The 72,089-nt window shown below is 31.2% G+C and overlaps 1 non-coding gene and 2 pseudogenes across 1 annotated transcript; 1 reads left to right on the top strand and 2 right to left on the bottom strand.

Annotated features, from left to right (window-relative positions):
* Nucleotides 1-31,106: 31,106 nt before the first annotated feature.
* Nucleotides 31,107-31,225, bottom strand: LOC118602017 (annotated as a pseudogene).
* Nucleotides 31,226-41,778: 10,553 nt separating this feature from the next.
* On the top strand, nucleotides 41,779-41,897 carry LOC118602062 (annotated as a pseudogene).
* A 7,432-nt stretch (nucleotides 41,898-49,329) lies between these two features.
* On the bottom strand, nucleotides 49,330-49,448 carry LOC118602696. The gene has a single exon (XR_004950738.1). It is a non-coding gene; the product is annotated as a 5S ribosomal RNA (ribosomal RNA).
* Between the last annotated feature and the right edge of the window lie 22,641 nt (nucleotides 49,449-72,089).

Below are 72,089 nucleotides of genomic sequence, written 5' to 3'. Positions count from 1 at the left end.
AACTCAAAACAGGCTGGTCCCACACCCACATGTAGCAATTAAGAATCAAAAGGATATCTTGGCTGCAGAGGCCCCCTCTGAAAAGTGAGTCCCAAACCCACAGTGAGCTCCCCAACCTGGATTACCAGTGCCAAAAAAAGTAATCCCCACAACATTTGGTTGTGAAAATTAGTGGGGATTCCATTTGGGTGAGATGGAGGACTGCTGGAAACACAGGCATTTTTTTAAGGATCCTGCATGTGGACTCACTGGCTGACTGACTCACTCTGAGATCCAGCACTGTACAGAAGCTCAAAAAGCTCCAGGGACATACAGAGAGGAACTGGACCATCTAGCTTCATGGCAAGGGCTAGAGAGGAAGCTCTCCAATCATTTTATTTCTTTGTTGAACCCTCCCCCAACAGAGCCCACAGGTGAGTTGTATTGTTCCTTTGCTGAGCCCTTCCCAAATCTCAGTCTCCATCAAACTCATCCCTCCCTGAAGATTGCCTGAGAACCCACTCTGCCCAAGTCATGCACAGATCTGAACCTCTTTCAGCAGCTGATACCCATAAGCAGTTGGCTTCTGCCAATGCTGAAAACTTCTCAAAAATCTCTTAAAGATCCACACACCCCAAAGAAACAGCAGCTGGCCTTGGTATGCCCTGTACCTCTTGTTAAGCCTGGTACTAATGGCGGCCTGCCTCAGTTCATAGCACAATCTCTCCAAGGTGCTTCCAAGCCCAGTACAGGCAGCTACCAACCACAGATCACTTTGTGTCTCCTCCAAGATGGCCCTGGGCTGAGTGCAGGCAGTGGCTGACTTGAGCCTGGACCAGAACATCTCCCTGAGGCCACAGAATCAACGTACTGACTGATTAGCTTTAGACCAAACAACAGGACCACCAAATAGCTACAAAAACCATACATCCAAAAGTTGGATTTAGCATAGACCAGAACCTTGCTACAGAGAATTCCATTTTTTCAGTTCAGCCCCAACACAACAGCTCATCTACTGTAGTCACAGCTGGTCCTCACAGCCAGTAAACCTGAGTGTCACTTATACCTATTGATGTCCCAGCAACAATCAAGGCTCAACTACAATAGCAGGGCACACACAACCCACACAAGGGACACTCCTGGAGCATCTAGCTCAGGTGACCAGGGAGACTGTGCCATTGGACCCCCAGGATACCTACTACATAAGGCAACCCTGCCAAGGCTAGGAGACGTAACAGATCTACCTAATACATAGAAACAAGTACAGGGAGGCAGCCGAAATGAGGAAACAAACGAAAAACATGTCCCAAATGAAAAAATAGGAGAAAACTCTAGAAAAAGAACTTAATGAAATGGAGGCGAGCAATCTACCAGATACAGAATTCAAAAGAACGGTTATAAGGATGCTTAAGGAACTTAGTGAGAGTTTCAATAAAGAGACAGCAAGCATTAAAGAAAGACATAGAAACCATTAAAAAAATAGTAAGAGATGAAGAATACAATAACTAAAATGAAGAATATGCTAAAAGGAATCAACAGTAGATTCAATGAAGCAGAGGATCAGATCAGCAATTTAGAAGACAAAGTAGCAGAAAACACCCAACAGAGACAGAAAAAAGAAAAATATCAAAAACAAGATGAACTCAAAGAGTTCCGTACCAGAACAAATCATAATTAAAATGTCAAGGTTAAAAACAAAGAAGGAATCTTTACAGTACAAAGAGAAAAGCAGTTAGTTACCTACAAGTGAGCTCCTATTGGACTGTCAACTGATTTCTCAACAGAAACTAAGATTATTATACACAACAAAGCTATCATTTATAATTAAAAGACAGAAAAAGGCCTTCCCAGACAAGAAAAAGCTAAAGGAGTTAATTACCGCCAAACAAGTATTATAAGAAATGTTAAAGGGACTTCTTTAAGAGAAGGAATACACACACACACACACACACACACACACACACACACACACATTTTATTTTAGTACATATATAGAATGGAATATTACTAGGCCATAAAGAATGAAAAAAAGAATGAAATTTTATCATTTGCAACAACATGAATGGACAGGGAGGGTGTAATGCTAAGTGAAAAAAGTAATACAGAGAAAGAAAATGCCATATGATTTCATTTATATGTAGAATCTCAAACAAATAAGCAATCAACCAAAACAGAAACAAACTCATTTATATAGAGAACAAACTGATAGTTGCCAGCTGAGAATTGGGTTAAGGGACTGAGTTAAAAACCAAAAGGTATTAAGAAATACAAATTGGCAGTTACAAAATTGTCGTGATGATGTGAAGTACACCATAGGGAATATGCAATAATATTGTATATGATGTCAGATGGGTACTAGACTTATCAGGTGAATCACTTTGTAAAGTATATAAATTATATATTCTGTACACCTAAAACCAAATATAATACTGAATGTCAACTGTAATTAAAAAATAAATGAATAAAAAATAATAAAAATTTTAAAAAATCATTAAAAGAGAAAAGTATATTAACACAACTTTTTTGAAAGTACAAACAGAGAAAAAAGCAAGCAGTCACAAAAACTATAAAAGGTAATATATAATTGGTGCTTTACAAATGCTGAAGAAATATATAAACCCTACTTATTCCAATGTTAAGATAATTTTTAGAAACATTATTAGAGTCTATATAAGCGCTTTAAATAACAATTTAGTTGATTCAATTTGATCATCATTTTTATCAGTTATACATAAAGCTATGACACCATAAAAATATTCTCATGGAATTCCATTTTGGTTTTAATAATTTCCACTAATATTTTTCTTTCAATTAAGGAACAATTATTTTCTGATTTAAGTTCAGAAAGCCTAACTTAATATCATTTTGTAAACTGGTTATTCTAAAAGTCAGTGTTTATATTCATTTATATACTATTTCATATTTAACTTCAACTCTCAGAGGAAAAGAAATTGTGCCATTAATAGCTATCATCATATATTTAAGGATAAATAATTTGAAACAAAATTATGTTCTTAAGAAATATATTATTAACTTCTAGTTTAAACACTTTTCAGTGTGCTTCTATCTTTTTGACTAAGATATTGTCATTTTTTTTCTGCAAATGAATGTATGAAGGGTGATTATTAAACCTAAAGGAAAATAATTATTTTAGAGCTTTAAATAAAACTTACTTAATACAAATGTTCACTTTTCTCTGTTCCTAATACTTAAGCTCAAATGATGTCATAGTTTAGTATAATCAGTAAATATCAGATGATTTTTGATTACTAGGTAAAATTTGGAAAAGTAATAAAAATTTCATATCATATTATTTTGAATATTTTTCAGCTAAATCTTTAAGCTTATTTCCCTAACCCCATTTTTAATACTTTAATAAAATTATCCTCACAGTTTTAATTACTTTAAAACAATACAAAGCAAAAATAATAGGATTAGAGTAAATGTATCATTATTCTAAGATATTTTAGGACATAGAGTTATCAAGAAATGTATTAATGTAAATATCGCATTGAAGTTATTTTTCTTTTCTTTTTTTTCTTAATTTTAAAAAATCTAATTTCACTCTATTTTGGGTATATTTATTAAAATGGAATATATGTTTACATTTACTTTATTAAGTGAGAGAATCTTGGTAACAAATAATGAAATAATGCTGAATGCCAGTGAATCATCACATTCTTTGTTCTGAGTTATTGATCAGAATTCTTATAGTTATTCTACTCTAATTAAAAGTGTTTCTTAAAGTTGGGTCCAATTTTAAAATAAATATTTTTATCAGTTTCTTAATAATGTATCTTATTTGTGTCTAATTCTGGACACTAAGCTTTCACAAAACTCAGATATAACTTCACAAGGAGACATTGTGATGCAGAAATTAGATTCTTGGAGAAATTTTGGAGTATATCGAAATAGTTTTGAAAGAAAAAAAAGGGTATTTCTATGTTAAAAATAAATGTATATCTCAAGAAGCTCCTGCAAAGATGTTCTCTTATTACAAATCATATGACATAAAAAGAATATTTACAATATCTAAATAACAAATCAGCATCCCATAAAAGCTGCATAGATATGTATTAATTAGATCATTGGAAAAAGAGAGAATGGAAGACAATTAGGAATTCTATTAGGAATTCAAAAACTTGTTTTTAAGCACCATATTTGTTTTAGTTATTACCATTTTTAACAATAGAAATCAATATATTGAATAAATATATATATACATATATATATGTATATATATATATATTTAAATTAGGAAGTGTGTCTTTAAAAGTTGTTATATTCCTTAAGGCATCCAGGAAAGTTCATGTATTTTCTTGAAGTTTTTTGTAGAGTTTTGGCCTTAATACATTTCTACTATGAGGTTAATACAAGTTAAAAATTTCAACCAAGTGATTTCTAACTTTCCTTAACCTTTCTTCATAAAGCTATTGCCATTTATGATCATAAGAGAGATTTCAGGAAATTTTTAAGTAGTAACTATTGCAAATCAGTCACAATATAGTCACAATATTCCATGCAGAGCAGACAGAAGGGTCCCAGGGCCAGAAAATTCTGACATTTAAAAGGTCCTGACACTATTCAGAGACTCATACCCAGTTACAAGACCAGGATAGTTCTCACACAATGGGGCTATTATGTAGCTGTGTGGCACAGTTCTGCTTCGCAACATTTCCTCTTTGACAGTATGACTCAAAAGGTTAGGGGTCAGCCATTAGATTTTCACCCAACGCTTTAAAGTAGAACCTTCAGTCATTTATTATGATTATTCATTAAGAAATTCTCTATATTATTGTGAAGACATGTACCTTGATTGAAAAAAGTTTGAGGAACTGATTATTAAATAATACATCTATTGACAATGTCATTATTTTTATTCATTTAAAAAATCTATACATCTGTCTTCATGTTTGTATGGTTTCCATCTTGAATTTGATCACTAGAATGTGCTTCTGTATCTTATTATCTGGTCACCATTAAAAGTATCAATTAAAAAACGGCATTTTTTTTGTATCTATTATTAGTAGTGTATCTGTCTATAACTATGTGATAAGTATTGGGTGCAAATAATTTATCTAATTGGAACAATTCAACTATGAAAACTGTGATAATAGAAATGAACTAGCCAGGACCTAAAGAGAATGTATTAAAAGGATATAGGGCTGCCCCAGAGGCTCTCAGGACAGAGATCTCAGACCTGGAGACTGGATTAGACTATGATCTCATATGATTATTTCCATGATCTCAGTTATAAAAGACTGCAATTTGAATTTATACTCTGGTTTTACAAGTCATAGTCCAGTGCTCATTTCAGCATTAAACTAGGATTAATCTAAAAGTGATCAAATGCCTCATGGGTGTTATATGTAACTGAAATATATAGCTCCTGAATAGCCCATTCAATATTTTTCCTTTTGAATTCAGCTTTTTTTTTTTTTTTTTTTTTTGCAAAGAATATGCATTCTTATCAAGAAACCCAGAAGGACAATGGTGGATTTAATATCCTTAAATAGCAATTACAGTGAACATTTGTCGACCTTTTCTGAACGAATTTTTTCCTGTGGGTACAAGTGAACTTCAAATAGAAAAGTAGTTGTAGATATTATATTTCCTTATATGAGTGTTATGTGAAACTGTGTGCATCTCTAAGAGGAAAAACGCAAACATCATACTCATACAGAGCCACACACTCACAATGCTCCGCTGCTTGTTGTGTAGAGCACTGGTTCAGGAAGACACAAAAGTGACGAATAATCCATGCTGTAGAAGAATGACTAAATAATTATTTATGTAGTAGGAGCGCCTCAATATTTGACTAGCAAATTTCTTTATAGTTGTGATGGCTGAAAACATTGCAGTTTCTGAATGCCTAACTAATCCATTCCTCTTCTGAGAACATGTGATGAGGTGGAGGTAACTGAGTAAAGAGTAATTTTGGATAGAGACACATCTAGGTGACAAATTTCCATTTCAATAAATTTTGAAAATTTAAAAAAATTTTAAACATTACAAATGATGTAAATGTTTCATCTTTTTCTGGTCAACCTTTATTATGGAGGTCCAAATGATTTGCCACTGAAGATGGGGCAGGAAAAATAGGAGTGTGAAGTCTTAGAAAAATTTTGGGAAATTGTTGTTAATTCTCAAATTCCTATGTTACAAGAAATTCAGAAAATTAGAAAGAGAGAGAGAGGGAATAACACTTTACCTTAATTTCACCAAGTAAGAGTAAATGCTTTCATCTTTGTCATTTTTTTAATAACACTTTTTGTTTGCTATCTTATATGCACTTTGGAATAGATTTAACTCACTTTTTCCATTAACTCTAAGATTTTCAAGTCAAAAGTGAGACTTAATTTTCTTTTTAACTTCTGTGGTACTTAGCTCATTCTAGATACTCAGCAAACTGCCTTTGAAGATTTCATGGGTTATTATGCAGAGCCTCAGACAGATCTGCTGTTCTAACAAAACGGGAAGAACCTTAGAGCAGAACTTGACATCAGAGTCAAGGGCATTGAAGTCATTAAAGGGTTATATAAGAGTTCCTTCCAACATGTGTGTGGTAAACTATTGGACGAACAGAAATTGTGATGACTTGGAAGGAAGAAGGGGCATTCTCTAGAACGTTTGCTATTCAAAGAACAAAGAATCGTACTTGAAAAAAAAATTTTTAAGTACAGTGTCTGCTACTTATTTTTTTTTGGAAAACATGAAAAGATGAAAAAACTTAAACGTAATAAAATCTCCAGGACGTTTAACAAATATTTTTTACATACCATGAAATAGCAAACAAAAAATATAATTTAAAAAATCTCATTGCAAAGATGAAAGCATTTACTCTTTTACATGTTATTCTATAGATGATTTAACGTAAAGGTTAAAACATACCTGGAAGTTCCTAATATAAAATTGTAAAGAATGAGCAGTCGGTAAGCTTTACCTATGTGTGAGAAGAGACAATATTAATAGAGAAGAAGAAGAAGAAGCAACATAGACCAAAGATTCCTAAATGGATTTTGAGAAGCTATTATATTCAGTGTATTTATATTTCTTAGAAAACAATACAAATAGTTTAGTTAGCTCACCCTGTGGCTGAATTTAAAATCTGTCTAATGTGTGCTTTCTTTCCAGCCTGTAAAGTCAATTTTCTTCTTATTTAGAAAGTAGGCTAGCTAAAGGAACAAAGATTTGCAGTTATACAGGATGTGTTGAAAATGGGGGTTTTTAACTTCACATATTTTCACTAGAAAGCCTTCTTACTGTTGTGAAAAGAATAAAATCCAATACATAACTTTGGAAGCATTTTTTATAAGCCTCCACCATGAGCCTTTCACTTCTCTTAGAGGGAAATTGAGTTTTGTATTGGAAAATGTTTCTGGAATGCGTTCAGTTTCTACATGTCCTATGCTTTGATCTGGAAATGTGAGATAGTATAATGTATTAATTAAATCTAATATTAGATCATATGTATATGTTTTAAAATTTGCAGCCATTTTATTCCATAATCATATGTATGTGAATCATAGAAATCCATGGATAAAGGAAACCACAGATGATGGTTTAACTAAAAGGAAATCTAATTAAAAATAATTATAATATTTTAAATGCTACCAGATATGTTAACTTGTATCTGAACAATGGAATTTTGGGTTTGGTGAACTTACATATTTTATTTCTCCTTGAAAACATACTACCTCTAGTTTATAAGTAAATGAAAAAGGCTTATTGAAACACTAGGCCTTAGTTCTCTGATATTTGAACCCTATTACTTGCAGATCATTCTTTTCAAAGTGTACTACGCACAGTGTTTTGGGGGGATAATTAGTGATTGTCTGTTTTTGTTTTATATGCAAACATAAAACCAGCATTGAGAACCACTAACTTCATAGACATGTTACTCAAAAAAAAAAAAAAAAAAAAAAGCTAAATTTATTTAAGCAAAATGGGAGATAATTTAAATAAATTTTCGTCTCCTCTGTTCTCTTCTTCCTGCTGTGACTTTTGAATTCTCAATGTGGGTTTTGTTTTGATTTCGCATTCCACATTATCTCTTATAATAGATTTTTTAGCTTTATCTCTTTAAATTTTTTTTAGAAGTTTATCTCAGAATTAGACTTTATCACAGTCAACATTAATAAACATTACACCAGTTCAGTAATAATGTGAGAACTTTACAATTTACAAATTTCATTTATTTCTTTATAATTATTTCCCTATGGTACATGTTTTATAACTCCCGCCATATTGTTATCAAATTTTCCTTAAGCATTCAATAATATTTTAAATACTCTTTTGTATTTATTCACATTTTTACAATTTCTATTGGTCTTCCCTTCCATTTGGGATTATTGTCTTTCAAAATAAAGACACGTCTTTTGTATTTTTGTATATAACAAATTTACTAATCTTATGTTTGTTTGAAATGTCTTTCTTTCACCCTCAATTTGAAAAAAGATTCTGGGTAAGAATATTAGTTTGAGTTATTTTCTTTCGGCACTTAAATATTGTTACATCATCTTCTGGCTTCATCATATATGACAGGAGGGCAGATGTAATGTTAATAGTTTTTCTTTTTTTCCCTTTGAATGGGTCGTGTATTTTTTTGATTGCTTTTAACTTTTTTTATTTTTAACTTTTGAATTTCAGCAGCTTGCTTATGTTGCACTTAGTGGAGGCTTTCACTGTATTTATCCTGTGTGGAATTCATTAAGTCTTTAGATTTGTTACTTGCTAGCTTTCATAAGTTTTGGAAAATTTTAGAATTATTCAGAACAGGAGTGTAACTCTATTACTACCTGTTGCTACAGTCAAACCTAGCAATTAATTTGAATTTATTCTTTTATTCTTTTTTTTTTTTTTTTTGAGGAACCTCCATATTGTTTTCCATATTGGCTGTACCAATTTACATTCCCACTAGCAGTGTATGAGGGTTCCCTTTTCTCCACATCCTCACCAACACTTGTTGTTTTTTGATTTATTGATGATAGCCATTCTGACAGATGTGAGGTGGTATCTTATTGTGGTTTCGATTCTCATTTCCCTAATAACTGGTGAAGTTGAGTAACTTTCATTTATCTGTTGGCCATTTGTATCTCTTCTTGGGAGAAATGTCTGTTTAGGTCTTCTGCCCATTTTTTTTTTTTAATTGGATTGTTCATTTCTTTTGTTGTTGAGTTGTTTGAGGTTGTTATATTTGGATATTAGTCCCTTATTATAAGTGTTGTTTACAAATATTTTCTATACATTTTCTTGCCTTGCTGTTTTGTTAATGGTTTCTTTTGCTGTGCAAAGGTTTTTTAGTTTGATATAGTCACATTCATTTATTTTTGCTTTTACTTCCCTTGCCTTTGAGGTCAAATTCATAAAATCTTCTCTAAGACCAAGATTCATATGTTTAGAACTCATGTTTTCTGCAATGCATTTGACTGTCTCAGGTCTTATATTTAGGTCTTTGACTCATTTTGAGTTAATTTTTGTGTATGGTGACAAATAGCAGTATAATTTTATTCTTTTGTATGTGGCTTTCAAATTTTTCCAGCACCATTTATTGAAGAGGTTTTCTTTTCTCTAGTGTTTGTTTTTGGCTCTTTTGTCAAAAATTGTTTGCTTGTATATATGTAGGTTTATTTCTGGGCTCTCAATTCTGTTTCATTGGTCTGTGTGTCTGTTTTTCTGCAAGCACCATGCTCTTTTGAATATCGCTCTGCTGTATAATTTGAAGTCAGGAAGTATCTTAGCTCTAGCTTTGTTTTTTTGTTTGTTTGTTTGTTTTTCCTTAGGTTTGCTTTGACTATTCAGAATGTCACAGTTTCACACAAAGGATTTTTATTCTATTTCTTTAAAATACCATTGGAATTTTGATAGAAATTGCATTAGATCTGTATATTACTTTGGATAATATGGCCATTTTAACTATGTTGATTCTTCCAATCCATGAACATAGAGCATCTTTCCATTTCTTTGTGTCTTCTTCAATTTCTTTTAATAATATATTATAGTTTTTAGTATATAAGTTCTTTATATTCTTTGTTAAGTTTATTCCTGGGCGTTTTATTCTTTTTGTTTCATTTGAAAATGAATTTTTAATTTTTTTCTGATATTTTATTGTTATACAGCAATGTAATGGATCTTTGGATATCAATTTTGTATCCTGTAACTTCACTGTATTTTTTTATTGTTTTTTTTTTTGATGGAGTCCTTAGGCTTTTCTATATAAAGAATCATGTCATCTGCAAAAAGTGACAGTTTGACATCTTTATTCTCAATTTGGAAGTCTTTTATTTATTTTCCTTGCCTGATTGCTCTTGCTAGTATGTCCATAAATTTATAAATAGTATTTTATTTAGCTTTTAGTTATCCTTTTATAAATGGCAGACTTTGGTCTTATTTTCTTTTATTGATTCTATTTTGGGTTATTGTCATTTATTATCGTGACTAATTCATCATTTTTTAAAAACGTGACCTTTTACTTTCCAATTTTAAAATTCTTGTGAATCTTTTTTTTTTTTTTTTTTAATTTTAGATTTTTCTCCTGAATTGTACCACTTTCGGTTTTCTTTTGTTCTGAGTCTGATATATATTTTTCACTTTATTACCACCAGATGATTTCAGTAAAACGTGTGTAGAATATATAACAATAGTTCCTATCTGATCTGAACAGAGAAAGAAAAATTGGAAAGCTCAGAAGCTGAGGAAATGTGCAACTATAACAAATGAACTAATATTCATGTCACTGCAGTCCCAGAAGAAGAAAATAAGAAAGAAGATGGGACAGAAAAATTATTCAAAGAAATTATGTCTGAAAATTTCTTTTATTTAGTAAAAATGTAGATTAAAAAATGGAGAAATCTGGAAATAGTACAAACTGAATGGAATCCACATTAAGACTTATCCTACTCAAAATTCTGAAAATTATAGGCAAAGAAAAAAATCTTAAAAATGACCAGAGAGAAATAATGCATTACATAGAGTGGAAAAACAATTTGAAAGAGAGCTGCTTTCTCCTGAAAAGCCACGGAGGCCAGAAAGGAATGACACATTTTTTCAACCATAAATAAGAGATGAAATATTGCTCTTTGCAACAATATAGATGGACCTCGAGATAATCATGCTAAGAAAAATAAGCCAGACAGAAAAAATTGAAAACCACAAAATATCACTTATATGTAGGATATAAACCTAAAAGCAATAAACAAACAGGACAAACAAACAGAGACCCATTGACATGGACAGTATACAAGTGGCTACCAGAGGGGGGGAGGCAGATGGAGTAAAAAGGGGGTCAAATATGTGGTGACAGAAAGAAACTAATGGGCGGTGAACACACAATGTATGTGTGTGTGTGTGTATGTATATATATATATATATATATATATATATATATATATATATATATGCCTTACTGTTAAATTGTACACTTGAAACTTACTGGATTTCATTAACCAATGTCGTCATAATGACAATAAATAAATTTTTTAAAAAGTCAACTCATAATTCTATAATCAGTGAAAACACCCTTTAAGAAAATTTAGATGAAACAAAACTAAATAAGATAAATTATTAAGTTCTCTGAAGAGAAACAAAATAATAAATTAAGGAATCTTGGGATATTAAGAAGGAAGAAAGATAGTAATAGCAAAAATTGAGTAAATACACTAGATTTTCTCTTGAATTTTAAAAATGTTTGATGATTGAAACAAAAATCCTAGCACTGTTTAATGTGGGTTGGACGGGAAAACTCAAAGAAAGAAATCAAAAAATATTTAAATAAATGGAGAGATATATCATATTTATGGTTAGAAAACTCATTCTAGTGAAGATTTTAATTATTGCAAACCTGACAATAAATTCATATACTAAATCACAGCAAAATCTTTGGCATATATAGACAAGATTATTCTAGAATTTATATGAAGAGTAGAAGAACCAGAATAACTAAAACAACCTTTAAAAAGAAGAATTAAATGGGAGCGATTATTCTACCTGTTTCTAAAAATAACTGTATAGCTACATTATTGTGTTGTATTGATTGAGGGACAGACACATAGATCAATGGAACAGAACAGACCACCTTGAAAGAGATTAATACAAAATCTGCCAGATGATATTTGACAAAGTTATAAAAAGAATTCAATTGGAGAAAGATAACTTTTTCAACAAATAATGCTGGAGCAGTGGGATATCCATGGGGGTGAGGGTAGGGATGACCTTGACTTAAATCTCATATGTTATATAATAATTAACAAAATAGATCATAAATTTAAATATAAAATGTAATACTGTAAAACTTTTAGAATATTACACAGAAGAATATCTTCAGGGGTTAAGGCTTGCTGAAGAGTTCTTAGACATGACACCAAACACCTGATCCATAAAAGAAAATAAATAAAAATTATAATTAATCAAAATTCACAATTTTTGCACTGCAAAAGACTGTTTGGAGATATATATATATATATATATATATATATATATATATATATGTATATATATGCATTTAACACTATCATCTGGGAAAAATATTTGCAAAGTTTGCATTCTTGAATCACAGACTGAGTCCTGACAAAGAATTCATTCTGAGAATATGTAAAGCACACTCAAAACTCAATAGCAAAATAAACAAAAATCCAATTAGAAAATGGACAAAACATATACAGAGATATTTACCAAAGAGGATAATAGATTGCAAATACAGCAAAATAAGATCATTAAGAGGTTTTCAACATCACTAGACATTAGACTAGAAATACAAATTAAGATTATTATAAGTTGTTAATATATATCTTTCAGAACAGCTTAAAACTTAGAACACAAAATGCTGGCAGGGATACGGAGAAACTGAAGCTCCATTGCAAGTGGTCATTAAAATGTTATATACATCTTAAATAATAGTTTGACAGTTCCTTAAAAAATAAATATGCACTTACCATTTGACCCGCGTATTTAACTAAAATAAATGAAAAATTGTGTCAACAAAAAACATTACATGGTTGATCATAGAAAATATATTTGTAATAATCCAAAACTATAAACAAAATGTACCCTCAATAGGTGAATGGTTAAAGAAACTATGGTATAGCCATATTATATATCACTACTCAACAACAAAAGAACAAACAGTTGATACATGCAACAATTTGAATGGATCTCAAAAGCATTATAATAAATGATAAAAGCCAGTCTTAAAGTTTACATATATAATTACACTTATATGACATTTTCAAAATAAAAAAAAAATAAAAATGGAAAATTGATTAATAGTACACTCATGCTAGGAATGATCAAAATGAAGGTAGTTGAGTGGAATGATAAAGATTTATCATGTGGGAAAATCTCTGTGGTGATGGAATGCTTCTATACCATGAACTCAATGGTGGTTACATAAACCTATGTCTGTGATAAAATGACATAGAATTTATACACATTGTACTAATATAAAATTCTTAATTTTGACATTGTAATATAATAATGTAAAATGTAACCTTTGAGGGAAAAAATACACTGTAATAATGTAAAAGGTAACCATAGGTGAAAAGCCCTTGGGACTTCTCTGTATTACTTTTGCAATTCTCTGTCAATCTAATTATTTAAAACTTTTAAACTTAAAAAAAATTTAAAGAGTGCAACCATACAAAAAAGAATCAACACTAAAACTAGTAAATGGAAACTATAGCAGGGCAGTTTTTAGATCAATGGGTGGACCTCTGTTAATTGGAGGTCTATTTTTTTTTTTTTGATAAAAAACGGATTTATCTGGAGAAATACTAACGTCTTCTCAGTAAAAACGTTCAAGCTGATATTAAGAGAAAATTTTTAAAAAGTGGGTCTTAAGTTCCCTTCTGATAAATATTCTGTGATAAATCTGATGAGTCAAATTTTCTCTACCTATTATTCCTGATACCTGTTACTAAGATAATTTTTATATGTCACTAGTCAGAAAACAAATAGGGTAGATACTGGAAGAGGTCTTCCAAGAACCTTACCCTTGAGTTTACAAAGTTTTTAAATTTTTACTCCTTGGTAAAAAGCTTACACTTATTATGTCCCAATCTCTAGCTGATGATATAAAATATACCCACTATTAACATTTTTTGAGTTAGTTATATGAATTAATAAATAAGCAGACACTTCACAGATACCATGTACTCACCTACTGTCCAATAGTAAAGACTCCTTTGGAGTCACTAGTATCAGGTTGTAAATATATTAAATAAGTTTTTACTAACCTCACACTTTATCATGAGGTCACAGGAGTAGGAAAACACAAAAATGAAAATCAAACATAAAAGGAATTTAATGTGCTGAATAATAGCTTTCGAAGAGATATTCATCTCCTAACCCCTGGTGAATGTGACTTTATGCAGTAAAGGGGATTTGAAGATTATATGTTAAAGATCTTGAGATGGGGAGATTATCTCTGATTTAGCATGGTGGGCCCTAAATATAATCACAAGTTTCCTTGTAAGATGGAGGCAAGAAGATCAAAGGAGCAAGAGGAGATGTGAGTTGGAAACAAGAGTTTAGAGTGATGAGAGAAAAGAGCGTCGAAACAAAGAATGAAAGCAATCTTAAAGCTGAAAAAGGCAAGGAAAGGGATCTTTCTGCAGACCTTTTAGAAATAAGTAGCCCCTTAATGCTTTAATTAAACTCTGTATGACTCAGTTAATATTTCTGATTTCCAGAGCTCTGAGAGGACAAAAATTTTTAAGTCACTAAGTTTCTGATAATTTGTTATAGCCACAATAGTAAAGTAATATAATGAAAAGACTTTACCCACATTTTAACATTTTCACAACTTCCTCTCCTCTCCAAAAGAACATTATAAAATATTATAAATGTTGAGCGATACCATTGCTAAAAAATTTAAGAAGAAACTAGCTTGTAAATGTGAAGCTCAAACTAAACGTGGAGGAATTTGTTTTCAGATATCTTAATGTGAAATAGCTAAAATTAAAGTGATAAAGTGATATATGAAATTCTCGTCATTACAAGTGTTCTCACAACTTCCTTATTCTAGAGATAATATCTAAAGCCCCAAGTGTCTCTTGAATATCCAAAATCAGTAGATAACAAAAGACATATATGCTATATAGCATACATGATTAGCATATATGATTAAATAAAAACAGACAAATTTAAACTCTTCTCTAACCACAGATGGAGACTTTTAAAACCTTTAAAGTAAAATGTAACGCAAGATATTTTTGTGTGTACATACCATATTATATAAAGTATACAAGATATAGAGATCAAAAGATAACAACACTTCTTGTAAAATATAACATGGTTCAACTATGTTGGAGAATAATTCAACATAACCTAGTAAAGTTGAGGATGGTCATACCCATACTTTATACTTAAATTATTTCCCATATACATGCTGAGATAAACTCTTGCAATAAGATATTTACATGAATAGCGTTATGTAGTAATGTACATCATCTTTTTAGTAATAACTACAAAAACAACAATATAACTAAAAAAAACTATAGTAACTAGAAAAACTAAGCCAAATAATAATAAGAAAAATGGAAGTAATTCTAGTTTTCATTTAAAAAGAGAATGACTAAATTTGGTATTAATATATCATTGAATACCAGAAAGCAGAGAAAAGAAATATACCCATGTGCAGTAACGTGAATGGATTTCAACTACGTAATATTGAACAACATTAACTAATTGTAGAAGAATACATACGAGCTTCAGAAACATGCAAAAGCTAAACAACATGTTCAGGAATGCATACAGATGTCATAAATATCAAGTAAAGTATGGAGATGATAAGAAAAGTATTTAGGATAGCAGTTACCTTGAGGAAATTAGGGGAAAAAAAAATAACCTGGGGTCAGAGAGGTAGGTGAAAAGTGTAATAGAAAGATTTAAAAGTATTGATAGTATTCTTAATTTAAGTCATATAGAGATCTTTTTTTAGATTATTATTTTCTAAAACAAATTATTTTTTGTGATCAATATCAATTTTTTTTAAAGCAACTTCAGAGCAACCAAAATAAGCACAGCTTTTAAATCGACTTTGCATTAAGTCCATGTCTTCTCCTTAAAAACTTGCTATAGGGTGCAACTCAGGACAAAAACTTTGTCTTTTACAAATCACAACTCTTTTTAGTTGAAGTATTCAAAAAGTAAAGTCTCTAGTCTGATATCAATTCACCATAATAAATTCTGCATTACTTATATGTTCAGAGAATACAAATATTTGTTTCCTTTTATGCAATAGTGTCTAGAACCTACATTCTGTTTATTACAGTTTAGTCTAGGTTTTCCTCCTTCACTTCTTAATCTTTGAAACACTTCCTGACTTGTCTCACTTTTTTTGAACTAAACTTTTTTTTTTTTAATGGAAGAAGTAAGCATAACCTTTTTTACCCCTAAAGTTGTTACTTTCTGAACTATGACCTGCCCACCTGACCAGTTGGTCAAAGTTTCTACTTTGTCATTACATCATTGCTGCTTCTCTATTGGGAGGTGGTCTCATGAGTCACAAACAAGATAAATTTGTAAAGAAACACTCATTTATCCTTTACTGTAAAGTACTACAGTTATTCTTCCATGATCATTGCCAGCTTGAACACACACAAATTCATCATTTAGGTAAAAAATAATTTTTATATAATTAAATTTTTAGGCAAATAAAACTTTAAATTTTAGTCATTGAACATATGTCATAAGAAGGTTGAGTATCAGTGTGTTATTTACACTAAGAAAGTAAAGATCCTATTTCAATATAGTTTTTGTGTTACATCTTAAGCCTAGTTGGATTGTTGTTCCTCAAAAAGAACACAAAAAACAAAAAAAGCATACTCAAGTGACCAGAACAGAATTCATTTCTCTGTGAGCATAGAAAGAGTTAAGATTTTCTTTCATGATTAAAATTCATGAGAGACAACTACAGAGTGTTCCACACAGTTTAAAATTAGCCAGCAGCACATTTTTGCATATAGTATACTCACGTGCCATCATATAAAATATGTTTTGTTAGTATTTAATTATTTTTATTCATAACAAATATCCAATGTCCATTATGGATAGTTTATGTTGCTGATACATCATTATCTTGACATATAACTGAAGTAGTTATTTGTCTTTTAAGGCTTCTTAGGTTTATTCATACTTAATGAGTAATGAGCAACAGAAGAAACTCAATAATTTTGAAACTCCCAGACACTGAGCATAAAAAATATTTTTGTTTTAGTCTATGGAGTTCTTAAATTCAGTTCTATAGGAAGGTGGAAAATTACAAGAGGAAGAAAGAAAAAAAAAGTTAGGGAGTTGTGGTATGGCGGCCTGCCAAATAGTTATGATAAGCCTGCACTGTTCACTGTGCAGCAAATAAAACAACATTCTGCATTGTACAGAAGCTGTTAGGGAGTAGTTCCCTAGGCTACTTTAGTCAACACTGTTTTGAAGAGACAAAATAACATCTAGGATCACTCTCACTTAAAGAACCCCAAAGCTAATGGGTATATTACTAATAATTAATTAATTAATAATTTTTTACTTAAAGTTTTATTTGAAAAAATTGTATTTTCTCTTTTACTTGAAATGATCAGAAAAAGTTATGGCTCAGAGGACAGATATCATGAGGAAACCATATCAAAACATGTGAATAAAGATGTTAAATATTTAATTGAGATTCCTAAAAAAAAATTGAGAATAAAATTATCATATGACCCAACAATTCCTCTTCTGGGTGTCTAGTCCCAATATTTGAAAATAGTTATTCACAGAGGTATATACACACCGATATTCTTCACAATGGCCAAGATGTGGATAAACCAGTGTCCTTTAGTAGATGATTGAATAAAGAAGATGTAGTACATATATACAAAGGAATATTACTCAGCCATAATAAAAGATGAAATACTGCCATTTATGACAACATGGATAGATGGTGAGATAATTTTACTATGTGAAATAAGTCATACACAAAAAGTAGAAAACTGTATGATTTCACTCATATGTGGGATATAAAACTAAAAGGAATAAATGAACAAGACAAACAAAAAGTCATAGACACAGACAACAGTTTAGTGGTTACCAGAGGAAAAGGGGGGAGGAGAGGATGTAGATAAAAGGGGCTCAAATATATGGTAATGAAGAGAGATTTGATTTTGGGTGGTGAACACAATGCAATATACAGATGATGTACACTTGAAACCTATATAATTTAATTAACCAATGTCATCCCAATAAATTTAACTTAAAAAGAACAAAAACAAAACAAAACAAGCAAATACATTCAGTTGATGTTTAAACTTATTCAGTGGAAGCTCAATTTTGGTTTTATATGTGAATTACAACCAAAAAGCATTTTTCAAAATCAAAAATGTGAAAACAAATATTGGTATTAGCTTCTGTTTTATTGGATTAAAATGCTAGATTGAGCTTTTCATACATTGGTTTACTCTGTTCAATCATAAAATGAAAGTCTTTTATGGGAAAATGATTCATCGAAGTTTTCAAATGAACATTGCTAAGCACGACAAACACACAGAGTAACATAATGCAGTTTCTCCTTCATGGAGATGCAAGTCCCTTAAAATAAAATAAATGGAAGAAAACAAAACAAATAAAACTGAAGAACAACATACATAAACTTTATTGTTTCATAGAGTTAATAAATATTCTGAAGTTTTAGAAAAGAAAAATGGTTGTAGTGGGAGTAGTAGAGTGAGGCCTGAGAGAGGAGAAATATTTTGTTTTCTATGCAGAAGTCCTAGTACAATTAAGAAAGGCAGAGAGATTGGGTCATTGTAACCTGCCTGAGAAGAGCATGAATAGAGGCACAATGATAGAGTGTATATGAGAGGGACATGAGGAAGGAGGCAAATAGAAATACTTGACTGTTTGAAGTGGAATGTTTCTATCCCAATAGAAAAACGTTCTCCCAAGATGTCCATGTTCTTATTTATCCCCGGAACTTGTGAATGTGTTGTTATTTGGCAAAGGAGAATTAAATTTGCAGATGGATTTAAAAATGATAATCAGTTGATCTTAAACTAGGGAAATTATCCTGAATAATCTAAGGAAGCCCAACGTTATCACAAAGTTCCCTAAAAGTCAACCAGGGAAGCAGAAGAATCAGAGAAACAGAGAGGAAGTTGTAACCACAGAAATGAGTTCAGAGTGATCAAATGTGAAAAATATTCAACCCTCATTTGCTGACGCTGAAAACAGAGGAAGGTATAAACCTAAGGAATACTGGTAGCTTCTAGAAACTGGAAAATATAAAGAAATGATTAATTCCCTAGCTTCAAGAAACTAATGAAGCTTTGATGGGGTCATTTCTTTAGCTGAATAAGACTTGTATCATTCTTCTGAACTACAGTATTGTAAGATGATAAATTTGTATTGTTTTGCACCTTTATGTTTGAGGTTATTTGTTCTAGACAAATTACCTAAATGCTTGAAAGCTTGGCTAGTCATCATCCCAAGTGTACAGATCAATACTCAAATACAGCATTGTATATTTTTTAACTTTTAGTTTTCAATTAGAGTCGACATACGATGTTATTTTATATTAGTTTCAAGTATATAACATAGTAGTTAAATGTTTATATAATTTATTAAGTGATCCTCCCAATTAGTCTAGTACCCACCTATACATGATTATTATAATATTGTTGACTGCATTTCCTAAGCTATACTTCACATGCCCAGGACTGTTTTGTAACTACCAATTTGTATTTCTAAATCTTTTCACCTTTTCACCCATACCCCCAACCACCCTCCCATCTGACATTCACTAGTTCTCTGTATCTAGGAGTTTGTTTTTATTTTGATTTTTATTTTGTTCTTTAGATTGCACATGTAAGTGAAAACACAAGGTATTTGTCTTTCTCTATCTGATTTATTTCACTTAGCATAATATCCTTCAAGTCCGTGTTGTCACAATTGGCAAAATTTCATTTTTTTTTTGTTATGGCCGAGTAATATTCCATTATATATATGTACCACCTCTTTATCCAGTCATCTGTGATTGGCACTTAAGTTGTTTCCATATCTTGGCTATTATAAATAGCACTGCAGTAAAAATAGGGCTGTATATCTTTTTGTAATTAGTGTTTTATTATACTCAGGACAAATACCCAGGAGTGGGATTGCTGGCTCATAAAGTAGTCCTATCTTTATTTTTTTGAGGAACCTCAAAAGAACTTTTTCATAGTGACTACAATTTGTAATCCCACCAAAAGTGCAAGAGGGAGGATTCCCTTTCTTCACATCTTCAGCAACACTTGTTTTTTGATTTATTGATCATTGTCACTCTGACAGGTATGAGGTGATATCTAACTGTAGTTTTAATTTCCATTTATCAGATTATTAGTGACATTGAGCATCTCTTCATATGTCTATTGCCACTTGTATGTCCTCTTCAGAGATTTGCCTATTCAGGTTCTCTACTCGTTTTTTAATTGAATTGTTTCTTTTGTGTGTGTGTGTGTTAAGTTGTATGAGTTGTATGAGTTCATATATATATATATGTTGGATATTGAACTCTTATCAGATGTATCATTGGCAAATATCTTCTCCCAATCGGTAGATTGTCTTTTTATTTTGATGATGGTTTTCTTTGCTGTGCAAAAATATTTTTAGTTTGATATAGTCACATTTGTTCATTTTTTTCTTTTTTTTTTCTTGCTTGAGGTGACATATCAGAAAAATATAACTAAGAACAATGTCAGAGAGTTTATTGCCCATGTATTCTTCTAGAAGTTTTATAGTTTCCCAACTTACATTTGTCTTTAATCTATTTTTAGTTTTTCTTGTATTTGGTGTAAGAAGGTATTCCCATTTCATTTATTTTGCATATATCTGTTTAGGTTTTCCAATACCATTTGTCAAATACTATATCTCATTGTATATTCTTGCCTCATTCATCATAGATTAAGTGACCGATTAAATAGCATGAGTTTATTTCTGGGCTTTCTATTCTGTTCTATTGATCTACGTGTCTGTTTTTATCATAGTACCATGCTATTTTTATTATCATAGTCTTATAGTATAGTTTCATAATAGGTAGCATAATACTTCCAACTTTGTTCTTCCTTCTCAAGATGACGTTGTTATTCAAGATCTTTTGTGGGTTCATGCAAATTTTAGAATCATTTGTTCTAGTTCTCTGAAAAATGCTATTGGTATTTTGATAGAGATTGCATTGAATCTACAGATTGCTTTGGATAGTATGAACATTTTAACGATGTTAATTCTTCCTCTATAAGCACATTATATGATTTCATTTATTTGTATCTTCAACTTTTTTCTTTACTGACTTACAATTTTCTGAGTATTGGTCTTTTAACTTCATTAAATTTATTTCTAGATATTTTATTGTTTTGATGAAATTATTAATGCTATTTTAAAAAATTCCTCTGATAGTTCATCATTAGTATATTAAAATGCAAGTAACTTCTGGATATTAACTTTGTTGACTGCTACTTTATTAAATTTATCAGTTTTAATAACTTTTTGGTGGAATCTTTAGGGTTCTCTATATGTAGTATCATGTCATCTGCAAATAATGACAGTTTTATTTCTTCCTTTCCAGTTCAAATGCCTTTTATTTCTCTTCTTGTCTGATTGCTATACCTAGGACTTTCAGTACTATGTTGAATAAAAGTTGTGAAAGTGGGCATCTTTGTCTTGTTCCTGATCATAAGGAAAATGCTTTTAGCTTTTTAACATTGAATATGTTAGTTGTGTGTTTGTCATATATGGACTTTATTATGTTGACATTTGTTCCCTGTATTCACACTTCGCTGAGAGTTTTTATCCTAAATGAATGTTTGATTTTGCTCAATGCTTTTTATGCATCTATTAATATAATCACGTAATTTTTACCCTTCATTTTGTTTAGATGGTACATCACATTAATTGATTTGCAGATACTAAATCAATTGTAAGTCCAAGGAATAAATCTCACTTGATCATAGTGTATGATCTTTTTAATGTATTGCCAATTTCAGTTTGCTAATATTTATTGAGGATTTTTGCATGAATTTTCATTAGAGATGTAGGCATATATATATATTTTGGTAATGTCTTTGAAGTTAGTGTAATGGCAGATTCATAAAATGAGCTTGAGAATCTTCCATCTCTTGAATTTTTGGAATAGTTTAAGAAGGATAGGTGTTCGGTCTTTTTTGAATAGTAAAATTCACCTGTGAAACCATCTAGCTCAGGACTTTTGTTTGTAGGAAAAATTTTGATTACTGATTTTAGGTTTTTAGTAGTAGCTGGTCAGTTTAGATTATTTGTTTCTTTTTAACTCAGTCTGGGAAGATTGTTTCTTGAAATGTATCCATTTCTTCCAGATTGTCCAATTTGTTGGCATATAGTTAATTATAGTATTTGCTTAATTCTTTGTATTTCTATGGAGTTTGTTGAGTATCAGTCTTTGTCACTTCTTTTCCATTTTTAATTTTATTTATTTGGGTCTTCTTTTTTTTTCTTGATGAGTCTGGTTACATGTTTATTAATTTTATCATTTCAAAGAACCAGTTCTTGGTTTCATTGACCTTTGTATTCTACTTTTAGACTCTATTTCATTTACTTCTTCTCTGATCTTTATTATTTCCTTTATTCTACTCTCTTTAAGCTCTGATTGTTACTCTTTTCCAATTCCTTTAAATGTAAGGTTAAACTGTTTATTTGAGATTTTTTGTTTGTTTCTTGAGGTAGGCCTGTATTGCTAAGAATTTCTCTCCTAAAACTGCTTTCACTATTTCCCATAGATTTGGGGTCATTGTGTTTTCATTTTCATTTTTCTCAAGCTATTTTTAAAAAAATTTTTCCCTTGATCTCATTGTTAATCCATCCATTGTTTAGTAGCATGTTATTTAGCCACCAAGTATTTTTGTGTTTTTCAGGGTTTTTTTTTTTTTTTTTTTTGCAGTTGATTTCTATTTTCATATCATTGTAGTTGGAGAAGATGCTTGAAATGTTTTAATCTTTCTAAATTTATTGAGATTTCTTTTCTGGCCTAACATGTGGTCTATCTTGGAAAATGTTTTATTTGAGAAGAATGTATAGTCTGCTTCTTTGGGTAAAATACGGTAAAAGTATCAATTATATCCATCTGTTCTGGTGTGACATTTAAGGCCACTGTTTTCTTGTTGCTTTTTTGTCTGAAAGATCTGTCCATTAGTGCCAACGAGATGCTAAAGTCTCCTATTATGAATGCATTCTTATTGATCTCTTTCTTTATGTCAGTCAATATTTGCTTTATATATTTAGGAGCTTCTATGTTGGATACATAAATGTTCATAAATGTTTGCTGGGGTTAAATCCTCTTGTTGGATTGATTCCTTTATCATTATATATTGTTCTTTATCTCTTATTATAGCCTTTGTTTTAAAATCTATTTTGTCTGATGTAAGTATTTCCACCCCAGCTTTTTAAAAATTCCATTTTAATGAACTATCTTTTTCATCCCTTTAATTTCAGTCTATGTGTGTCTTTTGATCTAAAGTGAGTCTCTTGTGGAGAACATATGTATGGGTCTTGTTTTCTTACTCATGCAGCTACCCTATGTTTTTTGATTGGTGCATTTATTCTATTTACATAGTTACTGCTATTTTATTATTCATATTTCTTTTCTTTTTTTCCCCCTGCTTCTTCTTAAAAAATGATCCTTTAAACATTTCTAGTAATATTGGCTTTGTGATGATGAATCACTTTAGCTCTTTATTTCACTTTCGATTTTTATTGATAGCCTTGTTGGGTAGAGTACTCTTGGTTGTAGATACTTGATTCTCATCACTTTTAATATTTTCTGCCAATCAACTCTGATCTGTTAATTTCTGTTGAGAAATTAACTGACAGTCATGGGAGCTTCCTCATAAGTAACTAGCTGACTTTCTCTTATCGTTTTTAGGATTCTCTCTGTCTTCAAACTTTGGCATTTTAATTATAATGTGTCTTGGTGTGGGCCTGTTTGGATCATCTTGTTTGGGACTGCACTTCCTGGACTTGTATATCTATTTCCTTCACTGAGTTAGGGAAGTTTTCAATCATTAGTTCTTCAAATAGGTTCTTAATCCCTTGCTGTCTCTCTTCTAATTCCGCTACCCCTATCATGTAAATGTTGTTACACTTGATGTTGTCCCAGAAGTCCCTAAACTATTCTCATGTTTTTTTGATTTTTTGTTTGTTTGCTGTTCCTATTGGATGTGTTCTATTAACTGGTCTTCCAAATTGCTGATTAAATCCTCTGGTTCGTCAAATTTACTTTTGATTCTTTCTAGTGGATTTTTCATTTTGATTACTGTATTCTTTATTTCTAATGGTTCTTTTTTTTTTTTTTTTTTTGGCTTCCATGTCTTTTTTTTTAAGTTTACTATCTTGTTGTTAAAGTTCTTACTGAGATCTTCCCCTAATTTCATTGAGCATTCTTATAATCAGTGTTTTGAACTCTCTATCTGCTGGTTGCTTGTCTCCATTTCATTTAGTTATTTTTCTGGAATTTTCTCCTGCTCTTTTATTTTGGATATTTTTGTTGTTGTTTTCTCATTTTGGCTGCCTCTCTGTGTGCCTTTCTATATATTAAGTAGATCTGCTACATCTCCCAATCTTATGTAGTAGGTGCCTTGTATAGCCCAGGGGCACAGTCTCCCTGATCATGTGCTCTAGGTGCTCTAGGAGTGTCTCTTGGCAGGTTGTGTGTACCTTCTGTTGTAACTGAACCTTGATTTCTGTTGGCACATTCATGGGTAGGATTGACTCTCAGGCTGACTGGCTATAATGATTGGCTATGCCCACAGCTATGAGCTACTTCATGGGGACTGACCAAACAGAATATGATTTGACCCAGTAAGCTTATGTGATTGTTGAGACCACCCTTTGTGTATGCTGCTTGTAGGGTTAATCAGATGGTGCTCAATTATGGTGTTATGCTAGCTTCTGGATGTGTTGGTTCTGCAGCCCCTTGGGATGGTCTTTCATGTACACCAGGATCAGCTGCTGCTTGTCTACCTAGCAGAAGCTATAAAGTGATCCACTATTGGTTGCTGACTATGCTGGATCAGGAGGCATGTGCGAGTGGCCATGTTGTGAATAGAATCTGGTCATCACCAGTAACAAGGTTGGGGAAGCTCAGAAAAAGGCTCAGGACACCCCAAGGCCTGAGGATGCTTGTCAGTTGTCTGCAAGGCTCAGCAGCTGAAAGAACCTTAGGAAGTGTGTGAGTTGGTGAAGCAGGGTTCCAGGGAGTCACAAGGATGGGGTAAGTTGTATTCCCCAGGTTAACGTAGATTCAGGTTTGGTGTCAGTGCTAAGCCTTTGGCCATTTGCAAAATACTCAGATCACAGCTAGGCCAGCTACTGCGCCCCTCGGGCCTCCAGACCCCCAGATTTGTTCAAGAAATATTGCAGCTTGGGCTGGGGCTGATTGCTTACCACAGAAGTGACTCCTGAGGCTTGAGAGCAAAGTACTATTGATTGCTGCTGAAGGAGCCTCCTGCTGAGCCCTCAGGGTAGGGCTGGTTGCCTAGCAAAGAGAATACCCCAGCAGTGTGTAAATTAGATGGGGCAGAGTCTCAAGAAGTCACTAGGCTGAAATGAGTAGATTTCACTAGGCCAATGCATATTCATATTTGTCCATATAGGGGGAGGAATTGACACAGGCAAGATGGCACCCACCTGTAGGCTGCACAGGAGAAGGACAATGGCAGCTATCCTGCCAACCCTCACCCTGAAGCCATACAACTGAGTCCTTCCCAATATGTCTAGCACCTTTCAAGCTGCTGTTCTCTACTGGAGCCTAGCATGAGTGTCTGTGGGTGGGTAGATCTGTGTGCCTGCCTTTAAGGGAATGTCTGAGTTACCAGCTGCTTTCCTTCTTACCTGGAGAATTAGAATCCACACTGATTTTCACAGCCAGATTATGTGGCACTCTTCTTCTTGGCACTGGAATCCTAGGCTTGGGACCCCTGGTGTGAAGCTGAGGCCCCTTGCTCCTCGGGAGCGGACCGCTGCAACCAAGAAATATCTCATAATACTCAACTGCCACACATAGTTGTGGGTCCAGCCCATTTTGCATCTCTATTCTTTCTACCAGTCTTAATGTGGACTCTTTTTTACATCCTTAGTTATAGAAGTTCTGTTTAGCTAGTCTTCAGATAGTTCTCCACGTTGATTGCACTATAATTTAGTTGTAATTTTAATGAGGTCATGGGAGGAAGCAAGCACAGCGTTTGCTTCCTGACTAAAACCTCAAAGAAAGCAATATTTTATTCATGGTGTTAAAACTAAATTTAACAGAAAATAAGGAAAAAGTTATATATTTTTCAAGTGAAAAAAACATTGAGGACAAAACAGAAGGAAATGACATGTCAATGAAAAATAATATTTTTGCAAGTTAGATAAAATGATAATATATAAGATGACTTCTCTTCAATTGTTCTTTAATTACAAAACTTTAATTTAGTTTGAACTGGATTAACATATAATATGAAAGTGTACCATATAAGTAAAAATATTTTATTGAAATTGCAATTTCAGATATGTACATATAATATGCATCATAGTATTAAAAATGTCTTCCAAAATGTATGCATGTATTTATTCTAATTTTTATTTTTTTGTGAAAGGCATAACCACCAGAGATAATGATATGCCTGAGAGAGAAAAATTTCTGCCTACCCTTTTTAGTTCTTATTGGCTAGTCTAACAATTAAAATGATGCAAGACAAGTTAACAAGAGAAAAAAAAATCATACTTAGGGAATTCTCATAAAAATAGGACCCCCCAAAAATTACCAAAGCAGACAGTTCTTATACTTTTTAGACAATGATAAATTCGTGAAGAATTGACAAGACAAATAAATTTGGGCAGTTAAACAGTTGTGTATCAGTTTTTAGAGGCAATGATATAGATGAACTCACAAAATCAGTCCTATGGTGTGAGCAATCAGATATTTAAGAGGAGGTATTTCTATTTTTTAAAAAAGGAAAACAGTGGTTAATGATTAGAGCAAATTATAAACCAGTTGAGTTTTCCAGATGTCAGCAACAAAGCATCTTTTGTAGTTTGAATATCTCTGATGATGTCACTGGGTGTTCAGGCAAACTTTCTGATGTCCCACAGAACAACAGTTACACAGATTGGTTAACATAGTGTATTATGGTGATTTCTCTAAAATTTATATTAAATCTTCTAGCTTTAGTTTTCAGGGTTTCAGGAAAAAGGTCGGTTTGAGTTCTCAATGATATCAAATCAGAATGGTGGGAGAAAATTAGAAAATATGAGTGTAGAGAGTTGTTCCTATATATTGGGGAAACTAGAAGAATTCAGAATCCAGTCCAGTTTACAGGTAAACAACTAAAACCTCAAAGACAATTAATAGAACTAGAATATGATATCTGTAAGTACATATTATAGTTTCTGCTAAAACACTTTTCTCTCTACAATTACCCCCTCCCATTTTTACCAAAGATAATTATAGTACAGATAATTTATTTGTGAAATAAATCTAACCTTAATACATTTGGTCTCATTATTGTCATGAGTGATTGATCATATAGGCTTTTTAAAATCTACTTTGCTGAAACTTTTTATAAGGAATCTTACATGGAAGTTTTAATAACCTCTTGAGGCCAGGAAATCCAAGACAAGTACCTATTGTCAGATTTTGCTGCAATGCCTATCGATTTGGGTAAATTCCTCTCTTCTTGAAGTTCCTAAAATATCTTGAGGTCCCTAAGTCTGAGAGGAAGTATCCTTCCTAATTTACCTGGTAAAGTTGCTGGGAACTCTGTAAGTAAGGTACCAGGCTAATTTTTCCAAAGGGTTTTATTGACTTCATAAAGCCTATCTTAGTTTCTTAAGGCTGTCTGGTCATATCTGAGTCTATACACATTCTCAAATATGACAATCTAGCAAAAGACTTGCCAATACAACCAGTTTCAAACTGTGTCGTGTTACAAGAACAGAACCTTGTTGAACTAATGTAAATAACTACACTGCCATGAAAATATAAGAATGCTCACTGAGAGTTTTCAAATTCTGGATGGACAAGACAGGGAAAAATGTTTCAGATCTTTTTTCAAAGGTATCATTTACCTACATTTTTATTTATCCTTATAATTTACATCTTTATTTATAGTTAGATTAAGAAGAAAGATTTCTATATATCAGGAAACCAAAGATTAAAGAACAACATTATTTCAAATAAGAAGTCATAAAATTATAATCATTCTCTTCAGTTTATTTAGTTATCGATTTTTGCCAATCTCGATCTTTTTGTTAGCAGTTTTACGAAGCCATTAGTTTATTAATATCCTATAAATTCTTACCTTGCTTAGTGATATAATCTGAAAGTCATGAGAGACCTGTATTCTGGAGTAATTGTCAAAGTCCTTTTCGTGAATCTTCTTGAAGATGAAGCACTTTTGTAAAAACATCAGAGTAAAATAAGAACTGTTTATAAATGACAAAAGACTTTTTTTAAAAAAGTCTATTGTTAGAAATGTAATGAGTTCATTATAATAGAAGTGAAAAGATAATTTGGTTATTTCTGTGACAGAACATTTTAAGATAATTAGAATTGTAAGTGATAACATTAAATTAGGACATATCTGATTTTTAGGAATTTTATATAATTTTTAGAAAAAATATTAATAACCTATATCTACACAAATATAAGAAGGTTTAGCATCACTTCTTTGGCAATGCTTTCCATGCAATTTAGCACATCATATAAACCTAAATAATGTAACATTTCTTTTTTTGTGTGGAGAGAGAGCAAATCTTTTGAGTTTTTACAGAGACCATCTTTTTTTTTTTTTTTTTTTTTTTGAATTGTATGCTTTGTTATTGGGGGGGTTCAAAATTAAATTTATTGAGGTGACATTGATTGATAAGATTATATATGTTTCATGTGTACAATTTTATAATACATCACATATGTTGTATTGTGTGACAACATGGATGAATCTTTAGAATATCGTGCTAAGTGAAATAAATCAGATAGAAAAAATTGAGAATCATATGATTTCATTTATATGTGGGTTATAAAACTGAAAGCAACAAGTGAATAAGACAAACAAACAAAAAAAAACTCGTAGGCACAGAGATCTTTTAAATTTCCCAAAGTTAACTAGAGCTCAAAAGGACTTTATTTAGAATTTGATTTAGGGAAGTTTGTCAAAATTAACTAAAGGTTTGGACACTTGACTAAACATGGTTATAGATTATTAGGATACAATAATTATCTATTTAACCAAAGTGACAATTAGAGATTTCAAAGGCAAATACAAAAAGTTCTCTAATTATTTGAAAAATTAGCTCTTTTAATATTCATAAAATTTAGTTTCCTTAAACAATCGAAGACGTAATGAAGACAACATTAAGACCTAATTAAGACAACCACCTGAAGCACAAAACATTATTTTGGTAAAACAAAACCTTTGCTCTATAGTAAAGTTACCTAAAAAAGCAAAGAAAACCTTTAATTATCTTACAAAGACTAGATCAATAGTCTAAGAAAACTTTGTTCTTTTTACAGAGAGAAAAAAAAATTAATTTTGGACCAGCTTGCTTTTGATATTGATATTTAGTCAATCAATTAAATTAATTTCAATCTTAGCCAGCTTGACCACATGTTAAATTTTCTTTCCAAAAATTCCTTTTTAACAAATCTTTTATAACTTTTTTTAAATTCAGATTTCCTTATTTTTCCTCATTTCCATTTTGCTTCTTTTTAAAACTAAATTTGTTGTTTTCCTTCAACAAAATGTATTTCCATTCTTTATACCTTCTTTTACTGAAAACATATCCTACTTTCCTTGCAAAGTTAAGTACCTTCTTATTTCTAGTAGTTTTCATAGATTATAATTCTTAACCCTTATAAACCTAATTTCTAATGAAAACTAAATCTAGGTATATCACACAGATATTGTAGGTTCAGTTCTAGATCATAGCAATAAAGTGAGTAGTGCAATAAAGCAAGTGGTAATCTTTTTGCTGGCAGAGATTCTTGCCTTTACTTTATAAAAAATGAAACATCTGTCAAGAGCAGTTAAAGGAAGTGTAAGAAAATCGCACATGCTTGTAAGTACTTGTAAACTGTTATAGTAGTATTTTTTGATTGGAAAATTTTGAATACGTTTTAAAATTTCTAGAAATATGCACTTCCTCACAGTATTATAGTTTTCAGTGTGGCACAATAGGTGATTATTAACACCCAAATATCTTCAGTTCCTCTGTAATAAGACATCAAAAGTAGGTAAATTTTAACTTGATTAGCATTAATGTTTCAATATTGCATCTAATTTAGAAATGATCCAGACATTTACTAAATACTCATTTAATTTAACTTAATAAAATTCTAAGAGTGGAAGTAACCAAAGATATTTGAGAAACTATTTTTATGTAGACATATCATTCAATAAACATTATTGAAAAGTTTATCTACAAACTTTTTATCCTGCTTATATCTATTTAATTTACTCGTTCCCAACAATCATGTCTATATTATCTATAAAAATTTCATTAGAAAATGTCAGTCGTCATCTTAAGTTATTTTCTGGCTGAAAATTTTGTAACAGAAATAACATAAACTATTTGACTAATAAATTGAAGTAGAATACAAGTTGTTTATCTGCAATGTATTTAAAATTGTTAATAATTCTGAAAATGTGACTATTTAACTCAAAACTTAAACTAGTTTTTGTTTACTGAAATTATCTTAAATCATGTGACCTAGAAAATACTTGAATTATAAGTGCATATTTTTAGAACAAATAAAGCTCTTTTACAAATTAATTCTAGTAATACCATTTGGAGGTAGAAAATTATCATATTTATAATATATATACATAAAACATACATACAAAAACAGATCTCAGCTTTTATTTTAAAATGTTATCCATGAATCAAGCACATTATAAAACTCACTATGCATAATAGTGTTTTCGGCAGATGGAAGAAGTTAAGGTTATAGTTTGGGCAAGAAAGATTTTTAAATAGCTTGCATTTTTGTTATTTATTTATTAATTTACTTATTTACTTATTTGTTTACTTTTTTAGGCAAGGCAACCCTTGGTTGACTTCACAGATTGCAAGGACCTTGTCAGCTTACAATCCCTTATTTTTTTATTTTTTATTTTTTATACCTACAGCACCTGGTCTTCCTAAGTGGTCTCCTATCCAAGTACTAACCAGCCCCAATCCTTCTTAGCTTCCAAGATCAGACGAGATTGGGCTTGTTCAGGGTAGCATGACCATAGACAAATAGCTTGTATTTTTTTAAAAAGTCTCTTTCTTTTTTCATTAGTCTAGGGAGACTTTTAATTACCTCCAGGAGCATTTATATTTTAAAGACATGGTGGAATTTATATCTTCAATGAACATAAAACTGATGCAAGTTTTCTCCTAGAAATTTTGGAGTGTATTTGTTTATTATCGGAAGTCTTAGAGCAATTAGTATGTAAATTTTCCTTCTTTATTTTATGTTCAGTACAGTCGTTTTTTTCAATGCTCTGATATTTATAATATCTGAAAATGTCAGAAGGCAAATAGTAAATTTGCCTAAGGGGTCTAAGTAAATTTTGTTATTCTCAGAGTCATATCTTTGTTTTTCTAAAATTTAAGTTCCAAATCAAAGATTATTGATTTTAACTCTTCTTCTGCATGCATGAAAGCTATCTTCAAAGAATTAGGTAGCCACAAAGGAAATGCCTGAAGTTGGCAGTGCCTGATTATAGAACCTAGCCAAATGAGACTTATTGTCTATATCCAGTGCTTCTGCTAAATTTATTTCTGAGGTTTTAGAACTTACATGAGGAATGTTGGGCCTGGAGATTAGGCTGGAATGTTCTCTGTAACTCGTGTAGAGAAAGGAAAGTTGAAAATAAGCAACTAGGTGTTTAAGGGATTTTCTGGAAAGGTGGAAGAGTTTAAAAAAATTGTTGAGGAGATGAGATAGGATTATAAGAAGGAGAATGTATACTGGACTTTAATTTTGTTCTAAATTTAATTTCTGAAAACTTAGGAGAATCCCTAAAGGACTTTCCAAAGGCTAGTTCTATATTTCTTTGTATCCATTCTTATCAGTTTTTATCCATTTTATCAGCCACCATATGCACCTTCTGCATCGTGGAGACCAGAGAAACTCTCACTGGTCACAAAGTCAAAATCTCAGTACATACTAGAACGAGAAGAGAGCAAAAACCTCATCCAAGTTTTATAAAGGAAACACATAACAAAGTTTGTCTAAATAGACACAAGTCTGGTGAGAACCATGAACTCAGCAGTCTGTAAGGCCAGCTTGAACAACAGGCTTATCAGGCTTATGCCTGAGTTTTCGCCCTATGGTATTTCCTTCTTATGAAAAATGACAAAAAAACAAAAAAAACAAAAACACAGAAAAATTGACCATCTCTTAAAGGAAAGAATTAATAAAAACTAAGAGTACTCATGTGCCAAATATCATAGTCACAATGCACAAGAAAGTAGTTTCACAAATATCTGCTCTCTAAAATTAGAGAGAAACAGATTCTCACCACTTTTGCTTCCATTAGATCCTGCAGAGATCTGTGAGACTGACATGATAAGAATTCTTGCTTTCTGATGGGTTTTTGTCAGAGGCCCTAGGAGCTCTTCATCTGCAGCAATCTTGGGAATATTCAGTGAGGATCCTGCCAACTATGCCAACTGTTAGACAGGAGAAAGATTTAGTTTACCTTTAAAGGACCTTCTAGCTAGTTTAAGAATTAAATAGACAGATTAACAGAATAAAATAAGATTTAAGTTATATGTACAGAGGTCCAAAAGCTATAGGCCCTAAAAAAATGACCAAAACACGTAGCTCATATACTTTTAGACAAAGAAACAAAAATTTTGTAAAGAATTGACAATATAAAGAAGTTTGGGCTTAGGGTAGTAAATAATGTAGTAACGGGCTGTTTACACAGCCTTCTCAGCCTTGAATTCCCTGTGGCAATAAAGATCCCTCTCTACCTCCTGGTGCACAGAGCATAGCTTTCGAATGGGAGATTATTTCTTGCTTACTAGGATACAGAGAGTAGGATGTGTCCTCTTTCACTAGCTGTTTCTCAAATAACTTTAATTCAATATAATCTATATTCCAAAGTGACATATTTTGAGATGGCAAATTTTGCTCACTTATACTGGCTTTAAGAATATTTTTAAATTGAATTAATACAATCAATTTATAATTATTTTACTTTATGATAAACTTAAGTCAATAGGCACTTATTTAATCACTTTCAAGATAATACACCTAATGACATAAATACAATTATAAAGTTCTATAGCTAATCCAAGCATAGACACAGACTCAGTCTACTACATTTTTTTCTTTATTAACAGAAAATACTTCGTAAACTTTAAACAACTTTTTGTTTGTTTGTTCTCTGGTATTTTAAATGTGAATTATTTTAATGGACATAGCACTTTTACTTAGTTTATTTTTTTCTTCAGATAGACCCCAAGAAAATTTTACTAATTTAAGTATCACTCTATCAAGCATCTTGAGACTATTAGTTCCATTAAAAAATAAATATTTCAGACCACTGGTCCTCAAGATCTTTCAATAGCTGTGTAATTTCTATATATAGTTAGTTATTCCATTATATCTGTTTGAAAACAAAACAGGCTATTTGAATAAACATTGGCATGTAAACTTCAATTTTTTTGCCTTTCTGTTTCATAGGATTACCAATGTTTAACACTGATTCTATAGTAAACACTTCAATGACAAAAATGTGTTTTCCAAAGAGGAGTATTTTTTGACCTAGAACAGAAAAATAAAGGTTCTAAACATTTATATTGTATTCACATTCTCATAATGAATTACATTACTCTATTTCCTGTAAAACTATATATTTATGCATAAAATAATCATTCAAATCTATAAGAATGTGTTATTTAGCAGTTATATATTTTTTATAAGTACTGAAAACTGCATAACTGTCAAATATCACTTTTAGCATTTAAGTTTCTTTCTTTCATTTCTTCAGTGCTATTCTCTTGTACTCAGGAAATGTTAAATATTTACCAATAAAAGGACTGAAGCTCCTAGACTTCAATTTTCTAAATAATAAACACTTGATTTGATTTTCAAAAAAAAGGATGTTATAGAATATGTAGACCATCTTCTTTCCAACTACAAAGTATAAACACTAAGAAATATATTATATATCCACACTGAAATGTACAATAAGGGTAATAAAAAAGGTTCTCACTACACAAGTATTTCTTGCTTTATTTCTAACTGCACCATTAAATTTTTCTCACAACATCTGGTTTGTAGACTCTGGAAATCAAAAACTATTTCCATAACACTTAGGTGTTACTTTTCTTTTTTTACTTTTTTGACACTATCACTGATGGAGCAAAGGAAACAATGGCTAAAAGTGATGGTACAAATCAAAGGAATGACATTAAGTTGTAATAGGAGTAAGTAGCAGAAAAATAAAATGCCAGTGTCACTTAAGATAAACCAGTAATATTTATTCATTTGATTAAATAAATTAAAATACACTTTATAAAAAAATACTGACTTTTACAATATTCTTTGTAACACAATGGAAGGTGAATTGTAATTATTCATATTTCAGCATTTGGCAGACTTTTTTTTATAATGAATAAAGTGAGAATGCCATTTCAAAAAAAATGATAGTATTTTTATTTAATGATAAAATTTAACCTTTTAAGAGAAAATTAAAATGTTGGAAAACTTCTATTTGTTACCATGAGCTTCCCAAATCATAAATGCTTTTGTAATTAGATTGGTGGTGATATTAACAAATAAAATTTTCTTTTGATATTTTTCAATAAAAAGTTATAACATTTGGAACTTCATGTTTTAGTGAACCAATATTTTTTAAATGACCAATCCATGATGTTCCATATAATTTATGGTTAATATATTTCTTCAAAGTACAAACTACATCAATGGATTTTAATAAAAGAAAGTACTAAAGTTTAATGATAAGCTTTTAGATTGTACATGGCAACTTACTTTTAAGAAATTGCCATATGTTGAGTTTGGTATAGTATCAAAAAAGAATAACCATTATTATCTAAAAAGACTATTAAAGTAATTTCCTTTTTCTCACTATATATTTGTGGGAACCTTGTTTTACATCATATACTTTAATCAAAAGAACATATTAAAATTGTCTTCTACTAAGCCAGCAATTAAAGATATTCACATAAATGTAAATCTATCCTACTTATCTCACAACTTATTTTTTTAGAAACAGTCATTTTTCATTTTTATAAAAATATGAGTTTTTATCAGGTCACAATGAGTTTTATGTTGTTAAGTGAATTACTAATTAAATATTTATAATTTTTATTACCTTTATTAATATGGACATTTTAGTAGCTATATTTACATTTAGGAAAAGCTCTTTGATACTTTTAATAATTTTTGAGAGGAGGCAAAAGTTTAATGAGAGTTTCAATTTGTTTTATTTCTTAACCTAAGTATTTGTTACAAAGAAGTTCACTTTGAGATAATAACTGAACTGTACCTTTTTGATTTGTCCTCTTTTGTATACATAAGCTATATTACACAATAAAAATGTTTTAATAAGAGAGAGTTTGCTAGAACATTTTGGTAAAGACTTCCTTCTTATCATGAGACTCCCTCTCCTTTGGGAAATGACTGAGAAAGCTGATGGCCCAGATTGTCATTGACAGCTACCTTATACTCAGCCTTAGAACAATGCCGAAGTTTTCAAAAATAAGCATCTCTTCATTCTAACAATATCCTTGTACTTTTTTTCAATTTTAAATTCAGAATTTTATGAAATGAACGTAATGACTATAATATGATTACTACCTTTCTGATGTTTATACTTTATTTACTTATTATTTCATCAACTGGAAAACATGGTACAGTTTTGAATAAAAGAGGTAAATATAGCCATTACTGTTTTTTCTAAATTGTTAAAAGAAAAATTTTAACATTTGAATCTTGAATATGATTTTGCTGAATATTTTAAATTAAAGAACACATTTTATTGAGGAAACCATCTATATAAGAGATTTTTTTAAAACTATGAACAAATGTTGAACATTATTCAATATTTTTTCCACAATTATTATTGAAATGATTATATGGGTTATCTCCTTTATTTCTTTATTTTCTTACTATGGATAACATGATTGATTTTTTTTTATGTTAAATTAATTTTACTTTTCTGAACTAACCCAATTTTGACATAACATTACTATTTTAAGTATATTTCTGTTTATTTTACTATTTTGTTAAGTATTTTTCAATTACTTTCGTAAATGATGACCTACAACTAATCTTTTTTTTGTAATAGCCTTGTCAAGATTTATTTCTGAAGTTAACTTGGCCTCATAAAAGAGATCAAGAAGTACTTCTTTATATATCTATTGAAAGAGTTTGTGTCAGTTTGATTTAATTAAATTTATTATTTTGAGATAATTATAAAATCACATGTAGCCGTAACAAAGAAATAATACACAGATATCCCTTGTGCCCTTTATGAGTTTACTACAGTGACAATATTTTGCAAAACTATACCTATCACAGTCAGGGTTGTGACATTGATACAACAAAGACACAGAAGAATTTTATCAATTAAACAACACATTTGTTGTTCTTTTATACTCACAGCACATCTCTCCTAACCAGTACTCCCATTCCTGACGTCTGGATACCACTAATCTCTTCTCTATTTCTACAATTTTGTCTTTTAAAAAATATTGTGTAAATAATATTATAAAGTATGTATTTAGCTTTTTCAACCAGTCTAATTCTCTGGATATTTATCCATGCATTGCCTTGATCAATAGTTATTAGTTTTTATTATTGAGTATTGTCCCATGATATAGATAGGCCACAGTATGTTTATCCATTCACCCATTAAGGGAATTTGGGTAGTTTCAGTTTGAGACTATTAAGAATAAAGCCAATACAAAAATATTTGTGTAGGATTTTGTGTGAACACAATATTTTCTTTTATTCTAGGGTTAAATGGCTTGCAGTGCAATTTATGAGTCCTACAGTAGTCATATCTTTAATTTAACCTACATTTTTATTGAGGTGAAATTTACTTAACATAAAATTAACCGTGTTAAAATGTACAGTTCACTAGCATTAGCGCATTCACAATGTTGTGCAATCATTACTTTATCTAATTCCAAAATATTTTATCACACCCAAAGGAAACCTTGTACTTATTAATCAGTTCCCACCCTTTTGTCTCCTGCTGTGATAATCACTAATCTGCTTTTTATCTCTATTGATTTAACTATGTTTAGTATTTTATATAAGGAATTATATAATATTTGATCTTCTGTGTCTGGCTCTTTCCACTTCGCATAATTTTTTTTAGGTTTATTCATATGTATGTATTAGTACTTCATCCCTTTTTAAGGCTGAATACTATTCCATTGTATGAATATACTACATTGAGTTCATACAACTGTTGGATGATGGGTGTTTGGCTTGTTTCCACTTTTTGGCTATTATGGTTAGTGCTGCTATCAATATTTGTGTACAGGTATTTGTTTGAATACCTGTTCTCAATTCTCACCACTATATATCTAAGAGTGCAATTGCTGGGTTATATGGAATTTCTGTTTCTCTGTTGAGAAACCACTAAATTGAGACAGTATTTGTGAGGGTATATTATGTAGGAAAATTCACATTTACTTCTAAGGTACACTTTAACGTGTCATAATCCGAGGTAGAGAGTTTTAACAGAGCACATCTATAATTTATAAGTCCCTAGATTTCAATTCCTAATGTTTATAGCCTCATGAATCTGTCAAAAGTGCTAATCAGCTTCTCAGATTCTATTTGTTGGTTAGAAATTCAGCTGATTTCTACTGAATTGGCAGTCTCAGGAAAACAATAATAGCTACTATGACCTGGATAATATACTAGGTCTTCAATCTCCCTACATACTTGCCCAGTGGTTTTTCATGATGTTATTAATTAAAAATTGACTTAAAGCAGAGTTTACATATATATATGTATATATATAATATATATTAAATTTCATATATATATAGACAGAAGAAAGTATATATAAATCTTGGGTCATTTAAGTAAGAATTTCTATTCAAATAAATAGCCTACCATTAATGAAAGTGAATACACAGCTTTACTATTATTTCATGTTTCGATTGCACTAAGAACTGGAGATTTATTCTAAATGAGTACTACATCAATTATCCACTATCTGCTCTGAAAGGAAATTTTTTTTCTTTCCATTATAGTGTTTCAACACATTTCCCTACACAAAATAAACCATATATCCTTCTCTTTGTGTTTTATACTTTTCTTGTAACACTTTCTAAGCAGTGTATTTATCTTTTTCGGCTATCATTTAGTCAAAGTCCTTCTATTTCTTCTTGACCAGTTCCAAAGATGTTTTTCTTATTCTTTTGGGAACTCTTGAATTATTTTTTCTAAGATGTTTTTGAACATGTGATTCCTTGAAATGAGATAATGTTTTCTGTACTAAGTAAAGAAGCTTTTATGGCAGGAGTCCCCAACCCACGGACTGCTACTGGTACCGGTCTGTGGCCTGTTAGGAACTGGGATGCTCAGCAGTAGGTGAGCAGCAGGTGAACAAGTGAAGCTTTATCTGTATTTGTAGCTGCTCCCCAGTGCTAACATCACCACCTCAGCTTCACCTCAGATCATCAGGCATTAGATTCTCATAAGAGCTCTGGTCCCTTATGCCAAAGAGGTTGTGGACCGTTGCTTTATGGTGTTGACTACAACTGTATATAATAGTCAAAATTTATAAAAACTTACAGAATAAAGGTAATTTTCTGTATATAAATTTTAAAAGTGAATCAAAACATAATTCATAAGGGAAAAAGTTTATGAAATCCTCTCCTTGAGAAAACATAAGCATAGGTTGGTACCCGCACTAACTGTACTTGTATATAATTCATAGCAAAAGTCAAAGAATATTCTCTACAGTGAATTTATTGTCCTGGAATTTTCATTATTCAATACCTCCTAAGACAGTAAACTTGACTTTCTAGATATGATCTGCATTATCCAGTATGGTAGTCAATAACTGTATTTGTCTATGTAAATTTAATTTGATTAAAATTAAATAAGTTAAAATTTTAGTTACTCAGTAATGTTAACTACAATTCAAGTGTTTAACAAAATATTTTAGAGGCTACCATATTGGACAGCAGATATAGAATACTGTCATTATCACAGAGCAGTGTATTAGATAGCTCTGTTCTATATAGTTACCTAATTAATCTTAAGAGATACCCATAATATTATATTCTTCCAGCCTTTCAGCTTTTGTCACTATTTGGTATAAAGTACATATGGTATACCAACTACCTTATAAAATGTATATTAAATGTGCCATTACTATGACCTATGTTTTATAAGCCAGTTATTTGTTTTAAAAATAATCCAAGATATTAGCCTATTTTTTAAAACATTTAAAGTAATATAATAAAATTAAGTATATACAAATACTCTTGCACAGCTCAAAGTAGCTCTCAATGTTAAAATGTCATCAAGCATGACACAAGCCTAGAATTAACAAATTATAGAAAGTTGGCTTTTCTCATCATAATAATACAGATAAATCAGGTTTTAGGTCAGAAAAGTAGAGACATTATGGAATAACTTTGGGTCATAAGAATGTGTGATATTTCCTAAGTAAATAAAATAGAATCTATAAAAAATTTATGAAAAACTATAAAGTTAAAAATTATGAGTAGAAAAGGAGATAGAAGAAGAAGCAGAGACCCAAAGTATTGTGTGCTTTCCAGATTGACTAATATGTTGATTAACCTAATCTAAATACATGAATTCAACATAGACAAAAATGTAAGAGATAACACTAGAAAGATAGATACTGTTGTATCTGAGTCTTTGATACCGAATAAGCTCTTTTACCAAATACAATTCAGTTTGCAGTGGTAAATAATAGACAGTTTTGAGCAAGAGTGATTCAGTTATGTTGATGTATTAAGAGTATGAATACAACAGCCAGAATATGGTATATTAGAATCTAGTCTGAAAATAAAATAAGTATTTAGAAAATTGAGACGATGTGAATGAGGCAGAAAAGTAATGTTTTGGCAATAGGCATAGAAAGGTATGGAAGGATGATAGAGACAGCAACACAATTTCATGTATTATCTACCATTACTAATCTGATAATCTTTTCCAAAGGATGCAAAGAGAAGGGATGTGTTTAGTAGTGAATGAGTATTTGCCTTAAAAAGACAAATTATCAAATAAGAAACAAAATACGATTAAAAATAATATTAATCTTTGAAATATATTGCACCTGTATTTCTATCTATAATGATAAAAGTTTTAAAACTCTCAACTAAAAGTGGAAGAAAAGCAGATGCCACATAATAATTGTTAATATTTGTAGGTCACTGAATACTTCAAGTAACTATTTCATGACTTTGCTCTTAGTTTACTATAGCTACATTTTTAAGATCTTTTGCTAGTTATATTTTCATGGATACAGAAATTTAGATTTTACTCATTACAGCTACGCTTTTAGTAAGATCTGTTGCTAATTATATTTATAAGAAAAATAAATTTAGATTTAGTAGACAAAAATAAATAATTAATAAAACAGCAACCAAGTGTCAGAGTTTATTGGAAGCATGTTTGATGTCTTATCTGAAGTTCTATGCTGCTACATTTTATGCTTCTCATAGTTTTTTTTAGATCCTTTAGATTATTTTCACCCTATATAGGCTTATTTGTTGAATGCAGAAAACATTATTTTATTTCTAATAATCATATGTTCAAAAATATGTTAAAAATATGAGTTTATCAGAGGAAAAATTAAAAATTATTTACAAAAATTATGTATGATTTTGTAAGTTAAAGTAAGGGATTAAAAATTAAGTGCAGTGAGGGAACTAATGTAATTTGTTATTTATGAGACAGAAAGATCTGGCATACATTTTCTAATGATAAGAAGGGATACTCTCTAAAGCATGGATTACAGTGAAAAAAAGTGTGACTGAAGTGAATAATTGTAAAACTATTTTAGAAATAGTGAGCTGTTTTTAGGATAGGAATTGCTTTTTAAAAGGAATATTTGAAATAGCAAAAATGGATTGCAATTAATGATTTGGAAAAAACCAGTCTTGAGAGTACTTACTGATCAATTAGAAATAAGGGAAAAAAAATTAAAATCAAAGTTAATATGGTACATTTAAATATATGTATGTATAATTTAATGTTAAATTTTTCTTGTTATTACATCTTATTACAAATAAAATTTTAAATTAATTTGTATAAATCATTAAAAAGTAATAGTGTTTACTACATTAGTTTTTATATCTAACATTGAGTTCTTTCCGATTGTACCACTAAATTATCATAAATAAAATGTTTCAGATATTATAGTTTTAGAGTCAGAAAAATGCCTTTTTGTAGATATACTAACTCATTAATAAAACACTAAATACTCCTTTAAGATCAACAAGAATGAAGTTCTTTTGTTAAAAGTCTATCATTTGTATCTATTATTATACATTTTAAAATCTTTCAACTGAGTTTTAGTCCTTCTGTCACCTTTTGGAGGTGATTTGAACTTTGGTGTTGCCCTAAGTGTCATGGAGGGTTGGTAATCACACAATAGTGCAATTCGCATTTTTCTTCAGCTCTTTCCCGCTGATGCAGCAAAAATTCACAAGTCAGTGAGATTTAGAAAAAGATTTATTAAAGATATATTTTAGAATGAGACGAGCCATGCTAAGGAAGCCTGCAGCCCTATAAAATGGGAGGTGAAAAGATAAAAGGAACGAGTCTACAGCCATATCACCCTGAATGCGCCCAATCTCATCTGGTTTCGGAAGCTAAGCAAGGTCAGGCCCTATTAGAACTTGGATGGGAGACCACCTAGGAAGACAAGGTGCTGTAGGAGTAAGTAAGTAAGTAAGTAAGTAAATAAATAAATAAAAGAACTGAAAGACATTACTCCCCAAAAGACCAAGAGGGCTGTAACAACCCTGCAGAAATGGGATGGTCTGTAATATATTTGGGGCGTGATGGGCGATTGCAAAGTTATTCTTAGGTGATAGGTACATGCGGTCATTTTGATTGACACTGGCTGCTATATAACTCTTTGCCTAGAACACATGTGTTTACCCAGAATTCAGTCTGTTATAATTAGATTCATGAACTCCTGGGCATGAACATGGTGTTACAATGATGGTATAATGAAGTTGAGGTTGCCAACAGGTTAGGGTCGTACCTTCTGTGCAAACGTCTGTGGCCAGATTAAACAAGCAATAGGTTATGACTCTCCCATCCTTTGTCTCTCAGGATGCAGGAAGGATTCTTTAACTATCAATGGGGTGTTCTTTGGATGCTATCTGGGTTGGGCCTCCATTTGTTTGTTCCCCTGTCACTTATGTCTGACCAACCACCTAACACTTCCTTCTAATTCTTCAGTTTAGATAATGCAGATTAACTCAAATTGCTTTTTCATAATGTATTTTTACTTTCCATTGTCCTAGTAAAATTGGCTTTATTATCCTGCTTTTCCTAATTTATTTATGTTAATGCCATATTTTTTATAATTATCAAAATTTATGACAACTTAAAAATTTGTTTATCTGTAGTGATTTAAGTATATTTAAGTGATCCAAAGTTTTAAGCAGGTATATTAAAAGTAATTTCAGTAGCAGCAAAATGTTTTAGGTGGATATGTTTTCCTCTTTTTGAAACTCTATACTATTCCTTACAAAGAAACTTCATGATATAATACATCAGCCATTAGCCAAACAGCAGCTTATAAAATTGTAAAAAAAAAAAAAAAAAAAAAAAAAAAAAAGATCATGGGTACTGTTTTCTCACTAATAATATGTGTGCATTAAATAATCATCAAAATGTAATTTCAATTTTTTTAAACTCGAAAATCTGTTTTTCTTATGAAGGCAATGTTAGATTAAATTACTCTAAATATGGACAAATATTCACAACTTTCCTATTTGTCTTTTTAGATAATGGGAATGAAAGTTTACTCTCTGAACTGCAAAGAGCTCTTTAAATGTAGGATCTTTAGAAAATGTTATTTTACAATGGCTAATTGGCCAGGAAAGCTGCTTTCTGTATACTTACTTTAAGATAAATAATATAGTTTTGTTTTGTTTCTTTTCAGACCTTGGTCTAAACCCAGATCATCGCTAATTTTTAACTTAAGTGCAATGAGTCCATTAAGTGATTTTTAAAATTTTGTATTAATAGCATGAATATCATGTAACCTAGATTATTTAAATTAGCTTATTTTTTTCCTAGCCTGGATTTAAAGAAATTCAATAGATTAATAATCTAAAGTCAATTAATATTTCCTTCTTATTTTCTCTACTTTGTCTTTTCATTTTTTGTCTTTTAAGAAGTTTAAACTGGCAAACTAAAAAAGTGTTGATTTCTGTTTCCTTCTCTTCTTTGACATTTCCTGAAGTTTTCACTGAGATACTTTAATAATCACTCAAGTACTTGAGTGCCATTGCTTGCATTACTATCATTTAATTTTATAGTCAATAATTAATTTAGATTTCTTGAGACAGATGTGAATATGTAGAAATAAAAAAAGTTCAAATGAGAGCTTCTCAACATAGCATTTTTTTAATGTACTGTGTAGAAACTCGATTAAACATATTCTAAAATATATATATTATAGAAACATTTATAATTAAATACTAACATTGACATGTAACTCAACCTGTTAAAGGCCTGCAGAACTCATTAATTCACTATAGTTCACCGAACTTTTATGTACCAAGCACTTCTCTGATCAGTAGGGTAGCAAAAGAAAGGACTAATGGCTGCCTCCAAGAAGTATACACATTATGGAGAACTCAGACATATAAAAGACAGACAGATATTTGTGCTATAGGAAAACATAGACTGGGCATGCCACTAAGGCTTTATGGATAAGGTAGTATCCTAGGAGAAGGAATACTTATATTGATAGCTGAGGTCTGAATAGAATTTAGGAGAAGAGTTAGCAGAGAAGTACAGCTAGGAGAAAGAATGCCTTGAAATACAAAAGATCAGAGGCTGAGGATGCATTGGGAAAACACAAGGAGTTCTAAATGGACAGAGTGTATCTTACATAAAGAAAGAGCCATGAGATAAGACTACAGAGGTTACCAGAGGCCAGGTCAAGAAGGTCATGTTAAGACATTTGGATTTGACCTTAAGGCAAAGGAAGACATGGAGGTCTTTGTGCATGCTCCAATTTGCAATAGTGTGGACAATGCAATCACAAATTTATCAGTTATGGGGCAAGAATATCGAGTGTGAGGCAGCCTTAGTAAAACAAGATATGGTGATCTTATTTGTATAAAGATGGGAAAGATGACACAATATATATATAGATATTTAGATAAAAAGCAATATATTAAGACCAGGAAAAGATTTATTTTATAACTATGACTTCCAGAAAGTTTTCCAAGGAGAATTTTCCTTTTTACACTAAGTTATATGGTCACATAAATATGTATACAGTATTCAATCCACTAAAGAAGGAAGATTTTTTTCAGAGTGCATGTGCTCATATTTATAGAATTTCCTGATATGTACTAACTCCACCACCCTGAAGAAATTTATTAGTCACTACAAAGTATGCTCACCATTATTTGCTAGCTGTCATATAAAACAAGAAATACCCAAATATTTTTTTAAAAAATTACAGTCATTCTAATTTTGTGTACATATGTAGGCTTTTTTTTTAATGATATAATCTTGCTAGAAAAGAATATGTTTTAGAGACCTCTTTAAAATCATTTCCTAAAGTCTACCTTTATCACATAATCACACCTCTCTTTTTACAATGGTTTTGTTAGTATAAATAGGCAAGTAGAGATTGAGTTTTAGTCAGTGACAATAAGCTAACTGTGCATGGTACAGGTAATTTTTCTTTATAAGCAAAAAGAATGAAGTATTATTTTATTCTTAAGACTGAAAGCTTTTAGATTACATGTGTATATTATTAAAACATTATACCCTGAAAAAGTATAGTCTATTTTTTTTCAGAAAGAGAATGCAACTTCATTATATTTAAGATATGAATTATGAACCACTACTTTCATTTTTGAGAAAGTTCTTACTCTGTTCTTAAATGAAAAACAAGTCTAAAGTTAATTGCAGTAAACTATTATTTTCTTTTGCAGAATGCAACATAACATATACAGGATCAGTTAACATTCATGTAAATCATTATTTTCAGTGCACTTTAAATTCCAAATTTATTAGCAGAAGAAAGCAGCTACATTAAATAAGAAAGGAACACCCCCATCAAGCTCTCCTCTATACCTGATCCTCTATACCATTATATGTAGCATTTTTACCTCATAATTTTTCCTATGAGATAAGTGTAATCTTTTTTTTAGAAAACTTCTTGCCTAAAATGACAATATCAGACACTCCAAAAACAAACCTATGGTGTCGGTTTATTGAAAAATATAAGAATTTTTTTTTTATTGTTTGTTAGTGATGCCCCTAAAGCAGATTATAAAGAGTTTGTGTTCAGAATCGTTAGGAAATAAAAATCATGAAGATTTTAGTTGTCATAAGGTGATATATGTTGAGTTATTTAAGTAAATAAAAGAATTTCTATATAAAATTATTATTTTTGAGTGACTTGGCACATGCTATTTGATAATGTGACTGGTTCAGCCATTGACTTCTCATGGATCACTATGAGAAGATTGAACTCAGTTGTGTATATTTGAATTTGTACAATCATTTATTAATAAATACATCTCTATGAAAGACCTAGTTCTGAAGTTCATGAAATTTCTCTAATAAAAAGGAAGTCTGATAGGTAAACATACAGTTCCTTGATAATTTATAGTTAGACATATTTGTGCAGTGGCAGCCATAGATACACTCATAAGGCATCACGAAGATTAGAGTAAAAAGATATTTGGCAGCTTTGTGCAGCTGGTCACTACAAATATTTTCAATACCAACACAGAGGCTACTCTAATCATTACCACCCCTTTCACTGTGTTCAACTACATGATTACTCTCATGGTAAGCTAATGTACCATTCTGACTGATAATGAGAAGGTTGTGATTAGTAGGAGCCCGTCCCTATTTTCCAGGTTTGAGTTTCTGCTAGTCTAATTGAAATGGTACAGTTCTAAATATGTGGTGGAGTCCATTTGTGGCTTCACCTTAAAAAATTGAGGCTTACTTACAGCATGAACTAAAAGTGTCATTATCTGTTTCCATTTCACTGATATTTTCATATTTGTCATGGAAATGAACCCATAAAACTATATTATCCCTTTCAAGATTGTTTGCGATGTTTCCCATGCCAACAACCACTTGTATCCTTTGGACTAGAATGTACAAGAAAACTTCAGCATCATGACCATAATGTATGTAGAAATACCATTAAAAAGAAGTAGATAGTCATTTTGGCAGACTGTGATTTGATGGCCAGTGTACTACCCAGAACGTCATTCAAAGATACTGCTAAGTCTTGGGAAAATGAGAGGTTTACTTACATGGCCTTCTGTATTTCAATCCCCAAAACATCCTTTGAAGATCTGTTCTATAGTCTTAAAAATTTGCCAAGGTACTTTTGCTGTCAATAAGGTGGAGAAGCAAACTTTGGATGATCCACTGAGGGATAGCCCAGGTTATACTGAGATAAGGTTGTTTCCTACGAATTAATAGTAAGACCCACTATTCCTACAGTAAAAATCACTTTGACTACAGCAATAATTGATGTAAACCTCACTGTTTACATTATAAATCCTCAAAACAATTCAAAAAGAAAAGTGGCACTTGGATGCCGGGGGGACACTGGTCTAACTTTTTATCATCGATGCTGGGAATCTCTCATCATCCACTTATCCCGCCCCAGATTCCATATGTGGGAGAAAGGCAGTCAAAATCCTTCCCCTTGTATACTATATGTTTGTGAGATATGGACAACATTATTTCTAGTAGGGGAAATATGTGTGCATGTGCTAACACATATATACACACATAATATTTAACTATGAAATACTTATAAACACTTCAAAAGAAAAATATAGAAAGAACAGAATGAAAATGGAAGGAAAGAAGTAAGTCTAACATATTTTAGAAATGAATTGGATAAACTAATAGTAGATAACACTTCTATTTTCCTTACTTTGATTTGAACAACAGGTAGATAAAAGTGACAATTGTTGCTATTAATTAGCCTTAAAGGAAAATATCAGAAGCTGAGGAAGATAGGATACACAGGTTTATTTTGGAAAAATTAGGTGTGTGATACTATGTTTATAAAATAACCAAGGAAACCTTCAGGAAAAGGTTATACTTAAACAAAGTTCCTTATACCAAGTAAAATTTAACTTGGTAAGTGGTTAAATGGAGTGTGAGAGCTAGAGAATACATTCCATGAATTAAGAATAGCATTTGTATTAGTTCTTAGATGATAACTTATTTTAAAGACAGTTTTGGGGGCTGGTGAGTTAGGGACAAACAAATGTGTTAGGCCTAATTCACCTTGTGAGAGAATTAGGCTTTATTTTAAATTCAGAGATAGGAGTTATTGGAGAATTTTCCTAAGATTTATAAATACAAGAAGAAATGCAGGAAACAGACTTCTCAAAAAAAATCCCTTATTTATAAATAAAGTACTTTCATTTGGAAAAGACCAAAAGAACCAAAAAACAAACAAATAAAAAAACCACTTGAATGATTGTCCTTTTTAATACAGACATCAACTGATATACAATAAAACTTACTGACAATGATTTTTTGGGCATCAGGTAGAATTATCACAATGAATTTACTTTCTGTACAAACTGTTAGAGTGGACTATGCATAATACTAATGTTATGTATATTTGATTCAGTCCGAGTATTTTCAATATTTCAGATTCTCCATCAAAGATTACTAGGATCACCATCCAAGGCCAAATAATACTTTACACACTCAAAACCGATCAATATTAAGACATAGCCACCAAATGATCCTGTACTATTAAATAAAATATTTTTATTTATATTAACGTAGCTCTTCTCTATTCATTTTTAAATGTATGATAATTAGCTTTGGGAGTTAAATCAGGCTGTCTGTACAAGTGATGGTTGAATTAGGTGTTAACAATAGGGAGCTTAATCACAGCAGCATTTTGGGGGCACAACAAGGCATTTTCAATTTAACTGGAATATTTGGATAGGGAACAAAAGAAAAAAGTCAAGATTGAGGATCATTATAGGTCACTGTGAATGTCATCTTAACAACAATAATACATTTAAAAATTAACCTGATCTTAAAAATCTCAACCATGAATTATATTATTCTTGACAGTATAATAAGCAATTTTGTTCTTTTACTAACTGCACCCATGAAGAAGAGAAGTTAATAAGCTGTGAAACTTAAAATGATAAAAATAAAAAAAAATAAAAAGGGCGAGATTTGGGCTATTATGCTTTTAAAGAAGATGTGTAACTGTGTATTACTTCTCTTCAAAAAGGTTTTACAAAAAAGAATTATGTTTAGAAATGTTAGACAAAATTTAGTCATGGTCTTCCATTTCCATCTGCTGATTTTCTTTGTATTTTTATCTTTTTTCTTTGTCATTTTAAACAAGGGCAAGCTCAATTCCTTTCCTATGAAGGATTTGACCTCATCAAATAACTGAAATAACATGGATAGCTTTATAGAAAAAAATAATTTGATCCAACTAAGTGTGAATTTATTTATCATGTACTTTTGCTCAGCTTAGCACAATTTTAATAATTATGAACGCCAAATGTCAGTCACAGTAAAAGAACTCAAGTTTAGGTGTTATTTGATAAGGCTCCAGTCATTGCACTGTGAATACTAAAACAAAATAGCTGCTACAAATAACCAAGCTTTGCGCTTCAAAATAAATGGTCAATAATTCTGTCTGATTAACAAGCCATCAAAGTTTATTGAATTTTGAAATGAAAGTAAATTTTTGAAGACAAAATAAATTACATTTGGGAGAAAAATTTGTTTTATATTAGAGATTATATATACTAAAGTAAAGACTACCTAAAAGCAATGGATGGCCAGCCTGAGAGGAGTGTTCACATCAGTATACACACACACACACTTGCAGATGGAATATATAAAAAAATGTACATACACATCTATGTATGTATCGAGAGGATAGTAAGAGAAAAGGAATACATATATATACATACATATATGTGTATATAAATATATACATACATATATATATATATTTCCCTCTACTTAGTTATGCTTAAAAAAAAGATTTCTCAGCTAAACAACAAAGATAACATATAGTCATATAATTTTATTTATTGATTTATTTACTTACTTACTTACTTACTTACTTATTTATATGCCTACAGCACCTAGTATTCCTAGGTGGACTCCCATCCAAGTACTAACTAGGCCCGACCCTGCTTAGTTTCTGAGATCAGATGGGATCAGGCATGCTCAGGGTGGCATGGCTGTAGACTGTAGTCATGTAATTTAGATCTGGAAGTTTCTTTGCCTTAGATGTCAATTAATCTCAGCTTCCTTCTAAAGTAAGGATTCATCCACTTTAATTCCTGACAGATGTTTTCTCAATATCCATTAATAAGAAAAAAATCTCGAATTCGAGAGGACATTGTAGTGGAATTTCCAATATTCTTTTCCTCCAAAATTAAGTATACATATACTAAATTAGTCTCAGTAGTAAGAGTCAACATGATCCTAGTACTCTCATCTACTGTAGTTAAAGAAATTTATTGACCACACTGTGGACAGTAAGACATAAAGAAATGTGTTAAAAAATATATAGCTCCATTTGCTTCTGATAGCTATTTATTGAACATGAGACTAGTGGTGAGAATGGACTAAACACTAAGGATGTTTCTCCTCACTCCCCCCCACCCCCCAAAAAGCAGAATTGCAAAAAGCAAAGTTGAATCCTTAAAGACATAAGTAAATGACTCATCTTGGCTAATCTTGAAGGCCAACTTACCTCTAGATGTTCTGTTATGTGAGTGAATACATTTGCTATAGCTTAAGACCATTTGAGTTCAATTATCCATTTCAGTAACTCCAGCTGAAAAATTCCAAATGGTAAGCAAACGACTTTCTATATTGATGAACTTTCTTTACATTCTTGCCAGAGTGTTGATATTCCTTTGAATGGTGACAACTGTAACTGATTACAACACCTAAGAAGTGGCCAAATTATTCCAGAGCATGAGGATTGCTTTTGTCATTCGATTGGGAAACAGAACATTAAGTGGGATATACACAGAAATATGACGTCCAGACCTCAATCAGGGAAGGGCATGGTGTTCACTGGCACAGATTGTGGTCAGCAGACAACTTCCAGTGAGTTTTTTCATTATTTATTTTAGCTGTAGAGAGCCACTTTACCTAATGACACCCTTCCCAAGATGTCTTGAACCTATTAAATGGCAAGGTAGGATGAAAAAGGGCTTGTCATTTCAGTCTAACACAGACTAAATCAGATGGGCACCATTTGCTTTAGTGTGACACACCGGACAGGATGAAACTTTGTGGGGCCTTTGTCACAGTTAAACTTCTCAGATCAATCCTGTTTTTCCTCCACCTTCCTTTTCATAGTTGTTGATCCCTAATATCCATCTTGTAACCCAAATTCTATCACCATGTCTGTTTCTATAATACTGAACCAGCAACATTAATCTACCTTAGCCATTTTTAGCATATGTTACCAATCCTAAATACCTAAAGGTAGTTATTAAGGATTTTAGGGAGTAACATTTTTAAGTATTTTACTTGAAATATTATTAATCTTATGCTTCTCATTGTATTAATATTTACTATATTTTCTAGAATTTTTTTATTTATCTCTTCAGCTTCTCCATTAGGATTTAAACTTATGCACGTAAGGACATTTCTTTTCTTTCTGCCTGCATGGTGCATGTGATAACTAATTTTATGTGTCAAATTGGCTGGACCCATATATTCAGCCAAATATTATGCTGGGTATTTTTCTGAGAATGTTTTTGGTTGAGATTAACATTTAAATCAGTAGGCTTTAAAAAAGCAAGTGGGTTCTGTTTCTCTGGAGAACACTGACTAATACAATGTCTGATAGATAATAGATACTCAATAAATATTAACTTTTGAAACCAATTGAGAATTTATGATGAGGGATAAATTTTGAGAGCAAAAAATGACTAGCAAAAAATAGATATTTATTGAGAGCAATAGATATCAATTATACAAATTAATTAATTTGTACAAAATGAAAGTGTTGATAAAATTAATTGTACAAAATGAAAGTGTTGATAAAATTAAAAGTCAGATATAGCAGAAATTTTTTCTATTTAATCAAAAGGATATATCTTCTGCTTAAGCATGGGTATTTTAAAAGAGAATGTGCCATGAAATTAAAAGGGAATATTCAGAGCTATTGCCATTAGATAATGCAATTAGGTACAATTTTTCCAAAACTGATGAAAAAATTGAATTTCTAATAAACATAAAGCATATGAAGAATTAATAAAGTGAAACATAACTAAGTAAGTTGTAGTAACACTTGAAACATTTTGGCTCAGACCTCACCTAAGTTATAATTCAAAACTGAGGACCATAAATATATTTTCAAATAAAAAAAGACTAATAAGTAAACTGCTAAAATTATCTTTAAAAATTGAATTTCAAACTTATGTAATACAGTAGGAAGAAAGGATGAACAATCTAAAAAAAATAGAATTATAAATAAATATAACGCACACTAACTGCATCAAAGAATAATATTTATTGATAGCATATAAAAATATGAGTTTTATAAGTAATAACAATTTTAAATTTGATGCAGCCCATAAGTTGTTTTCAAATATATATAAAACCAACATATATCATCTTAGAAAGGTAAAACATAGCTCTCAAATATAAATAGACCAAGAAGAAAAATTGTAGGAATGATATAAGATTTGAATAATTAAGTGACTAGTTCAGTAAAAGTGCATAAATACATACTCTTCTCACATGAGTCTTGTATAAAAATTGGACATAAACAAAGCCATAAAACAAATTTCATAAATTTTACAGGATTGGATGAAAATTATTATATCCAATTAAGTAATAAAAAAAAATCATAGCAGAATTACCTCAGAAAGAAGCTAAGAACAGAAATAAAAGATACAAAAACTGAAAACAACAATGCACTGTATGAAGATGGTTGTCTGGATATATTGAGAGAGCTAGTAGCCATTTGATTGTGGGACCAATTTTAGATCTGACCTGATTTCGACCGTCTTATTATATCCGATTACAAATGTTTTTATTATTTTACAACATTTATAGGTTATTAATATTCTTACAAATGTAAATAATCTAAGTGTACTTTGTCTAGTTATAAATCATTGTTCAATAATACATAATACCCAATATTAGCAATGTTGAGGTGAAAGGGCATTTTCCTTCAGGCTGACAGGCACATACATCTGTACAGACATTCAGAAAAACAAGTTATAAATTAAAATATGAAGGTGAATATCTTTTTGTAAATTTGGTTATTTATAATTTTTCTATAAGTTGTTATTCACTGTCATTCTCTGTTCCTGGTGGCCACAAGGAAAGTTTTTCCCTAAACTTTTTTCTTCTCTTTCCATACCTCATTCACCTCCAGAAAAAGGAGCGAATTAACCTGATTGGTGGGTTTGGGAGGAAAAATTAGCACATGATACTCAGTGTCTATCAATCTACCTGTGGACTTTGAATTTTCTTCTCCTCTATATCATCAGTTTTGCAAGGGCAGAATGGGGATGGTAAATGTGTTACAGTTTTGGATGAAATGTTAAGTTTAATCAAGTGTTCTGATTTTTTGTTTGTTTAAACAAGAAATACTGAAAACATACAAGTTATGGAATTTGGGGCAATGAATTTTAAGCAGAGATTGGAACATAAGGCATGGCTAAGGTGAGTGGGTACTTACTCCGACAGTTTTTAATAATAAACATCAAATAACTTTTTGAAATTGATGACTTGTGATGTTCTATTTTGTGTAGCAGGACTGGTTTTATACTTAGTGTTGTTGGCTATTAATGGCAGAGACTTGGGCAATACTAATAAACAATTCACAGATCTCTTGCATTTCTGCATCTTTCTTTTTTTTAAACAATATTTATTACAGACAATCTGTTCAAAGATATTTATACAGTAAATTACCTTGGAATATGATTTCTTCCTTCAGGAGAGAGGGTAGCTTTATTTGCTTTTTAGGATGTTAAAGGCCATGTCTCCCTCCACTCAAAGATAGAGTATTTTTGTTACTAGGCTTCTTATAATTTTGAGGGTATTACAGGCTTCACATTCCTCAAGTGTGATACAGATCTATTGAGCATGCAGCACCCGCTATGGCCATTTCTTATTCTTCTGTGGGAGAGGAAGTTATGCAAACATGAAACTCATGCTCCATGTGCCTTAAGTAATAAAGGCTTCTGTCTTTGACCAGGAAACTTGCATCTTCTGCCAGTTTTCATGAAGCAATGGCAGGTCAATTTCTTAGCTTGCAGGTGGCATGAGATCTCAGACCCTTCCCAGTTCCTGGGATCAAAGGCATTAAGTCTATGTCTTGCTATTTTGATATGATTGCTGCTAACAACTTGGTGTCTATTTTTACAGACAAATACTTTTAATATATTGTTTAATGGGAAAGCCGTAGATTAACAAAAGCCCTATGGATTTCAGCAAGAAGTCCTCAAAAAGTTCTCTAAAATGTTATGAATCTTTTAAGATCTAAAAAGAAAATTTGAAGTGAGTATCCTTAACTTCATGTGGTTTTCCCAAGTTGACTCTGTATTTGTTCCTTATAAGACCTATAAACATGGCTTTAGAAATCTGAAATGAAAATTGTGACTTTACTCAGAGAAAAGGGGCTATAAATTTATTAATAAACGCACAAATAGGAGGCCTTTTGGTAAATAGAAATTGTCATCTTCGTACTCTGAAGAAGATGGACAATTCAGTGAATTCACAGAAGTCCTAGTCTTTTCTAACCTTTGCTGCTTAAAGTATTGTCCAGTGACCAGCAGCATTGGCATCAACCAGGATGTATCTTATATCTCAATACATTTCTCATACCCTAGTCTACAAAATAGAACTTGATGTTATAACAACCTTGGATGGTTTTACTTGTGTTGAAGTTTGAGAAGTATAGCCTTAAGATCATCTCTGGGGTTAGGTATGGTCAACAAATTAAAAATAAACTAAAGAAATTTGAAAAATGTATTTATTATCAGTACAAGAGCAGTGATAATGTGAAAAAAAATATGGAAGAAAAGCTGATTAAGCTACAAAGTAAAAAAAAAATTCCATAAGAAAAGATGAACTCTTCAGTGGCAGAATATTCAAATAAAAAAGGGAAAGATAAAATTTTAAAAACCAGAGTAGATTGATATAAAAAGGCCAAAGAAATTCTTCTACATGTATATTAAAAAAAGATACTTTAATTCTTGCTAGATCAGAAGAAGTACCCAGGACTCTAAGACATCTAACCAAAGACAGTAATCAAGTCTCAGATTGTAAACTGGAATAGACTCAAAAACTATTAGGTAAATGCTTCTTAAGCTACAGATAGAAAATGCAAAATAAGAACAACCACAGTTAAACAAGTGTTGAGTAAAATTTGGGAAGTTTTGAGAGATTAGGGAGATAACATAGAATGTAAACAATTATTGAGTGAATATCATGGTAAAACAATTTTAGTCCTTGTGAATCTTATTATTGTATGAGAGTCCTGAGAAAAAACAATTAAGAAATAGGTGAAATTTGTAGAGAAGGCAACTCTTTACCTCTATCCATCTTAGATTTTCAGCTGGGACTCTTTAACAAAATGGCAGATTAGTAAGAGAAAAAGTAGTTTATTAACATGTTCAGTGGACATCATGCCAGAGAAACCAAAAATGAATAACTCAAAGCGGTGGCTTAGAACCCTGACCTATATAGCATCTTCAACAAAAAAACAATATGTATGTAGAGAAATGACTGAATGAAGGCTTTCAAGGGTGACAAACTTGAGAAAGTAAATATGTGGGAGGGAACTAGTAGAAAAAAGCTTGTTTGCAGATTTCTTTGGTGCCATCTCTGGATTGATCAGAGCCTGTGTCTTATAGAAGGAGAATTTATATCCAGCCTTGAGACAGAAAAGAGGAAAATATGGCAAGCTATTCAGCATGGACTGACTATGTCTTAATTGACTTTAGCTAAAAAAGAAAAATAAAAAAAAATTAAGCTTAAGAGACACATTTTAGTGTGACGTATTTTGGTTTCCTTCAAATGAAAACTCCAAGAGAAGACAAAAGATAAAATATATTAAGAAGGAGCCAGATATAATATATAGAGCCTAAGCTATAATTAGTCTATGAGAGAATATCTCATGGATAGAAAACCTTCTAGGTGGAACTATGCAATATATAAATACAATAACTGTAAACATAATTTTTTTGAATAGTAGATGATTTTAACAGATACAGAGTTTATTGATTATAAATTTTTTTGAATTGTGTGGGAGACCCCACAATTCAAAACCTAAAAGATATTAGCAAAATAGCTGAGACAGAAAGCAAATATAAATTAGAGATTTTTGATTTCCACCAAAAAAAAAAAAAGTACTATTACATGGGCTGTAAGAGAGGAATCAATTTACAAATCCTTTAAACTGTTATAATTTCAAGTAAGTCCTCTAATAGGGGAAAAAAAAACACTATAGTCATAGTCCGCTAGAGAAAAATTCCCATTGTAGAAAATTCTGTAACATAAAGAAATTCTATCAAGTTCTGCATTATTTCAAAGGAAAGACAATGTGATAAAAAAAAAAAAAGTGTGGCAGATGCACCAATAGTGGCTTTAGTTCAGAAAACTAAATTTCCAGTTGAAAACAATATGGGGTTAAAAGACTTGCCGGGGAGAAGGGGATTCATTGGCTTAAGCTGCCATTTGGCACAAGACAGAGAGGCCTGCTCACAAGAGATTGTAAAGGCCATGCTACTAACAGATTACCTCCATATAGTGTTGTCCTGCCAGAAATGTGGGACACCAAGAGGTTTTGTATATTAAGAATTTGAAAAAGCTTCATGGGAAAGAAAGACTTTTCGAATAAGACCTGGAAATTGAAGCTGACACCATTGCAAATTTCTGAACTCCTTCAGAAGTCAGGAATATCTCAAATGTTGTTTTAAAGGAGGAAACATTTGCATAATGGAATGTCTCCTCAGATACCCTAAACACAGTGGCATAAATTAACCTCTTTATGTTAGAATTTTCCTCAATCTAGCATATATTCACAAACCATGGGCTCTGCACACCTTGCATAAATTGACTGGTACATTGACAAAGCTTGAACCCAGATGTTCCCTCCATGTCCCTTCCCTCAGATACCATTCAGTTTGTGCTATGGTCTTTGCCAGGACTGAATGAATATGGGCTTCTGAAAACAAAATTTTACCTACTTTAAATGCACTAGGCCCAAGATTCGATGTGTTTTCTAAGTTTATTGGAAGATGTACCAGTGCTGAAATAATGTTTCATGTCTTTTTAACTGTGGATTTTCTTAAAAGATAGACATATCAGAGACTTGTCACTGATCTTCTACAATTTCCAAAGGAACTACCCATTCCAATGAGACACAGAAATCATAGCTGCGTAAGAAACCACTGCTCCACCAGCTTGCAAAACTTCTCTGGTTTACACAGATAGAAGGGTAGATTAAAGTAAAATAAGAAATTGGACAAAAGTTAAGATAGCAATTTTGACTTTAGAGAATGTTGTTTTGGGATTAAATTCCTATGGACATTAATTTGCAAGAAAAATTAATAATTGAGCTTTAAATTTTTCTTTGGTAATTAATAAAGTGAAATATGTATATACAAATTTGGAAAATATCCATTAACATGTTTTTAGATCATCTTAATATTGTTAACTGATGATCATGGCTAGAACAATTTGGGGCAAAAAAATAAAATAGTGAATTTTGAGCCTTGAGAAGATACCAGCTTTGGGAAGTTTCAATTAATGTAGTGATTTGACCCATTCCATTTTGGGGTAAAAACTTACGCTGCTCATCAGTAATTCTCAGAAGATCCTCAAAGCATCAATGGGTGATATGGAGGTAGGGTCAGAGATCTGTTAATCTCCCCTTCAATTCTGGATTAACTGTAGCCTTAATGCTTAAGTCCTTAAATTCAAACAGTGTTAAGAAATTTGGAAATATTAAACCAGTAATGTTTCCTCCTTATGTATGACTTTAAGAAGAACCATTTTCCCTATAATCTCCTGACAACTTTTTAATACTTTATTCCTTATTTCCTTGGGCAAGAGTCATGGCCAAATTTGAATTGCAAGAAAGTGGCACATATTGCTCATTTTTCCCCCTCTATTTCCTCTTTTTTGGGGGGGAAACAGGTAGTCATGAGAAACCTCATATTCTGCTCTGTTCCTCTATAGTTGAATTTTATAGGTGATGTTCTGACATTGCATAGGGAGGCTTGCCCTATTATCTCAGCCCTGTTTTGTGAAAGGGAAGGTAAGAGCTAGTCTCAGTCTGTAGTTCATTATTATTAAGAATTTACTTGGGTGAAGAGACAAACCACTTAGCAAATCATACTTTGGTCTCTGTATACCTTACTCTTTTATTATGTTTTTCAATACCTTGAAAATTTGGATAGAAAAAATGAATTTTATTTATCATAATTCCTTTAATAGCTACACTTACGCTCTTTTATCTTTTTCTAATCAATTTGTACAAATATTGCTAATATTGTAATTTTTATTATTTTTGTCAAATAGTTTTCATTTGCAGTTCCAAGTTTTACTTCCAGAACAATTCCATTTTTACATATGAAATTTATCTATCACATTTATATTACCCTAGGATGCTTTTTTAATAATGTTTTATGAAATTATAAAGCACATATGTTTACATGTTTACTGTCTTTCTCACTCAGTGAAATGTAAGATTAATGAACGAAGAAAGTGTTTCTTATTGGTATTTATAACAATTTCTCTTAGTGCAATGCCTGACATATGATAGGAAAATTTATAAGTATCTGTTGATGAATGAATAATTTTAACCTTCATGCTAAAATTAAAAAACTAAAAACTTTCTCAAGGAACAACAATATATATTAACTAACCAGTGATTTATGACAGGGCATGGCCTAAAAATATATTCATTCGGCAGATGAGGTACTTTTTTGGGAGTCTGAAATGCTAAGAAAAAATAATTAGTTAATTAGCCACAAGATCCAAATTCGAAAAATGCTATGAAGTGTACTTAAATCCCTGAGGTATCATGGACAGCTAAAATTATATGTTAAGCTGATATTGTCAAGAAGTGGTCATGAAGCATTGAAAAAAGAAGTATAGATGAGAAGAGAGGAGGGCGATGTTATTCTGTAACAAGGAAAGAAAGAAATAGCTATGCTGAGATATTACAGCAGAGATATGAGGCAGATGAAAGTATGGGAGTGTAACTTGCTTTAGCCATTCTAAGTTATATGTGATATCATATTATGATTTTTAATTTGCTTTTCTAAAATGAATGATGATGCTAGATACTTTCTCATGGGTTCATTGACCATTTTGTGTACAATTTTTGTAGAATATTTTTCTTTATGAAGTAACTATTCAAGTCTTTTGCATGTTTTTATTGTATTATTTTATCGAACACTTAAAGGAATATTTTATGTAGTCTGGATATGTTATTTATCAAAACATGCATTGATAATGTTGTCTCAAACTGTGGCTTTTCTACCCACATTCTTAAAAATGTCTTTGGAAAAACAGAATTTTAAAAATTATTATTTCGAAGCCAAATTTATCTTTTTTTTTTTTTATGTTTAGTGTTTTCTGCATCTTGATTAGTAAATCATTGCTTATCCTAAGGTAGAAAAATATTTTTCCTCAGTTTCTTTTAGAAGCACTAATTTTAGCTTTTATGCTTAGGGCTATTATATATTTCAAATTAATTTTTGTATATATATGAGATATGAATTGAGGTTCATTTTTCCACCTATGAGTATACAATTTGTCTATCACTATTTTTAATTGAATTTCTTTTCCCCATAGATTCGTTTTGGCAACTTTGCTGAAAACCAATTGACCATGTAAATACGGCTGCATTTCTGAATTCTGTATTCAACTCTGTTGATTGTTTTGTCTATTCTTAGTTCTATACCATGATCTCCTGATTAATGTAGCTTTATAGTAGCCTTTTAAATAAAGTAGTATTATTACTCAATTAGTTCCTAGTAAGACTGATTTGCCTGTTTAAATTTGATTTTTTATTCATTTAAATTTTTGAATCACCTTGTCAATTTTCACAAAGGAGAAGCATGCTAAGACTTTGATTGGAATAGTATTAAATTTATAAAACAATTTACTCGGAATTGGCAACTTAAACAATTTTAAGTTTTTTGTTCTATAAACGTAGTATGTATCTTCATTTATTTTGGTTTGCTATATACCTCAGGATGAATTATAATTTTCAGTGTATAAGTTTTGCACATTCTGTGTTACTGTTTTTCAGTGACTAAAAACAATATTTCATATATTTGTTTCAGTATGTAATAGCCTACGTGCAAGGGCTTGTTTAGTACCAGTGGCTGCATCAGAGTTTGGAATCAGAGGTCCCTTTATCTGGATTTTTTGTTTGTTTGTTTCATTTATATTTATTTTACTTCTGTCCAATACCAAAATGGCCTTTTCATATGTAACTTAACGTATTAGATACAAATCTTATTTACTTCTCATTTTCTTTATAGCATACTTTATGTAAAAGCAGTATCCACTTCCAGTATAATGCCATTAATAATTTGTCAGTACCTTATCAAGCACCCAGAATTAGCAAAACTGTGAGCCAAAGCCCTGAATCTTGAATGGCATTAATATCTCAGATGTCATACCCAAATCTCATAACCATAGTGCTTAAGATCTGACCCCAGAGAACTTAGTATAACTATATTTCCATTTAACTTCCTATACTTTCTATTTTGCCAAAGTCAAGAATACATGCTGAAATAAATTTGCATTTAATCTGCAGAGTAAACATTTAATCTGTATTTGTTGAATTAATTAATATTTTAAAAATACGACCTACAGATTGAATGAAAACACCATACATTTTTGAAATTTCTTCTAATAGTACAATTTAAAATCACTACCTATACAATCTAGTTTTCTTTTCATTTAACATTATATACTATAAATTATCAAAAGGAGTAGCAATCAATACTTTTCACAAGTATTGGTGTGCTTTTCTCCTGTTCCAAGACAAAACAATTCATATATATACATATGTGTGTGTGCAAGTGCATATATGTATATGTGTATGTATGTGTGTGTGTGCGTGTGTGTGTGTGTGTGTGTGTGTATATATATATATATATAGAGAGAGAGAGAGAGAGAGAGTCATTTGCATGAATGGAATTCTTTCCTCAGAGACAGAGCTCACTAAACCAATATTGAAAAGGATAGATTTATGAAGAGTTGGCTTTGCCTTGAATAGTCTTCTAGATTGGCTGATTTTATATACAGCAACCGAAACAACAAATTCAGTGCTATGTTCATGACTACTTTCTTTGAGCATTACTCTGAAATTGTCCTAGCAAAAATTTGGTAAATCAAAAAATATATAGTAGGATTCTAATAGATTCTAAAAAATTGAGGCAACACTTATTTGTCAGATCCCATCCTTCCATTTCTTGAAATTTTGCCAAGTGTGGCTGTTATGCTAAATTGTAGTTATATACCTGCTTGTATCAACTGGAACTCATTATTTTTAAAACTTTAAATGATGGTTTCTTGTTTGGGAAACTATTATTATACTGATAGAGACATTGTTCATATTTGTCAAAAATTGAAAATCTAATCATCTTTTATATAAATGCTGACAACAGCAATGAAAATAGTGAGCAACACTAATGAAATTTACCCTAAAGAACTTTTTATGAGTTTTACATTTACTTGATAAATTCAAGAACATAAACACTAGCAGAGATATAAATATTAAAAGAAATTTGGGGTGATTTTGCAGCAAAATAAGGACCATTAAGGTGAAACAACCCATCTTTTAAAAAATGATGTTGAAAGGAATTACTGGTATAACACATTTCAAGAAACAGATATGTTTGGGTAATGTATGACTTTGAGGAATGTTGTTGCCTCATCTTGATCAAGGGACAATCACTTAAGTATGGATTATGCACAGTAGAAAATAACATTTCCCTTATCTTAATTTATTTAGTCCCATTAGAAAATTTTATATGGGATCATAATGGGTTAAATGAGGAAGAATTTGATTTTTTTTAAATTAAGTAAATGTAACAGATGCATCTCTCTCTCTCTCTCTCTCTCTCTCTCTCTCTCTCTCTCTCTCTCTCTCATGCTTGCACTTGCTTTCATTCTCTTGCTCTCTCTTTATATTTTTTCCAATACTTAATAAATTATCCAAGCTGGTATAAAAAAAAAAATTATCTCTACACAAGTGTTCCTTAACTTGAATAGATGGTAATAAATCTCTAGTCATTTGAATTTAGTTTTGCTGTTAATTCTACAATCATCTCTGTGTGTCAATTTGTATTTTGGATACTAATATCAAAGTTGTACTTCATATACTGCGTTTGAGAATCTATTTGTTTTCTGTATTTATGCCTAGGTCTTGATTATAATTGCTTAACATTTTAGAGTATATTATTAGGAGCATATTTCAATGAAAATATTGGAGTACATATTTGTTTGCTATTTTTTGTTTTATTATTATTGATTCCTGGGAGTTATCACCATTATATTTGACTAGTTCTATTTTGGGAGAGTAGTGAAAGATTTCTGGACTAAAGAAATAGAGACTCATATAAAATCCTTACCCCATGTTTGATATTTAAAGTCATCAGGACAGAGTTTCTTAACTTCGTGTCCATGGATCACTAGGTGTCTGTGGAAGGTCTTTACTGTCAATGAACCCTTTGAAATTTAAAATGTTTCATTCTGAAGAAAAAAATTTGTTAGATTGCAAGAGCCTAAATATCTAAGAATCACTACTCTAGTCACTCCTTCGACCATGTCTTCTGAATCAAATAAGTTATCAGCTCTTTATAAATAATTTTAAATTATTCTCGTTATAACAAAAATAGCTAAGTATTGCAAAATGCTATTACAAATTTTGCAGTTTCTGCTTATGGTAATTTGTCTCACTGTCTAAGCTAAAAGGTAAAAATTGGATTCATTCAACCAAATGACATATGGACTAGAAATTGGAGCAGATTTAATTCGTTGCCATAGACAAGAGTACACATAAATAGAGACAAACCGTTAATCCACAGAGGGCTAAATCTTGAATCACAGAAGGGTTTAAAACCAAGAAACTAATTCTGAAAGCTTTTATGCATTTAAAAGTGTGTACAAAAGGTGTGCAACTGAAAAGATGTATAACTGCAACTACAGAATTTAATGAGAGAACATCAATTGTAGTATATGATATGGCTGTGCAAATGAGAAACCTAGTTAACAAAGTTATTAAATTACATATTGCGAGGGACAGCAAAATAAGAGGATAAGAAGAAAAGAAGAATACTCTTCTGTAGTCCTTAACTACAGAAGACTTAAAAATAAAAAGTCTTGTTCTTATAGCTTAATAAATGACTTTGTCAACAACATTTAAATGGTAGGTAAAAAAGCTACTCTTTAAAAGTAGTTGAATATAACATAATAATAGGATATAACATAAAGAAAGGTGAAATTAGAAGTCAAGTTTGACAGAGAAAAAATAAATATATCTAGAGAAAAGGATCCTGATGAGAATTTATAGTGGCTTTCTGACCAGCATAGGAAAAGTTATTAAAAAAAAAAAAATTGAAAGCAAGAGAGAAGATTGTGAATTCTTAGAAGAAAAAAATACATTCCCTTCACTTGGCAGTATTAGAAGGATTATTTGATGCAACACCAGAAGTTAAGAGCTGGCTGAAAAGCTTGAGATGACTTCATGGCCCATAAATTCTCAAAAGGCAACAACTATAGTAGATTACAGTACAAGCACCAGGCCAACATTCAGGTGTTGATGGGAAGACAGCTGCTCTTCCAGGATGTAATGGAGAGTATTTTCAGCCTATTCCGAAGACCCACTGCCTGCTGTGTGGGCAGAGAAAGAAAACGAAGTACACACTGGTGAAAAATGTCCAGTACCAGTTTAGAGAAACCCAAATTCAGTGTAGTTACTGGAATACTGAACGAAAGGGGATTGTTAAATCTGAATCAAAAGTAGCACACACTCCTAAGTTCCACAGGTGGGTGAGAGGATTCAAGATTACAAAGGCTGTGATGGGCCAGGACACTGCTCTTTCTGAAGAGGCACAGTTAGTATCTACTTTAGGTGAAAAATGGGGTTTTACAGCTCATTAAATTTCTTAATAAAAATTCATGGTGCCTTGCTATCCTATATCAGATACTGCAAAGTTCACTGAGAGAGAAACTGCCATGCAGCAACATTATAAGATTTGAATGTACTAGGGAAATTCATGAAGGATAATTTGAAGTTTTTCATGAGATGCCCTTCCATAGTGTATAGTTTAAATATCCATTCAGTTGGATATTGAGGCTTAGAAGAACATCCCTATAATATTCCATTTTGTTCTGCAACTTTCTAAAAAGCTAAGACATAAGTGTCTATACAGAGGACAAAGAAAGAAAGTATTCTTTTCTAGTTTTAAGCAATGCAAGGTGAGAGGGATATCCTGACTCTCTTACGGGTATAATACTGCTCAGTGTAGGAGCAACTAAATCCAAAAGCTTATCCATGTCTGAACTTAATTATAAATACAAAAGATGTGTGACTGAAACTATAGAACTTGATGGAAAACCATCAATTGTAGAATGTGAGGTGATTGTTTAACTAATTGAATTTGACAGATATAGATGGACATAGAAAGTTGCAGAACAGAATTTCAGAATCACAGAGCAATATAACTTATTTTACTTTTTTCCACACACCTCAACTAAGTTGAAGTTTCCTGAAAGCTTTCAGCCTGGAAAAGCCAATCTGGTATTCTATCTTCTAAATAAAGAACAGATTTAGAAACTGGGTTTCTCACCTTCAGGATTATTGACATTTTGGTAAGAATTATTCTTTGTTGTGAGATCTACCCTGTGCATTGTGGGGTGTTTAGTAGCATTCCTTATTACTACCCAATAGATGATAGTAGCAATCTCCCCCTAATCAAGGATTATGAAGCTCAAAATGCCAACAGTGCTGAGATTGAGACACCCTACTTTAGAGTAATCAGGTAAAAATTATTTCTTTTAAGAAAATATTCTGTAAGCAAACACTTTATTTATATATATGCGTGTGTGTGTGTGCGTGTGTGTGTATACACACATATATGTGTGTGTGTGTGTGTGTGTGTGTGTGTATATATATATATATAAATATATATATATATAACAAATAAGCATAATCTGAGGTACAGAGAAGTGAAATGCTAAAGAATCGAAATTAGGTCCTAAAATTATCATATCAAAAGTAAACCCTGAGAACATCAAACATAAACAAACAAATATTGGAAGATCAATATATTTAAAATTACACTGAGATTTTTTATGGTTCCATCTTAATTAAACAAGACACAAAATTTTTCAATACAGTACTTAAGGAGATCTGATTATATTTCCCAATAACAAGAATAAAGCAACCGAAATGTGATCTATATTAGCTGTCATCCTTTTAATGAACAACTATAGGTAATACAGAGGGAGAAAATTTAAAAATGCAAATTCTTTTTAAAAGCTTCTAGTGGAGGGGGCAACATCCCTGTTAACCTCGATGGCTCCAGAGGATATCTCTGGTATATACTGCTAAATGTCACCAGGGACATTACAGAGGATGAGTTTCCAGAAATGAAAAAATTAAGGTGCTCTGTAAAACCTGTGGTTCTTGTATAAGTTATTTTAAAATTTTAGCCATTTTAGTGACTATTACCAGATGACAAAGTTTTATTTGCACTATAGGGACCTCCAGTGAAGCACATACTGCAATAGCTGATCCTTCCTTGCTAGCTATGCTCACAATTGGTTAAAAAAAAAAAAAAAAAAAAAAAAAGCATCTTTTAAAGTAATCACTTATAGTACTAGGCCCTTGTATCCTAATATTGTTAAGTCATTGATAAATTTTTTACATATGCGACAGCTATCTAGAGCATTTTAACTCACCAGTCAGACTGAGCTGTAAGAGTTAAAGAATTCTAAATATAGGTCAAAAACATTTCACATGACTATAAAGAGGGAAGCAAATTTGCCCAAAATATTTCTCTTTGGCATAGGATTACTTTTAGATTGTGATTTCTAATAGACTGCAGATGTAGGAAAACCAAGTAGAAGTTAACCTTTGTAAGAGTTAATTACATTTATAAAAGAAATCTCCATTTATAAGAATGTCTCCCTCACAATACAAGGAAGAAGAGGACATCTAGATCTCTAGAAATTTACCAATGAAAAAGAAATGGATTAAAATCTGCATAACATTCTGACTCTATTTACTGTACTTTTCCTGGTAATTTCTCGTAGCTGACTCTCTACCCTCAATATCTTCTGTGATGGTGATGGCTTCTGCCATTTTTGTGAGTTACTCAATTTTCCTGGGTCTCTTCTTTGTATACAGGAGGTATACATGTTATTAAACTTTAATTTGTTTTTCTCCTGCTATTCTGTCGATTTGATTATTAGACCAGTTGAAAGAACTAGAAGGGTAGGGGAAAAATTTCCCTTCCCTACATATGCAAACTAGAAGTATAAGGCACTAAGGAAGGTGCTGAAATTAAAAAGAATACAAATGGGTGAACTTTGATTTGGAAACTTTGGTTCATGACCTAATGAAAGCCATTAATTTCCAGACATGATGTTATGAGAAAATTCCTTCTGAAGAAGTCAGATAACCTGACTTCCAACCCAACCCTCTTGATATCCTATACCTACATGTCTCAAGCATGTTAGTTACCTTGTCTGAATTTCAGTTCTCATATTGCTGATGAAAAAAATTCAAACCTGTGGAAAGCTTTATAAGAATTTAGTTAAGCCAAGATTTAAGACATGCCCAGAAGCAAGATCTCAAATGGATTGAGAAAATGCTCCAGAGAATGGCAATTTTGTAGCTTATTTTGTTCATTTAGAATCAAAGGAGAAAGTATAAGGAAGTTTACATGAAATGTATTTATTATAGATTAAAGAGGTGGGAGAAAAAAAGCAGGGAAATCTCTAGGATTGTATAAAAGCAAAATGGAGAGATACTTGCTTCCTTTACATTATTGGTTGTAGGAGAGTTAACACCTAACATTTTCAGTACAGAAAAATGGTGTGCAGACCACAAGATAACAATGAAGATTTTCTTCTTCTCATGTTCTGGTGATCTCTTGCTCTGGTGCCAGTGGGTATGGCTTTGAGGCATCTAGAAGAGAAAATTACTTTGACATTTAAAAGGTATGTTATCTTTTAAGAACAATAAGAACAATGAACAGGGCTCACTTAACATAAAGATTAGCCTTTGCTAAGGAAGCTATAGGCCTAGGACATGATTACACAGTTAGAAATTTTTTATCAGACTATCCTGTGTGGCTATTTTTGGTCACTGAGTTTGTAAGATTTACCACGCAGACCCCTGAGCTTATCAGATTTATTATATAGCCCATATTTCATTCACAATATTTATAAAACAGTAATATCAAAACACACCCTGCCTACTCACAACTATTGTTAATGAAATGGTTAATATAAATATCCTTTAGAAATTATCAAGTAGATTGAAACAAGGTATATAATCTCTTTAAGTTAAGAACAGAACAAAATTATTTTCTTTCCTCAGTGTTATTCAACTTTATATTGATGTTTAAATTAATACATATAAAAACAAAATTTAATATGTTAGATATAAAAATTCAAACAACTGAGTTTTCTTGAGGTATCATCTTAATTAAGCAAGGAGCACACAATACTTTTAAACAAATAATGCAGAGAGGGATCAGATTTGAATTTTAACAATAAATATAAACAAAGGTGCAATCAATATTAGTATCCATGCTTATTAAAAAATAAAAGACAGAATGTCATTATTTTTAGGTTACGTATTTGTAAGCTTGTATATACCAGGACACAAATAAAATTGTTAAAACATAAAGTTCCTGAATACAAAATAACAGACATATACACAAAAGATATAGCTTACTATTCTAATAGAAACAATTGACTAAAAATTATAATGAAAACTGATTCTATGAGCTATAACAAAAATATTTTTAAAAGAAAGATTTTAAAACATCAAGGATAAAATTTCATAAATTTTAGTTTAAATAATTAATTTAATTAATTCAATGTATCAATGGGGTGGAAAAATATGTTCCTGGAGTTAACAATTTGAAATATCGATTTACATGCTCCCTTTTTATTAAAATTTGGCAGGTAAATGTTGCATGAAGAAAATATTTCACCTTTGCTGAATCACTCACTATCTTGGACTCAGGTGCCCTCCTGTTGTGGGACAGTTTCTCCTACATTTTCACTATAATGCAAACTTAGCTTATACTATCATTTATCTTCATGCGTTATTCAAAATATAATTCTGTTTATAGTATCTAATATTAAAAACAACATTTTCTTGGATTTTCTTCAACTTTTATGTATGGAACTTATTGGAAGGTATTCCAATTTACATTTTGTCTAAGTCAAACTTTATTTGCATCTCTACTCCTAAACCAATTCCTCATCTTTACTTTACCTGTCATCTCCATATATATTATCTTGTATCCAAGAATAGTCAATAAATATTGACTAATTTCATAATCCTATGAAGACAATCTACTAATGTGCTGACTTTATGATATTGTTAATATAGCTTTGAAATTTCCCTTACAGAAATAAACTTTCCACTGATTCTATTGCAAAGGAAAATCATTCAAATAACTTAGTCCTAAGTAAATAGAAGTGAGTTGGATAAGTCTAATGTTACTAAAGATTCAATGATTACAACACTAATGGTCAGGAATTAATGCAAGGACTCAGAAGAATCTCAAAATTTTAAATTACTGTATAGGTCTTATATTCTAGAAGATTAAGAAATGAAAAATTATTCAATGGATTGTATATGACTTTACAAGAAATCCAAAAATGCAACGAGTAATTGCAGACGGTCTCCCCTTCTAGTCTCTAGTGCATTTTTTTTTCCTTAAAAAATTTCTGTTTATTCAAATGGATTCATAGTACCAAAAAAAAAAAAAAAAAAAACCTGAAATACCTTAAAGGTCAAGTATTCCATCTGCTTATTTCAAATGAGACTCAAGCTAGTTCCAAATCAAGGGTTAAACATGTTTTCATCTAATTTTGTCCAAGGTATTTTTTTTTAATCTGTCATCCTGCTTTCTTTGTCTTTTCTGACAATATGTTAATTAATCTCTTTTTAAAAGTTTATGGCTGAAAACTATCTTTAAAAGAAGAGTTTAATTTTAGTACTCATGTAAGTTCAAGGGTAATGTTTTATGAAATAGTAACTATGATTATATGGCTGGATACTCCAGTCTCTACAGATCTTATCTGTATATATATGACCTGAATCTCTACAAACCTCTTACCCCTTTCCCAAGGCCACAGTTTCTCTTCATATTTAATGTTCACTTATTAATTAAAGTAGATTTTGTAGGAAATCTTGTTAGTTGTTGCAGGTTCTTTTTCTTCTTTCTGACCTCAATGTGCTTATTTTATATAATGCAGTCTAGTGCCACTTGTAAGTAAATGAAAAAAAAAAAAAAAGAAAAGAAAATAAACCTCCCTGGAGAATTGTGGAGATCCTTTGTAGAAAGACATCTGTTTTCTTCTGAGTAAGACTGGGAAGGCATAGAGAAAAAGTCAGATTAAAAAAGGTAAAGGCAACGATCCTCGGTGGTGCTTGGGCAAGGGGTCATAGTTAAAAAGAGGAACTTGTCACTCCAACCAATTAGTCATTAAACTCCAAGACTCCTGTTTTGTGTGTAACAAGCTAAAGGAGATTCAAACTAGATAATAGCCAAACATTATGGTATATGTTTTATAAAGAGCAGGATATTTTTAAAAGGGAAAACCCTTGGCCCATTAGAATACTTGCAAAGACTATTCCATGAAAAACATCAAGTGATTGAAATTTTTTCTTAAATATAAAATAAAAAAAAACCCCTAAGACTATTGGGGGAAGAGTGATGATTTCATGTACAAAAAGACACATTGTACATTATAATTTATTGAATTAATACTATTAGCCATGAGTTGAAGAAAGTCAGTGGTGATGGGAAAAAGCAACAATTTGTCTGATAGATTGTAGTTTCTGGTTAAAGAATTTGTGTCTAGAATCCCTAAAAATAACCTGAGAAACAATATCTTTGGTAGAATCTTAACATACTTTAAAATTAGTGAAACTTGCTGGTTTGGATTTACTAGCCTAAGAAGGGAGAAACATAGAAGGTAGGAGTTACTTATAGTTTAGTTTGGAGATTGTTAGTATGATTTATGGTCAGATTTAAGGGGACCCCCATAATTTCTCCCTTTTAGTGTGGGTGGGATCTATGAACTGCTTCTAATCAACAAAACTTGACCAAGGTAATAGGGTATAAATTCTTATATTACATTTTATCAGATTTCACCTTGGAAGACTTTCTCTCTCTCCTTCTCTTTGAAGACGCCATGTTGTGAGAGGACCTGTACAAAGGTCCACATGGCAAGGATATATGGGTGGTCTCTAGAAAACTAAGAAAAGTCTGGTAGCAAGCAAGAAAACTCTGACTTCATTCATATAGCCACAAGAAAATTCTGTCAACCATTTCAGTTCATTGCTATCTAAGTCTCTAGATGAGTACTGAGCTCTTACCAAAATCTTCATTTCAACCTCACTTAAGATCCAGTTAGGTCATGACCAGATTCCTGACTCACCCAACTGTGAGATAATAGATGTATGTTACTTTAAGATAATAAATTTGTGGTAATTTGTTACTTAGTATGGAAAACTAATACATTATTAAAGAACAGTGGGAGAGAACGGTTTATATATCTATAAAGTGGTAATTATTATACCCTACATTACATTAATTCTGTAAGTCTATGCTTATCATCTAATTCTACAAAACAATTTATAAGACATTATTTTTCATTTTATAAATGAGAATACCAATGCACAGATATAAACTTAATAACTGTACCTAACTTACCTAACATGGATAAGGAATGGCAAATTATATTTATGCCATCTGTGCCATGTTCTGGTTCTCTATGAACATAGACTTGTATAACTAGAAGGCCCATAACTTTTTTTCTGTACTGGAAAACAGCTGTTTATCTTCAAGGCTCAATTCAAGCATAGCCATAGCAGGAAGCCTTCCCTTGATCCCTTAGTCTGTGTTAGCTACATCTCCTCTTTGTTCTCATGTTCATTTATTCCTTAACTATCCTAACCAGTGTAAATTAATCATAAATCATCTGCCTTATACCTTTAGTACTGATGATAGTAGTGAATAAAACATGCAAGGTTCTTGATTTTATGAAGTTTAGATTCTAAAGTGGGATGTAGATAATATATAAATAAAATAAGTTAACCTTTAAGAACTATACAAGCTATGCAAAATATTGAAATAAAAAATGATTGATATAAAGAGACTGTATGGCTATTTTATTTTCAGCAGTTAAGAAAGCTCTAAATGAGATGACCTTCAACTTTGTCCTGAATAACAAAAAAGAAGATACTGTGTGAATTTTAGGAGAAAGAAAAGTCCACAGAAGAAACTGCCTATGTAAAGGCCCTAGGCTGGGGTATTGAAAAATTTAAAAGAAGGCTGGATCACAGAGGTTAAGCAGAAAGGTGGTAGTAAATTAAATTAGAGAATAAAATAGGAACAAGATCCTAAAGGACTTTTTAACCAGTGCTCACATATTTGAATGCTACCAAGAGGTCACACACATTAAAAAGAATGTGGTAAAGAATGCCAAACTTGATTAGAGAACACTCGGTGGAGTCATAGGAATGGACAATTTGAGTGGACTAAGGAGTAATAATGATGTGAGCATGTATAGATTATTACTGCAGACAATTTTTTCATTAGATTTTTCTTTGATAGAAAAAGAAAAGATACAGCAGAGGGAAATGTGCATTAAGATCACTTACGTATACTGTTGAAATAATTTAGTAATGAGAGAAAAAATGTATCATGCAGCAGAGAGAAGACTTATGACAATAGAAATTCCCTTAAGAAAAACACAAGGGACACAAAGAAGAGCACAAGAGAAATAATCTTTTTATGGAAAATTAGACTACAGATATAAGGAGGGTGGAAACTGAGGGGGTAATATTATCCTTGCATTTACTTCAGTCTTAATATATATCGCTTTATGGTTATTTTTAATTTTCTATTGAAACAATCAAAAATTAAATGTTAAGAGAATAAAATTTAAGATACCTTTTCTATTAATTCATGAAGCCTAAATACAGTGTCTAACACACAATAACTTGATTTTTAAATAAATGAATAAATCTGAAAAGATTCTTTTCACTGGAACAAATGGACTCTGAAAAAGTAAGATAGAACTTTAAACCCTGCTTACCGTTTTTCTTCTTTGTTTCATTTAATTTTTGTTACTTCATTTTTATTAACTGGAAACAGAAACTGTTGGAAGAAAGAAATGACTGTTAGAAAGCAGTGGAAAAACAATAACAACATATGCTACATTTCTGTTATGTTATTAAATCTCACTGTAAGATTGCCTTTTCTATGACTTGCCTAAACTCAACGTTATTTGTTCTTCATTATACACATAAGAAGCATATGTAATAATGTAGTCCAAGGTATTCTTAAGTGACTTCCAAATTCCCAAGTCTAGTAAATTGCTGAACCAGAATTTCTGTTATTAAATCATGTTCTATTTCTATTATACCTGTGATTTAATTTGCATATATGTGTCTGTACATGTTTTTATTTCTTTACATGTTTGTAGGATAAAGAGGGAGTCAAATGATGAGTATAATATAATAGGTAAAAATGTAGTTATCATAAAATATTCACATATAGCTGTAGTCTCTTTTAATCAATTTATTCTAAAGGTCAATATGTTCACAGTGTATTTT

Source organism: Rousettus aegyptiacus, unplaced genomic scaffold (genome assembly GCF_014176215.1).
Source record: "Rousettus aegyptiacus isolate mRouAeg1 unplaced genomic scaffold, mRouAeg1.p scaffold_m13_p_4, whole genome shotgun sequence".
Classification (NCBI taxonomy): Eukaryota; Metazoa; Chordata; class Mammalia; order Chiroptera; family Pteropodidae; genus Rousettus; species Rousettus aegyptiacus.
The sequence above is the reverse complement of the archived record's forward strand: the minus strand, read 5'-3'. Positions and strand labels throughout refer to the sequence as shown.